The 72,089-nt window shown below is 36.0% G+C and overlaps 5 protein-coding genes across 7 annotated transcripts; 4 read left to right on the top strand and 1 right to left on the bottom strand.

The window, feature by feature from the left end:
* The first annotated feature begins 32,834 nt into the window (after positions 1-32,834).
* On the top strand, positions 32,835-34,946 carry LOC125839055 (uncharacterized). The gene is made up of 4 exons (XM_049518035.1): positions 32,835-33,164; positions 33,233-33,730; positions 33,846-33,992; positions 34,821-34,946. The coding sequence occupies exons 1-4, from the start codon at positions 32,835-32,837 to the stop codon at positions 34,944-34,946; spliced, it is 1,101 nt and encodes a 366-aa protein (XP_049373992.1).
* A 6,437-nt stretch (positions 34,947-41,383) lies between these two features.
* Positions 41,384-42,438, top strand: LOC125838977 (uncharacterized). The gene has a single exon (XM_049517981.1). The coding sequence runs from the start codon at positions 41,413-41,415 to the stop codon at positions 42,292-42,294; it is 882 nt and encodes a 293-aa protein (XP_049373938.1). The 5' UTR covers positions 41,384-41,412; the 3' UTR covers positions 42,295-42,438.
* A 772-nt stretch (positions 42,439-43,210) lies between these two features.
* Positions 43,211-44,799, bottom strand: LOC125838993 (uncharacterized). Of its 3 annotated transcripts, none has more exons than XM_049517995.1 (2): positions 44,651-44,799; positions 43,211-43,735 (listed from the first exon to the last, which is right to left on the bottom strand). In XM_049517995.1, exon 2 carries the CDS (start codon positions 43,715-43,717, stop codon positions 43,343-43,345), a length of 375 nt encoding a protein of 124 aa, XP_049373952.1. In that variant the 5' UTR covers positions 43,718-43,735; positions 44,651-44,799; the 3' UTR covers positions 43,211-43,342. The 3 variants fall into 3 exon arrangements, with proteins under 3 accessions (XP_049373952.1, XP_049373954.1, XP_049373953.1); XM_049517997.1 differs by lacking the exon at positions 44,651-44,799 and adding an exon at positions 44,441-44,457; XM_049517996.1 differs by lacking the exon at positions 44,651-44,799 and adding an exon at positions 44,363-44,435.
* Positions 44,800-50,926: 6,127 nt separating this feature from the next.
* LOC125838984 (uncharacterized) lies at positions 50,927-53,418 on the top strand. The gene is made up of 3 exons (XM_049517986.1): positions 50,927-51,247; positions 52,743-52,850; positions 52,949-53,418. The coding sequence occupies exons 1-3, from the start codon at positions 50,942-50,944 to the stop codon at positions 53,255-53,257; spliced, it is 723 nt and encodes a 240-aa protein (XP_049373943.1). The 5' UTR covers positions 50,927-50,941; the 3' UTR covers positions 53,258-53,418.
* Positions 53,419-68,179: 14,761 nt separating this feature from the next.
* LOC125838964 (pollen-specific leucine-rich repeat extensin-like protein 1) lies at positions 68,180-70,547 on the top strand. The gene has a single exon (XM_049517966.1). It carries the CDS (start codon positions 68,332-68,334, stop codon positions 70,429-70,431), a length of 2,100 nt encoding a protein of 699 aa, XP_049373923.1. The 5' UTR covers positions 68,180-68,331; the 3' UTR covers positions 70,432-70,547.
* The last annotated feature ends 1,542 nt before the right edge of the window (positions 70,548-72,089 follow it).

Raw genomic sequence — 72,089 nt, 5'->3', positions numbered from 1 at the left:
ATCATTTGACTCGGTTAAACTTTTGATTCGAGATTCGACTTGAGATCTGACCTCAACCCCGAGACTTGACCCTTACCCTAACATGGGACCTGACCCTGACTCTTAACTCAAGTCCCAACTTCCAAATTGGGACCCGACTCCCGATCCGAGACCAAATCTCGATTCCTGACCTAGTTCTTGACATCCAAAGGACCTGACTTTCGAATTGGGACCTACCCCAACATCCGACCAGAGACTTAACTATGGAACTTTGATCCAACCTCGACATCGACACTCGACTTCCAATTTCCAAACCCTGATTCGACACAAACACGTGAACCGAGACCCAACAATAAAATCAGGACTCAATTTCAAACTCGAGATCTGACCCCGAATCAATCAAAAATTGGGGAGTTGAGTTTCAAATCGAGGTCAAAAGTTGAGCCTTAAATTGAGAAGCAAGAGTATGATTTAAGATTATTATTGGAAAATGGGAATCAATGCACGAGAATATAGGATGAAAAGTTGAGGTGTGAGGTTCAAAATAATTTTGGAAAATGTTTTAGAGTTTTTGGCTAAAATCATCCCTCAACTATGACTCAAATCTAATGTACGTCCTTATACTATCTAGGGTGTGAAGCGCACCACATTCATGGTTAAGAAGAGGTTGCAAGCTTCCTTTTCGTACTCGACTTACTTTGTCGCTTGTCCAAAACCAAAGGTTATCTTGCATAATAGATTTCTTTTTCAAACGATTGAGTCAAACTACAAGCAGCCTGATTCCCTAAGTTGAGGGATATGTAGGCGGGATCAATGTTAAAAACTCGGGTGTATTTCGACGTTCTCCCTTAAATCTTATTCCCAAGTGTTTCGGTCTCTTCATAATTCGATATCGGAATAACTTTTGAGTTCTTTCAAAATTTTGCGTCAAATCAAGCATTATCGAACTACAAGTGGCCTAAAGTCTCATATAGCCTGAAATATGTAGGAAAACCACTTCCGGAGTTCAGCTATGATTCCTAAAGTCCCTACCAAAAGCCTTTTTTCTGAAAGATGAATATGTGGTCGGTCAAAATTGGATTCGTCAATTTCATTTGCCTCGAATTTCTTTCATCAATCCAAGTCGAACGAGGGATAGTTGTTGATACCCAATTTTGGACCTCCACAATATAAATTAATCATTTTGAGTTTCTTCAATTTCAAACGATTTAAAATAATTAGTTTTATAAAATTTCCAAAAAAATAAAATAATATATATATATAGTTTGCAAGTTATTTTAAATAGTTTTGTCACATTTTATTTTTTTAGATAATATATATCTTTTACATAATTATATATATAATTAGTATATTTTATGATTATTCGAAAATCGTCTCAAAAAGATTTTATTTTATTTAAATATTTGGTTAATTAGTTTAGTTATATAGTAATTAATATTTTAAATTATTTAGTTTATATTTGAGTTAACTATTTTATTTTTGTTAAAATTAAGAAGCTTGTTAATTAATTTTTTATAATTCATCATATTTAGATTTTAGCCAAAGTCGCAAATTAAATTCAATTTGGCTATACCTTTATTTACGATTTTAGCCATTTCCTTTCACATCCTTTTAAACCTTTTTAAAAAGACCAATATTGGGCCTTCTTGTCTCATTTCTTTCAATAACAATACAACAGAAACCAGCCCAACACCTCAACAACATTCCAATTTCTAACAACCCACTCCAATAATCCCGACCCAGCCCACTCCAATTCTTCTTTTCCCCTTAACCTAGCCCTAATCCAATTCAAAGAAACCCAAAACTCCTTCACCATAGCAGCAGCAGATGCGACGTTAACACCATAAACCAAACGACAACAATTTTTGACGATTACAAACGACAACAGCTCCAACGTCCACAAATACACGGAAAGCAACTCACGGTGTCAATAGTACAGATTTTTGCGTCTTCCTCCTCTGCCAGAACAGTTCGAACAACCTTTCACCTGCCATAACCGCTTGTAATATTGTCCATGTTAGCTGCGATTTTCGCCTTTGACTCGCGTGGATGGACGCCACGTCGAGTACAAGGACAATTGGGATGAATCAATCCATCCACCTTCATCTTTTCATCCGGATTTCATGGGATTTTGGTTGAAATCTTGTACCAAGAACAACTTTCCCATTCTTGGGGGAAAATTTCAAATTGGAGGTTGAGCTTGAATTCCTATTCTACCCGTTCCCCCCTAATTCCCTTTCTATAAATACTCTCTTCTTGTTCTTGATTAGGGGTTGGAGAAAATATTAAGAGTTAGCTAAGTGTTGAGAGAAAGAAATATATCTAAACCAAAAATCTTTGAAGTTGTTTGGATCAGTCTTGGCTCTCGCTCACTTTCATCTTGTTCATTTGAGTTTCTCGGAGTCGTGTTTCCGTGTGAAAGTTGATGCTCATCCTTGCTCGTCCCGTCTCGGTCTCGCTGCTCAAGAAGATGCTTCAAAGTTTATCTATATACGGGATTGGAATATTTCATTTGACTTGTTAGAATAGATGGGTTATGTGATAGCAAGTTGATGTCAATAGTGCTCTATTATATTATGTTACTGCCTTGTCTCAGTATTCTTTATAGCAAGTCATTTACTTACGTTCCTTCCTTTGTTTGCATATGAAATTTGTCCGAGTTCACTACGAACTCCAACCTTCTTCTTGCATTTCGGGAGAGCCGTGAAGGCTCAAATTCCTTTTTATCCAAGTCAGCCAGCTGTAAAATTTAAGAACTGGTCCCTCAAAAATTAAAGAACAGGAAACGGAGCCGATATGGATGAAAAATGAGAACGAGGGCCAAAGGCCCACTCTTAATTCCAAAAAATTGTATTTTGGGCCTAAGCCTTTGTCATTTTATTTATTATTATCTTGTTAGAATTGAAGACAGGTGGAAGATGGGCCTAAGGCCCAAAGAAATAAAATTCAATTTAGTGTAGGACAGGTACAAAGGTGGCAAATATTGGGCCATTTTAGCCCCAAAACGAAAATAGGCCCAAGTACTGGCTCAGGCGGACAGGAAACCAAACTTGGGCCCAAATTTCCCTCTTTACTTTACCATTTTAAATTTGTTTACTTGTCATTACTTGTTGTTAATCTTAAGATAATTACGATTTAATTTCCCCGATTGGTAGCTATTCTGAACCAATCTTCTAAAAAATCGACTAATTAAGAAGTCATTTCTCTTTACCTTAAAACTTAATTTTTCAAAGTATTTAACTGATATAGTATCTTAATATTTCACCATTTCTCCCTTAAAATGGTCCTAACTATAAAATTGTTCAATCCAAGTTAAGTAAAATATATTTAGTCAAATAGTTAATTGCTGGATAACCGCATAATAACGGATATTTCTGGTGATTTCAAACTCTTTCCGAGATGCAAATAAGAACCTCGAACCCTTTTATTATTTTCATTAGATTCATGTTTTAATCTTTTGGAAAAAAATAGTTTTCTTAATTTATCTTAAAAATTAAGTGACGACTCTTAAAATCAGTCTAAATATATTTTAAATAAAACAGAATGGCGACTCCGCTGGAAATTTGAATGGTTCTAACCTTAAAATTAACTTGTTTGGCTATATGCGTTTAATTGTTTACTTGTTTTATTTATCGTATAATAAACTGTGACATTCATGGCATTCGATTCCGCCAAATGACAAATAGATTGCATTAGAAAAAAGGCGGTTACGTGGCTTACCACAGTTGTTCTTCAGAAAAACACAAGTTGAATTCTTTGGAAGTGATAAACGAATAGTTGGCTTGTGGTCATCCAACGTCGTTTATTAGGCTTCACCCTGATGTTTGTCTGACTCGGGTAATCGTCATTTCTAAACCAATTCTAGTCGAGCTAGAGTAGAGCGAAACCAAATTCAAATCTAAGCATTAGCCTAAGACGGCTTGTTTTATTTAAAAATATATATAAAAGGAAAAATGACTGAGTTTTTGAAGAATCGATTAAACTTATGATTTAAGAGAAATCGAATTTCCAAAAGAATAGAGTCGCCACTTAATTTTTAGTAAAAATCAAGAAAAAACTTTAAGATTTTCAAAAAAATTTAAACAGATAAAATCGATTGAAAATAAAAGGGTTCGAAGTTCAATGTACATTCTGAGAAGGTGTTAAGCCCTCGAAATGTCCGTTAACTTGCGATTGACCGGCGATTTAACTATAATAACTTTGACTAATTTTATTTTATTATTTTTAACAAAGTAAAAGGACTCATAACGACTCTGACTAATTTTGAAATTTTAACTAAGTAAAAGAACTCATTTTGTTTTAACTAATTTTTTTGAAAAAAACTTTAGCTAAGTAAAAGAACTCAAAGAATTTTAACTAAATAAATGAACTCATTTATTTTTAACATATTTATTTATTACTATTATTATTTTCATCACTTTATTTATCTTAAGAGGAAATAAACTAGGGAAATTTTCTAAAGAGGAATAATTCATAAAATGTCAACAAGACTAATATTAAAATAAAAACTAAGTAATAAAAATATATATACTTTAATTAGAAAATAAAATAAAATGACCATTCTTGGGGAATTTAATTAAGTTAAATCATGAGATAATCAAAGTGTTAGTCAAATATAATAAAATAATAAAGGAGGGAAAGGAAGAGCATGTCAAATTTGGGTCTGTTGTTGCGTTTTTTGGGCCTTTTTCAGCCCATTTTCGCTTCTGAAAATCGTGATAAAACAAGTGTATATTTTGCATACGGGTCGTATTTTAACCCGTTTTCTTGTATATCGGACTGTATACCAAGTGTATACAATCTTCTATGACGCCTCCAACTTGTATTTGCAATTTTAATCCTGTATTGTGTTGGGTTGGACCGTATATCAGTGTATAAAGGCAGTATCTAGCTGATTTTTTCAGCTTCCAGAATCTGTAAATTTAATTCCCATCCCTTATACTACATGTGACCTGTTCGTCGGCTGTTTTGGACTCGATAAAAATATAGAATTAGGGCCTCAATCCGCGAAATGCAAGGAGAGGGAGTCCAATGGATTCCAACGGCATTCACATGTAACAAAAATGATAGTAAGGATTAGTGTCCGAAAAATAATAGAGCAATAATAAATCAAAAGTAAATCATAACAACACCTAAATTAATATATGGCAAATAACTCGATTGGACTAAACGGTAAAAACCTATAAAATGAGTACAAATCCTAAAAAAAATACTAATAACCCAAGTCATGCTAATGATAAAAGATGGCTACTTTAAATTACTGTTTTCCAACAAATTCAACATAAGACTAAATCCTAAATGATATAAACAAAATGGCTACTCAATGAATCCACTGCATGATAAGTATTATAAGTAATTAGCACTATAAACCAAATTAATCCAAACATCTTCCATGTTCCAGGAGTGAACAAATAGCGGAATACTATTCAAATCGAAACAATACGAAGCAGGAAAAAAAAAAAGCTAAGGCATGATAGAAATGAACTGATGACTTTGAATTAGTACAAACCAATCAACTCAGAAGAAAATAATGAACAAGAAAAGCTTAAACATTTGGAAAGCAAAGCTAAGAATCGAATTAAGAGCAGAACTATGAAGAAAAGTGATCTTAAAATATGAGCTCGGAACTTCGAATAAACCTGAACAATGATCCAGCCACTTGAGAATAGAGACTAGCCGCATCTATTATATTGAAGTAGTAACTCAAAACAAAAAAGGGAAATAGTCTAGCTTTTATCACATTTACACCACTTTGATAGAAACGAGAATGGATAGTGAAGAAATCAAACCAACAAGCAATAACTTTTGAGCTAGAAAACGGTTCGAACCACATTCACTATCCACACACACACGTACTTGGATCATATTCTACAAACCAACGACCAAGGTTTCAATCACACGAGGAAATCCCTATTCCTAGTGAACTATCAAAACAATATAGTCAACTCAACAAACAAACAAAATTTAAATTTAAGAGGAACTATAAGAAGAACGAGGTTGTATACCTTTTCCAAGGCAGCGAGACTGGAACTCGAAACTTTGAAGCGCTTCCACCACTCTGAGCCAATTAAGATGAGTTTCGGAAAAGCAAAAGAATCTCCAATCTAAAAATATCCTCTGTTTCAGAGGATGAATCTCTTTCTTTATTCTCTCAATGTATTTTGTATGTATTCTTTATATCTATTTGATGTTGGATCCTTTATGATCCTTTTTTTTTTCTATATGTGAGTTGCCCCTTTTTTTTTTTCAAAGATGAGGAGAAGAGAGCTTTTTATAGGGGAAAATTAGGGCTGGGAATCGGGAGGGATCTTGAGTGAATTCCAAAATTTTGAAATTTGAAATCCTAAAGGATAAAGAGTAGACGAGCTGGAATAGTACCATTCTTCAACGGATTTGAGAGGAGGATCGTTCGATTCAAGGGAAAGGACGAAGAGACAAGAAGATGGAGACACTTGGATAATTCAACAACGACTCTTGTACGAAAAAGAACACGCTGCAGGTGAGAGAGGGAGTGGGACACGAGAGCTGGGTCGGGTCGCGTTCTTTGCTGGAGTTGCGATTTAATTTTCTGGGTTTGGTCGCGTCTGGGGAAGAAGAACAGTGCAGGGTCGGGTTAGGTATGTATTGGAGCACTGCTGGTTGTTTTTTGTATTGTTGTATTGTTGGAAGAATTGGGTTTGGGCTGGGAATATTAAATTGGGTCTGCTAGGCAGCTGAAAAGAGGCAAGAAAGGCCCAAAATTTGGTCCTTTAAATGGTCCAACAAGGAGTGAAAACATTTGTCATAGATGAGTTAGATTTTGGAGTTTAAAAAAAAATTTAGTTAAATTGAGTTAAATTAACAAATTCGACTAAACCCTAAATAAGACGAATTAATATAAATTAATCAATGAGCTTCTTAATGTTAACGAAATAAAATAATTAACTTAACTATAACCTAAATAAATTAAAGTATAAACTATTATATAACTAAATTAATTAACCAAATATTTAACAAAATCTTTTTGAGACGGTTTTCGAATATTCATAAACTATACTAATTATATACAAATTTATGTAAACATATATATATATATATATATATATATATATATATTATAAAACTTATAAAAAGTGATAAAAATAACTTGAAAAATATTTTGAATTTTAAAAGTCAATTATTTCAAATTGTTTGAAATTTAAGAAGCTCGGTGACTAATTCATATCTTGGAGGTCCAAAATTGGGTGTCAACACGGCTTAATACCTAAGGCGTATTAAGTTCATTAGTAAAACCATCAAAAATCATGTTCAAGGTCCACGACCTAACGACATATCATATTCCTTGTCATTTGAAAGATGTATGTGTGGAAACCTAATTGTTACCCATTTGGGAGGGGGGGGGGGGGGGAATCATAATCGGGTTTTATTTTGTAGGTATGGCTTAGTTTCCCAATTTTGATATGATTGTAAGGGCCCCAGATTTTCTCAAGTTATGATACAACGACCTCAACACACTTCACAGAAGGGACCTCAACAAATATGTAGGGGCCTTGACAGAGCTAATCAATATGGTCGGATGGCCCCAATTGATTGAAATCCTCAAGAGCTACTGGGACAACAAAAAAAGGTGTTCCGATTTGGAACCATGGAAATCACCCCGACCATTGAGAAAATTCGGGATGGTATAGAGTCCCTGAGGCTTCATAGATGTTGAGATAATGGAAAAAAACAGTACGAATGGATGAAAACACCATTGCCGCAGACCGATTTAATGCTGGGTATGATGAAACCTACAAAGCTTGGTTGAAAGACAATATACAAGGTATCTCCTTCCCAGTTCCAAACATTTACCATAGTGTGGAGGAAAAAGAGTCCAAAGCTTTGATAGAATTAAGGGAGGTTAGAAAGAAAGCTCAAGAAATGCACAATGAATTCCTCCGAAATCAAGAGGAGGACAAATCGCCCTCGAGAGTGTAAGTCAAGAATTAGAGAGATTGAGGAGTGATTTGGGAGAGCACAACTCATGGATTGAAGATAAGAAAAGTAGAATGTACTCTGAAGATTGGGAAGAGAAAGGGTGTCGGAGCGACGGATACTTGCTGATGATTCAATATAGGCTTCAGCACCACAGGGCACAAAACAAAAGGAGCAGATCATAAGTGGGGCCATCGGGGACATCTTCATGGAATTTGCACCTGGGTGGGTTTTTCTAAATGTACTTGTTGTTATTTGCCCCTGCGTGGGCTTGTCTTTCTTGTATTTTGGTACTCTTTTCAAATGACCCTTGTGTGAGCCTTTCCTTTTGTGTTTCCCATTTATTCCCTACTTCCCCTGTTTATTTTTTCTTTTTGAACATTATTTTATATGTGAAATTTGCTTTGGGGTAACAAAATGGTTCAATTCTACACGTACATCTTTCAAATACGCTAAGCCTACCATTGGCACAAAAGGTCCCCTACTTGTTTAGGACGCGCGTTAGCCGTTTGTGTCCTTTAACTGTTATGTGATATTGTGCTTTGAATGAGGATATTTTAGTCCACTCCTTTCCAAAAAAAATTGGAAAAAAATCTCTACAATACTGAATACAAGTCACTACCCCAAAATTTCCTGAGTCTTGAGTTTCTCAGCCAAAAGTAAAATCCCACTACCAAATCCTAAAACATTACTCTATCATCTCAGGAAAGGTGAAATTGTTGCTAAGATGGAAAAGGGCAAGAATGTCAAGGTGAAGACGACTGAGGTGAATTTAAGGATGAAACTATGTCGATTCAAACAAGAGATTCGAGAAATGGGAGAAAAAAGAACAAAAATAGAACTAGCCACCGCAACTGCGCAAGCCTAAAGTGCAGCACTAGACGCGGAATTGGTGGCTAAGATGACAAGATATGCTATCATGAACAAAAAGACGGTTGTTATGTGAAAGTAACACGATGTCATCAACAATGATATAACCACGAGACTTCGAAAGCTACAAGGAAAGTAGTCTTTCTTCAACTAAGAGGCCAACATCAATGGTCCCGAAGGCACTGGGCCTGAAGCTGTTAAAGAAGAACCCGAGGAAGAAATCGTCTATAGGCCTCCTTTCCAGGGACGTTGAAAAGAAGGGAATAAAAAATCACCCTCGAGGCATATCTGCAAGAATATAGCGTGGGAGCAAAAGTCGTTCCATGTGCTCTCATTTACAATTTTCTTCAGGCTAAACGCATCCTGAAACCCCTTAGGGGAACGACTTTTGAGGTTGAACCGGGGGATGTACATAAGATATGTGCGTATCATCCAGACCAAAATGGGCATATAACAAAAGAATGTGTGGATCTCAAGGCCACGATCCGCAACCTGATCAAGATTGGGAGAATCCCCTATATGTGGGGTGATAACACTCTCCTTACCTGTGACCAACCGGAGCCCAACATACCGGTCACAGAGCATGCTATGTTCTACTGTCACTCCTTCACGCCTTTCAAGAGAACGATGTTGCATACAAATATGCAGTTGGTTCGAATGGAGGTCTTTGCCCATATCAAAAGGGATGAGGAAACATTCGATCCCGTTGGAATTGAAATTTGGAAACCTTGCCCTTATCACGACGCCATAGATCACAACATCAGAAGGTGCCTCGGGTTTTGCTATGATCTGGAGTCCCTAATCATAAAGGGAAGGATCAAAGTTAAATTTACCCCCCGTGATTAATGCAATAGTCAGAAGAAAAAGCTTTGATGAATGCATCATCTATCTTTTAGAAGCTTTATTGTATGTTTTTTTTTTTACTTTCCTTGTAATCTTTAAGAAATGAATGAATGAAAATGAGAATTTTCTTTTATATTCTAACTACGTAGGGCCTGAATTCTCCTTTAAAGATATGTAGGCAGCCTTTCAAGGCACGGCCCCTATCTTTTAAAATTTTCTTTTCCCTCTTTTATTCAATAAGAAAACATTGAATTCACATCAACAGATGCCGGGAGATGCAGCAAAAAGACCTTAGCTTAACGCAATTTAACTTTTCTGAGTCACTAGCCTCAAAATAAAATGAGTAAATTCCTACTTGTTCAAAAAATCAGTCCTCGTTATTCGTGGGTTAACATGCCCTCAAACAAAGCAACCCTTATGTGTTCATATGCTTTCTATGTCATATTTTGCATTACTTGCCATGAACTAAAACTAATAAATTTGACTTTGAGTTGTTTTTCTTTCACAGGTAGTTAGAACTAATCTGTATAGATAAGTTGGCTGAACACCCTTATTTTACAAGATCAAAAGGCTCTAGAGATTCCTTCCCCAGTCAAAGTTCTCGAAAGGGCAAGTCAACAATGGGCGATAACATTGAGGATACCGGCTTAATAGGTGTTGTTGTGGCTCAGCACGTCATCGCCAATCAGAACGAGTTACTCATGCAGTTGATGCAACAGATCGCTAAGATGCGGATCGAAATGCAGAGAAGGCAAGATTTGCCTAATCCAGCTTTTGCTTTCAATGCTCCAGCAGATGAAAGGCCTCCACTTCACTTTCCTCCTTTGAGTGCGGAACAGGCTCAAAACCCACCTTTCAGTCCTGCTTGGAATCCCTCAATCATCAACCTAACCACCCAAAATCCCCATTATGTCTTCGCCTCTTACCAGACACCACCTCTTCCTCAAAGTACCAACCCCCAAGCGCCACTTCCTCCTCAAAATGCTAACCTCCAAGCTTGTCCGCCCCCCCAAAACCAAAACGTTAACCACCTGCACACTTCCCTCCACCACCAAAATCAACATACCAGCCCCTAGACTTTCCCTCAAAACTATCAAGACCCTCAAAATGCCCAGAGTCCCTCCATTGCTCCACCCCTACCTCAAAAAGCCACTTTCCAAATCCCAGTCCCCAATGAGCATGATGCCAATGGTCCTCAGTTCGACCACTATGAGGAGCAAGAGAGAGAGTGGAGGTCAAAGGAAGAGGCAGCCAAGTTAGATATGAAAGAAGATATCTGAAGGGCCGTGAAAGAGTTGCATTGTATTCTGAAGTCACCGGTTTGAGTTTAGAAGATTTATGCATTCATCCAAATTTGGACCTCCCGGAAGGGTTCAAGGTGCCAAAATTTGACATTTTCAGAGGAATAGGGAACCCCTTAGCACACCTGAGGGCCTATTGTGACCAGCTCATGGAAGTTGGAAGAGATGAAGTTTTATTAATACGGCTTTTTAGCCGAAGTATGAGTGGAGAAACTCTGGAATAGTTTACATGAAACAAGACAATGGCCTAGCTGGAATGCTTTGGCTAAGGACTTTATCTAACGATTCGCCTACAATGTGGAGATCGTTCCTGATCGGTATTCCTTAGAAAAAAAGAAGCAGAAGTCAAATGAAAATTACAGACAATTTGCATACAGATGGAGAAAGATGGCAGCTAGAGTTCGGCCGTTTATGTTTGAGAAGGAAATTGTCGAAGTATTTGTGCGGGTTCAAGAGCTCGAATATTATGATAGAATCATATTGCTCGTTAGAGCAAAGTTTGCTGAGATAGTCAAAGTAGGTGAGACTAATGAAGATCGATTAAGAACCAGGAAGATTGCCCGTGTTACTGCCTCACCCGGATCCTCGGGTTTGTTGAAGAAGAAAAGAAAAGATGTGTCTTCTATCTCTTATGAGGGGAAGAAGACCCCAAGGAAATCCTCATCATACCAAGGTTGTTCTCGACCTTCACAGAGTTCTTACTCAACTTGTTATGCACAGTCTGATTACCAAAATACCCATCCCCCCAGTTACCAAAATACCTCTCCCTCCAATTATCAAAATACTCCCCCTCCTAGCTACCAAACTCCCCCTTTTATCTACCAAACTCCCCATCTAGTTTACTAGACTCCATCTCATCAACACCGAAACGCCGCCCCCAACTGTGCCAACGTTCAGCCAAATTACCAAATGCCTACCCAATGTACCAAACCCAAGCTTCACTTTACCAAAATACCCCCGCGAACTACCAAGCTCCACCACCAAATTACAAGACCAATTCATACCCAAGATATCATGCCCCCCGTCCAAACACTCTAAATTATCGTCAGATGCCTCCTCCCCAACAAGGCAACTACGATTTCTATCCTAGATTTAAGAAAAAAATAGCCCGAAACTTCACTCCTCCCATTGGGAGTCGAACCCAACTTTTTGAGCGATTGGCTGCAGCAGGATTTATTCATCCAGTGGAGCCCAAACCTATCGATACCAGCTCAAGGTTTTACAGACCTGATCAGAGGTGTGCATAACACTCTAACAGTGTTGGACATGATACCGAGGGCTGTATCAACTTTAAGCACAAGATCCAAGATCTGATTGACCAGAATGTGGTCTCTCTCCAGACAGTCGCGCCCAATGTCAATAGTAATCCTTTGACAAATCATGGAGGCGTCACTCTCAATATGATAGAGACAGATGATGATTGGTGCGTAAATAAAGGGATAGTTTCGATTGCTACTGATGAACTGGAAAGGGTTGTAGCTTCGTTGAGCATTAGAGAAAAGAAAGAGTTTGTGATTCTGACACTCGGGAAGGTTGTTGCCTTGGTGCCAAGAGAAACTCTTGCCAGATCTGTTAGATGTTACACACCGGAAGAGTTGGCTTAAAGAGGGTAGAAGAAGGACCAAACAAAAAGGTCGATCAGTGAACCTGAGGCCGAGGAGTTCTGGGGAAAAATGCAGCCAAAAGATTATTCGATTGTGAAACACCTGGAAAAGACGCCGGCTCAAATTTCTGTATGGGCTTTATAGATGAGTTCGCAGTTGCATAACCAGGCTCTGTTAAAGGCTCTAGATGACACTTATGTGGTCGTGGGCAGCAACAGTGACAATCTAGCAACCATGATAACCCAGGTCATTCGAGGACACCGAATTAGTTTTTGTGACGAAGAGTTGCCCTTTGAAGGCAGGATGCACAACAAAGCTCTGCACATCACCATCAAATGCAAGGACAAAATAATAAATCGTGTTTTGGTCGACCATGGGTCCGGTCTCAACATCTGCCCACTTTCGACTCTCAAGCAGCTGAAATTCATCTTGGGAAAGGTTTAACAAAACCAGGTCAATGTGAAAGCTTTCGATGGAGTGCAGAAAGACACGATAGGGGTAGTAAACTTGGGAATTCAGATGGGTCCTGTAGAGTTTGACGTGGAGTTTCACGTGTTGGATATCAACACCAGTTACAACCTGCTTCTTGGAAGACCGTTTATCCATATGGCCGAAGTTGTGCCGTCTTCCCTTTACCAACTGATAAAATTAGTTTGGAAGGACCATCAATTAGTCATTCATGATGAGGGGAGTCATTTAGATGGGTATGCGCTGATCGTTGATGAGTTCTCCCGAGGTTGTAATTTCTACACGGCTGAGTTGGTAAATGCCACTGGTGATTACTTGGCTCCACAGCCTCCTATGCCTTCTGTGAACAAGACGATTGCTACTGTCATGCCTAGAATGGTTTCGAACTAAGTTTCGGATTGGGGAAGCGTGGTCAAGGAATTACCAAGCCCATTCAAGTTCCTGCCAGAGGGGCAAAGTTTGGTTTGGGGTCTGTCCCCACAGATGCTGATGAAGCAGAGATGAAGAACAAGAGTGCTGATCAAGCATTGGCCAGGCTAATTCCTCACCTGTACCAGTCATTCCCGGTGAGAGAATATGTCAATGATGGTGGTCTCGGGGAAGGAAACTGGGGACTTTTTGAGGATATTAATGCGGTCATCGAGGAAGAGGCTGGGACATCGGGCATCCATGATGCAAAACCTAAGGAGCAACTGCAAAATTGGACCTCCACACCGCTCCTGATTCCCCGTGCAGCTTGGTAGAAAAGACATGCGTTTATGTTTGTCTTTAAAATTGATGGTAGTTCGGAAGAGGCCCGAGACCCACCCATTATGAAGTTTACTTGTTTGAGTTTTTTAATTTCCCTGTGATATTTGAAAAGACGAAATGGCCCTTAGCCATGGCCAAAGTTTGTGCTTATTTTTCAATTTTAATAAAAGCCTCTTGTACCGCAAATTTGTTTACTTATCTGTTTATATTTTACTTTTCTAACTTTGTTTGTTTATGATTACAATAATATTAATTTAAAAATTGTCAATGTCATGTCATGTCATGAACCGAGTGAACTAAATGAGGCAGGTGATGACGAATGCAAGGAATACGAAGAAGAAAATGAGGTACTCGAACATGTTACTGAAGAGTTTCGACAATTCGAGAATTAACACAAGATGAATTTAGAAGAAACTGAAACTGTGAATCTCGGAGATGAGAAATGTGTTAAAAGAGTAAGAATCAGCGTCCATCTGACTGAAGCTCAAAGAAGGGACTTGGTTCGTTTTCTTAGAGGATACATTGATGTATTTGCCTGGTCTTACAGAGATATGCCAGAGTTGAATACGAATATGGTGTCCCACAAATTGACGATTAATCCAGAATTCAGTCCAGTAAAAAAAAAGACTTGGAAGTTAAAGCAAAAGCTGAGTTTGAAGATCAAAGAGGAGATTACAAAGCAGATCGAGTCCCAAGTGGTGGAAGTGACGCATTATCTGACTTGGTTGGGCAATATTGTTCCAGTGGACAAGAAAGACGGGAATATTAGAATTTGTCTCGATTACAGTGATCTCAACAAAGCAAGCCCGAAAGAACACTTTCAATTGCCAAACATTCACATTCTCATTGATAATTGTGCCAAGCATGAGATGCAGTCGTTTGTGGATTGTTATGCGGGCTATCAGCAGATCCTGATGGATAAAGAAGATGCACAAAAGACTACCTTCATTACAACTTGGGGTGTATATCATTACCGAGTGATGCCTTTTGGTCTAAAGAATGCCGGTGCTACTTATATGAGGGCTATGACAACCATTTTTCATGATATGATTCAAAAGGAGATTGAGGTGTATGTAGATGATGTCATAATCAAATCCCGCGAGAGTTCGGATCACTTGACTCACTTAAGGAAATTCTTTGATTGCCTGCGTCAATACAATTTGAAGTTATATCCCGCCAAAGGTACTTTTGGAGTGCCAGCTGGCAAGCTGTTAGGATTTATAGTCAGCAGGAGGTGCATTGAGCTTGACCCTTCCAAGATCAAGGCGATCCAAGAATTACATCCTTCGAAGACCAAGAAGGAGGTGATGAGTTTTCTAGGAAGGTTGAACTACATCAGCCGGTTCATAGCCCAATCCACTGTGGTGTGTGAGCCCATCTTCAAGTTGTTGAAAAAAGATGTCTTAACCTAGTGGACCGAAGAATGTCAAACTGTCTTTGATGCCATCAAAAATTATTTATCTAATCCACCGGTGTTGGTTCCTCCGTGAGAAAGAAGTCCTTTGTTGCTATATTTATTGGTCTTGGATAACGCATTTGGATGCATGATTGGTCAACATGATGAGACTGGGAAGAAGGAGCGAGCCATTTATAACTTGAACAAAATATTTGCTCCATATAAGGCTCGTTACACTCTTTTGGAGAGGACAAGTTGCGCTTTAACTTGGATTTCTTAGAAGTTAAGACATTATTTGTCTTCTTGTACCACATACCTTATTTCCAGGATGGACCCGTTGAAGTATAGTTTCAAAAAGCAATGTCGACTGGGAAGTTGGACAAATGGCAAATGCTTTTGAGTGAGTTTGATATTGTGTATGTGACCCAGAAGGCAATAAAAGCACTAGCCTTAGTCGATCATCTTGCGGAGAATCCAGTTGATGAAGAGTATGAACCACTCACGACTTATTTTCCCGATGAGGAAGTTTCATTTGTGGGTGAAGATATTTCTGAGGCATACCCTGGTTGGAGAGTATTCTTTGATGGAGTGGCAAACTACCAAGGGAAAGGTATCGGGGCGTCTTAGTGTCAGAATCAAGTCAGCACTATCCCATGGCGGCTAAACTCCGGTTTGATTGCACAAACAATATGGTTGAGTATGAAGCTTGCATCCTCGGTCTAAAGATGACAATTGATATGAACGTTTATGAGCTTCTAGTTATTGGAGACTCAGACTTGTTGATTCATCAAGTTCAAGGAGAATGGGCGGTGAAGAACCCAAAGATCACACCGTATGTGCGGTATATACATATGTTATGCAAGACATTTCGCAAGATTGAATTCAGGCACACTCCCAGGACACAGAATGAGTTGGACGATGCTCTGGCCACTATTTCTTCAATGATTAAACATCCGGATACAAGCTATATTGATCCAGTAGATATAGAGGTAAAAGAGAAGCCTATCCACTGTTCACATGTTGAAGTAGAACCAGACGGTTTTCCTTGGTATTTTGACATAAAGAACATTTGGAGACTGAGGCTTATCTTAAGAATGCAACGTTCAACCAGAAGAAAGCAATACATCGTATGGCTAACAATTTCTTTTCGAGTGGGACTTATCAGATGCGTTGATGCTGCAGAGCTTCTTGAACAGATATATGTTGGAGTTTGTGGTACTCATATGAATGGACTCACTTTGGCGAAAAAGATCCTCCGCACTGGTTATTTTTGGATGACTATGGAGCATGATTGTTGCAAGTTCGTGCAGAAATGTCACAAGTGTCAAGTGCATAGTGATTTGATTTGAGTGCCGCCTCATGAACTCAATGCCATGAGTTCACCTTGGCCATTCGTAGCTTAGGGCATGGATGTCATTGGTCTGATAGAGTCAGCCGCCTCTAAAGGACACAAATTCATTTTGGTTGCCATTGACTACTTTACCAAGTGGGTGAAGCAGCTTTGTATAAGTCGGTGACCAAGAAAGTTGTAGCCGATTTTGTTCGCAACAATTTGATATATAGGTTTAGAGTGCCAGAATCTATCAACACTGATAATTGAGTGAATCTCAACAGTCACTTGATGAGAGAAATATGCGAACAATTAAGGATTACTCACCGAAACTCAACCACCTACCGTCCCCAAATGAATGGAGCTGTAGAGGCCGGCAACAAGAACATTAAGAAGATTCTGAGGAAAATGATTGACAATCACAGAGGTTAGCATGAGATGTTGCCATATGCCTTATTAGGTTACAAAACGACCGTCAGAACGTTAATCGGAGCTACTCCATACTTGTTAGTATATGGAACAGAATCAGTTATACCTGCCGAAGTTCAAATACCTTCATTGAGAATCATCCAAGATGCTAAATTGAGCAAATGTTGATTGGGTTTGCAAGCGGATTGACCAGTTAACGTTGATTGATGAGAAGAGAATGGTTGTTGTTTGCCATGGTCAACTGTATCGACAGAGAATGATTCGTGCTTTCCACAAGAAAGTAAGTGCCAGGTTTTTTGAAATTGGCCAGTTGGTTCTAAAATGCATTTTCCCTCATCAGGATAAGTACAAAGGGAAATTCGCACCAAATTGGCAAGGACCCTACATGGTCCGCAAAGTGCTATCTGGAGGTGCCTTTGTCCTGTCAGAGATGGATGGCACCGAATGGTCAAAACCGATCAATTCAAATGCTGTCAAGAGATATTATATATGAAGTTTCAGTCTGTATTATTTTCATTTCCTTGTAATCGTTCTATTTTCTTGTAATCACTTTGTTTAGAATTTTATCCCTCTGTTTGAACTACATTCGACCTGAATTCTCAAGAATGAGATATGTAGACGGCCTATGTCGACCTCGGTTGGTTCCTTATTTAAACTTCTTATTTTTGTTAATCTTTGACGGGGAATTACGTTTGACATGTTTCCTGCCTCAATGGGATACATAGGCGCCACAACGGTTCGGTCATATCTCCCGTAAGATTTCTATTCTTCTTTACAATAGAAACTGGGATAGAATTTTTTAGGGGGACTCAAAAATTCTCAAGAAGAAGATCTCTCCAACAAGTCAAAACTGAGGTTATGTTGAGAATTACAACTGGGACAAAATTATTGAGAGTCCATGGTTTGTTCGCCAACAGCTAAAGATAGGCCAAGACAATTAACTGGGACAGAAATTTTTTAGGATGACCTCAAAACTTTCAATAGGTTTCATCGGCTGTTTAGAGAAACTTTGAATACTGCCCAGCAAGTAATCAGATAGATGCATCAACTTCAAAGACGTTCACTAAGCTTGACATGACATAACACTTGGCAGCAACCTTTTCCAAACATTACTTTTTGAAAATATATTTTCCTTAAAACTTATCTTTCGTGTTTCAATTATTTGCAAAAAAATGTTTTGTTTTATCTATCAAGAGGCAGAAGATCGGAGAAATCAATCGGAGATAGCCAGACAAAGAGCAAACAATTGAAGGGACCGGCACAAATCAGTTAACTTTAAACTAACAATTTTTTTATGGATGCAGGTCTATAAGTTTGCCTCAAGATCATCATATTCCTCCATTCAACAAACATGGAGAAGTCAAAAAGACGAGGAGCTCCCCGAAATTCACAATTTTTTTGTGGATGCAGTAACATTTTTATGCTTCTAATAGCAAAGAATCGGGTATATGAGTAACATTATTTCATTCAAATTCTCAGCAAGGCAAAGTTCATAATGAACACACGATTATGTTCTGAGATAGAGCAAATGGAATCCCCGAAGAGAGAAATTATATTGTTTTTCAACAACTAAAATACTCGGATGAAGTAATCTGCATCATATTTTCAGATATGATAATATTCCTACCCAGACATTCATCTATATCGTATTGTCAAATGAGATGACATCACTACTCCGAGAGTCATTTTTATTATTATCAAAAAGATAATGCCGCCACCATAAGATACCTGCAAGATCACCTACATTGTTCGGTGAAGCATTATCTTCGTTCGGTACCAGGAGGCATCATCACTATCTTCATGCATAGCAAGAGGAAGAACTCATGCATAGCAAGAGAAAGAGGCATGCATAGCAAGAGGAAGATTCATGTATAGGGAGAGGAAGAAGTCATGCTTAGCAAGAGAAAGATTCATGTATCGCTGGAAAAGATTAATGCATCGTGGGAAAACCATGCATCACTGGAAAGATTCATGCATCGCGGGAGAAGTTATGCATCATGGAAAAAGTTATGCATCGCGGAAAAAAATCATGCATCACGGGAAAGAAGTCATGCATCGCGAAAAAAGTCACCATCAGCTACAGTTTTCGAGGAAACATCACCTGTATTTCTCAAAGAAGCATTATCTTCATGCATCACGGGAGAAGTCATGCATCACAAGAAAATCAACATCAGCTGCATCATTTTTCATTTAAAAGAACAACATCAAGAGAACCATCAACAACGACATCAAGAGAACTATCAGCATATTACATACACCTATAACATCAAAGGAAGAATACATTGAATATTATATTGCAAACATGAAATTCAAGCTTCTTTTCTATACGTCAAATTGGGGGAAGCCGATGTCAAATGTTCAAAGAGAGTAATTAAGTGTCAACACAGTAAAAGACACTATCTCCCCATTTGAATTGCATTTTTTATGCTACTGAATTTTATCTAAGTCTATCGAGAGCATCCGAGAGGATGAGTTCTCAAAAAACAAACCACAGGTGCGGATGACATCAAAAAGGATGAAACACAACGTGAAACTTTTTCTTAGCAGCGAACTGGACATAGTCCAAAGAAGAATGCCAAACTCTTAGGACGCGAGCAGAGGAGCGACTTTCACCACAATCAAACCACACCCCTATCAGAAGGCATGTGGGTTTTCTTTAAGTTTATCGCTTTTGGTTTCGCATCTAGAAATTTGGGTTCCCACCGGAAGCAGCTTTTCAATCCAAGTGACAATGCGCGAAAAGCTTTAGAAATTATGTCCGTGTAAGTTCTTAATTATGGGTGTGAAGTGTGCCACATTCATGGCTAAGAGGTTGCAAGCCTCCTTTTCGTACTCGACTTACTTTGTCGCTTGTCCAGAATCAAAGGTTATCTTGCATAATAGATTTCATGTTCAACATATTGAGTCGAACTACAAGCAACTTGATTCCCTAAGTTGAGGGATATATAGGTGGAATCAATGTCAAAAACTCGGCTGTATTTCGATATTCTCAATTAAATCTTATTCCCGAGTGTTTTGGTCTCTTCATAATTCTATTTCGGAATAACTTTTGGGTTCTTTCAAATAGTGCGTCAAATCAAGCATAATAAAACTACAAGTGGACTGAATTCTCATATAGCCTGAGATATGTAGGAAACCCACTTCCGGGGTTTGGCCATGATTCCAACAGTCCCTACCAAAGGCCGTTTTTTTTAGAAATGAATATGTGGTCGGTCAAAATTGGATTCATCAATTTCATTTGCCTATAATTTCTTTCATCAATCCAAGTCAAACGAGGGATAGTTGTTGACACCTAATTTTGGACCTCCACAATATAAATTAATCATTTTGATCTTCTTCAATTTCAAACAATTTAAAATAATAAGTTTTATACGATTTCCAAAAAAAAAAAAAATAATAATAATATAGTTTGCAAGTTATTTTAAATAGTTTTGTCACATTTTATTTTTTTAGATAATATATATGTTTTCCATAATTATATATATAATTAGTATATTTTATGATTATTCGAAAATCGTCTAAAAAAGATTTTGTTTTACTTAAATATTTAGTTAATTAGTTTAGTTATATAGTAATTAATATTTTAAATTTTTAGTTTATATTTGAGATAACTATTTTTTTTGTTAAAATTAAGAAGCTCGTTAATTAATTTTTTATAATTCGTCCTACTTAGATTTTAGCCGAAGCCTCAAATTAAATTCAATTTGGCTATACCTTTATTTACGATTTTAGCCATTTCCTTTCACATTCTTTTAAACCTTTTAAGAAAGACCAATATTGGGCCTTCTTGCCTCATTTCTTTTAGCAACAATACAACAGAAACCAGCCCAACACCTCAACAACATTCCAATTTCTAATAGTCCACTCGAATAATCCCGACCCAGCCCACTCCAATTCTCCTTTTCCCCTTACCCTAGCCCGAATCAAATTCAAAGAAACTCAGAACTCTTTCACAATAGTAGCAGCAGATGCGACGTTAACATCAGCAACCAAATGCCAACAATTTTCGACGATTACAAACGACAATAGCTCCAACGTCCACAAATACACGGAAAGCAACTCACGACGTCAATAGTACAACTTTATGCGTTTTCCTCCTTTGCCAGAACAGTTCGAACAGTCTTTCACCTGCCATAACCGCGTGCAAAATTGTCCATGGCAACAACTATTTTCGCCGTAGACTTGCGTGGATAGATGCCACGTCGAGCACAAGAACGATTGGGATGAATCAATCCATCCACCTTACTTTTTTCATCCGGATTTCATGGGATTTTGGTTGAAATCTTATACCAAGAACAACTTTTCCATCCTTGGGAGGAAATTTCAAATTGGAAGTTGAACTCGAATTCCTATTCTACATTTTTCCCCCTAATTCCGAACCCTAATTCCCTTTCTATAAATACCCTCTTCTTGTTCTTGATTAAGGGTTAGAGAAAATATTATGAGTTAGCTAAGTGTGGAGAGGAAGAAATATATCTAAACCAAAAATCTTTGAAGCTGTTTGGATCAGTCTTGGCTCTCGCTCGCTTTCGTCTTGTTCATTCGAGTTTCTCAGAGTCGTGTTTTAGTGTGAAAGTTGTTGCTCATACTTGCTCATCCCGTCTCGGTCTCGCTGCTCAAGAAGAGGCTTCAAAGTGTATCTATATACGGGATTGGAATGTTTCATTTGACTTGTTAGAATAGATGGGTTATGTGATAGCAAGTTGATGTCGATAGTGCTCCATTATATTATGTTGTTGCCTTGTCTCATTATTCTTTATAGCAAATCATTTACTTACGTTTCTTTCCTTTGTTTGCATGTGAAATCTGTTCGAATTCACTACGAACTCCTATCTTCTTCTTGCATTTCGGGAGAGCCATGTTAGCTTAAATTCCTTCTTATCCGAGTTAGCCAGCTATAGAATTGAAGAACTGGTCCCTCAAAAATTGATAAACAGGTGTTGGAGCCGATATGGACCAAAAATGAGAAATTGTATTTTGTTATTTTGGGCCTAAGTCTCTGTCATTTTATTTCTTATTATCTTGTTAGAATTTAGGATGGGTGGAAGATAGGCCTAAGGCCCAAAGAAATAAAATTCAATTTAGTCTAGGACAGGTATAAAGGCGGCAAAAATTGGGCCAAAGGCCCAAAACGAAAATAGGCCCAAGTACTGTCCCAGGGGGACCGAAAATCAGACTTGGGCCCAAATTTCCTTCTTTACTTTACCATTTTATATTTGTTTATCTTTCATTACTTGTTGTTAATCTTAAGGTTATTACGATTTAATTTCCCCGACAGACAGCTATTCTGAACCAATCTTCTAAAAAATTGATTAATTAAGAACTTATTTTTCAAAGTATTTAACTGATATAGTATCTTAATATTTCCCCTTTTCTCCCTTAAAATTGTCCTAACTATAAAATTGCTCAATCCAAGTTAAGTCAAATAAATTTAGTCAAATAGTTAATTGCCGGATAACCGTATATTAGCGAACATTTTGGGTGATTTCAAACTCTTCCCGAAATGCTAATAATAACCTCGAACCTTTATATTATTTTCATTAGATTCATGTTTTAATCTTTTGGAAAAAAAATAGTTTTCTTAATTTATCTTAATTACTATATGGCGACTCTTAAAATCAGTCTAAATATATTTTAAATAAAATAGAATGGCAACTCCGTTGGAGATTTCAATGATTATAACCTAAAAATTAACTTGTTTGACTATATGCGTTTAATTGTTTACTGGTTTTATTTATCGTATAATAATCTGTGACATTTATGGCATCTGATTCCGCCAAATGGCATATAGATTGCATTAGAAAAAAAGGCGGTTATGTGGCTTACCACGGCTGTCCTTTAGAAAAATACAAGTTGAATTCTTTGGAAGTAATAAATGAATAGTTGGCTTGTGGTCATCCAACGTCATTTATTAGGCTTCACCCCGTTGTTTGTCCGACTCGGGTAACCGTCATTTCTAAACCAATTCTAGACAACCTAGAGTAGAGCGAAACCAAATCTAAATCTAAGCATTAGCCTAAGACGACTTAATACCCAAAGCGTATTAAGTCCATTAGTAAAACCGTCAAAAATCATGTCCAAGGTCCATGACCTAACGACATATCATATTGCTTGAAATTTGAAAGATGTATGTATGGAAACCTGATTGTTACCCATTTGGGGGGAATCTTAATCGGGTTTTATTTTGTAGGTATGGCTCAGTTTCCCAAATTTGATATGGTTGTAAGGGCCCCAGATTTGCTCAAGGTATGGTACAATGACCTCAACGCACTTCACAGAAGGGACCTCAACAAATATGTAGGGGCCTTGACAGAGCTCATCAATATGGTCGGATGGCTCGAATAGATTGAAATCCTCACTAGCTACTAGGACAAAAAAAATGGTGTTTCGATTTGAAACCATGGAAATCACCTCGACTATTGAAAAAATTTGGGATGGTATAGACACAGTAGGTACAGGGTTTGAAAGAAGCGTAAGAAAACCAGAGGACATCCTAATCCCCTAACATGCATACTGTCGAAGAAATTATAAAATGGCTCGGATTAAAAAAGGATTGCGCTCACTGCGCCGAACGATCAAGCATTGCTTTCAGAGATTTGTATAATAGATTTGGGCATCAGATATTATACGCAAAATATAACCGAGAGTTCATAGTCAGTTTCAGAGAATGGGATGGGATCAGACCTCTGGCGTTCGCTATTGCACTATTGGGTACTAGGGTTTTTCCCCAAGGCCCGAGCCTCAGCATGAACACCAGAATAATTATGCTCGCGAACACTCTATTCCATGGGTATGAAAACCATGGGCAAGTGAAGTATTATCCCATCGTGTCTGTCATCCTATCTGACATGTACCGTTCTTTGGTAAAATACAAGGAAGGGCATCGTTGCTTTCAGGGTTGTAACCTCCTCCTCCAATGGTGGATAATGAGCCACTTTGTGAACAGACATGGGACTCAAGAGCTCCATACCCTTGATAGGCATAACGCTCTTAAGAGTTTGAATGATATGTTGTTATGGGCAGACTTAGAAAAAAGGAGAACCAGAGAAAGATGGGCTCAGATTTTCTCTGAGTAAAGAGAAGAAGATATTCAGTGGATGTTCGACCATTTCATCTCGAAAGATGCCATAGTCAGGGGTGACAGGAAACTTGTGCTTCGTCTACCAGGTATTCGAGGTATCCACCCATATGCACTCATCTGGGTCCTGAGGCAGTTCGGAAGGAAACACACTACACCCCCAAACGCATACTACCGTATCTATGTGTTCGACATTGGGGATGATAGAGTCCATGAGGCTTCAGAGATCCTGAGAGAACGGAAAAAAGTAGTACGAATGGTTGAAAACACCATTGCCGCAGACCGATTTAATGTTGAGTACGATGAAACCTACAAAGCTTGGTTGAAAGACAATATACAAGGTATCTCCCTCCCAGTTCCAAACATTTACCGTAGTGTGGAGGACAAAGAGTCCAAAGCTTTGATAGAATTAAGGTAGGTTAGAAAGGAAGCTCAAGAAATGCATAATAAATTACTCTGAAATCAAGAGGAGGATAAATACGCCATCGAGAGTGTAAGTCAAGAATTAGAGAGCTTGAGGAGTGATTTGGAAGAGCTCAACTCATAGATTGAAGATAACAAAAGTAGAATGTGCTCTGAAGATTGGGAAGAGAAAAGGCGTCGGAGCGACGGATACTTCCTGATGATTCAATATAGGCTTCAGTACCTCAGGGCACAAAACAAGAGGAGCAGATCAGAAGTGGGGCCATCGATGAAGTCTTAGTGAACTTCGCACCTGCGTGGGTTTTTCTATATGTACTTGTTATTATTTTCCCCTGCGTGGGCTTGCCTTTCTTGTATTTTGGTACTCTTTTCAAATGACCCCTGTGTGGGCCTTTCCTTTTGTGTTTCCCGTTTATTCCCTACTTCCCCTGCTTATTTTTTCTTTTTGAACATTATTTTATATGCGAAATTTGCTTTGGGGTAACAAAATGGTTCAATTCTACACGTATATCTTTCAAATACGCTAGGCCTACCCTTGGAAAAAAAGGTCCCCTACTTGTTTAGGACGCGCGTCAGCCGCTTGTGTGCTTTAACTGTTATGTGATATTGTGCTTTGAATGAGGATATTTTAGCCCATTCCTTTCCAAAAACAATTGAAAAAAATCTCTACAATACTTAATACAAGTCACTACCCCAAAATATCCGACCAAAATTTCCCGAGTCTTGAGTTTCTCAGCCAAAACTGAAATCCCACTACCAAATCCTAAAACATTACTCTATCATCTCAAGAAAGGTGAAATTGCTGCTAAGATGGAAAAAGGGAAGAACGTCGAGGTGAAGATGACTAAGGTGAATTTAAGGATGAAACTGCATCGATCCAAACAAGAGATTCGAGAAATGAGAGAAAGAAAAATAGAAATAGAACTAGCCACAACAGCTGCGCAAGACAAAAGTGCAGCACTAGACGCGGATTTGGCGGCTAAGAGGACAAGATATGCTATCATGAACGAAGAGACGACTGCTATGCGAAAGGAACACGATCTCTTCAACAATGCTATAACCATGAGGCTTCGAAAGCTACGAGGAAAGTACTCTTTCTTCAACCAAGAGGCCAACGTTAGTGGTCCCGAAGGCACTAGACATGAAGCTGCTAAAGAAGAACCCGAGAAAGAAATCGTCTATAGGCCTCCTTCCTAGGGACGTTGGAAAGAAAGGAATGAGAAAATCACCCTCGAGGCATATCTGCAGGAATATAGCGTAGAAGCAAAGTCATTCCATGTGCTCTCATTTACGAGCGTCTTTAGGCTAAACGCATCCTGAAACCCGTTAGGGGAACTACTTTCGAGGTTGAACCGGGGTACATACATAAGACATGTGCATATCATTCAGACCGAAATGGGGGCATACAACAAAAGAATGTGTGGAGCTCAAGGCATGATCCGCAATATGATCAAGATTGGAAGAATCCCCTATATGTGGGGTGATAACACTCTCCTTACCTGTGACCAACCGAAGCCCAACATACCGATCACAGAGCATTCTATGTTCTACTGTCACTCCTTCACGCCTTTCAAGTGCACGATGTTGCATATATATATATATATATGCAGTTGGTTCAAAGAGGGGTCTTTGCCCCTATCAAAAGTGATGAGGAAACATTCGATCCCGTTGGAATAAAAATTTGGAAACCTTACCCTTATCACGACGCCATAGATCACAGTATCAGAAGATGCCTCGGGTTTTTCTATGATCTGGAGTCCCTAATCAACAAGGGAAGGATCCAAGTTGAATTTACCCCCTGTGATTAATGCAGCAGTCAAAAGAAGAAGCTTTGATTAAGGTATCATCTATATTTTAAAAGCTTTATTGTATGTTTTTTTACTTTCCTTGTAATCTTCAAGAAATGAATGAATGAAAATGAGAAATCCTTTTGTACTCTAACTACATAGGGCCTGAATTCTCCTTTAGAGATACGTAGGCAGCCTTTCAAGGATCGACCCCTATCTTTTAAAATTTTCTTTTCCCCCTTTCATTCTACAAGAAAACATTGAATTCACATCAACAGATGCCGGGAGATGCAGCAAGAAGACCTTAGCTCAACGTAATATAACCTTTCTGAGTCAGTAGCCTCAAAATAAAACGAGTAAATTCCTGCTTGTTCAAAAAATCAGTCCTCATTATTCGTGGGTTAACATGTCCTCAAACAAAGCAACCCTTATATGTTCATATGCTTTCTATATGATATTTTACATTACTTGCCCTGAACTAAAACTAATAAATTTGCCTTTGAGTTGTTTTTTTTCACAGGTAGTTAGAACTGATCAGTGTCGATAAGCTGGCTGAACACCCTTATTTTACAAGATCAAAAGGCTCTAGAGATTCCTTCCCCAATCAAAGTTCTCGGAAGGGCAAGTCAACAATGGGTGATAACATTGAGAATACCGATTTAACAGATGTTGTTATGGATCAGCCAGTCATCGCCGATCAGAACTAGTTAATCTTGCGGTTGATGAAATAGATCGCTAAGATGCGGGTCAAAATGCAGGGAAGGCAAGATTTACCTAATCCAACTTTTGCTTTCAATGCTCCAGCTTATGGAAGGCCTCTACTTCACTTTCCTCCTTCAAGTGCGGAACAGGCACAAAACCCACCCAGCAGCCCTGCTCGGAATCCCTCATTCATAGACTTAACCACCCAAAATCCCAATTATGCCTCCGCCTCTTACCAGAAACCACCTCCTCCTCAAAGTACGAACACCTAAGCGCCAATTCCTCCTCAAAATGCCAACCTCCAAGCTTGTCTACCCACCCCCTCCCAAAACCAAAACGTTAACCACCCGCACACTTCCCTCCACCACCAAAATCAACATACCATCCCCCAGACTTTCCCTCAAAATTATCAAGCCCCTCAAAATACCCAGAGTCCATCCATTGTTCCACCCCTACCTCAAAACGCCACTTTCCAAATCCTAGTCCTCGATGAGCATGATGCCAATGGTCCTCAGCTCGACCATTATGAGGAGTGAGAGAGAGAGTGGAGGTCAAAGGATGAGGCCACCAAGTTAGATATGAAAGAAGAAATCTGAAGGGCCATGAAAGAGTTTCACTGTATTCCTAAAATCACCGGTTTGAGTTATGAGGATTTATGCATTCATCCGAATTTAGACCTCCCGGAAGGGTTCAAGGTGCCAAAATTTGACGTCTTCAGAGGAATAAGGAAACCCTTAGCGCACCTAAGGGCCCTTTGTGACCATCTCATGGGAGTTGGAAGAGATGATGCTTTATTAATGCAGCTTTTTAGCCGCAGTCTGAGTGGAGAGGCTCCAGAATGGCTTACATCTCATGAAACGAGACAATGGCCTAGCTGGAATACTCTGGCTAAGGACTTTATCGAACGGTTCGCCTACAATGTGGAGATCGTTCCTAATCATTATTCCATAGAAAAAAAGAAGCAGAAGTCAAATGAAAGTTACAGAGAATTTTCATACAGATGGAGAAAGGAGGCAACTAGAGTGCGGCATCCTATGTCTGAGAAGGAAATTGTTAAAGTATTTGTGCGGGTTCAAGAGCCCGAATATTATAATATAATCATGTTGCTCGTTGGAGCAAATTTTGTTGAGATAGTCAAATTAGGTGAGACTATCGAAGATGGATTAAGAACCGGGAAGATTGCCCGTGTTGCTGCTTCGCCCGGATCATCGGGTTTGTTGAAGAAGAAAAGAGAAGATGTGTCTTCTATCTCTTATGAGGGGAAGAAGACCCCAAGGAAATCCTCATCATACCAAGGCCGTTCTCGACCTTCAAAGAGTTCTTACCTAGCTTGTTATGCACAGTCTGATTACCAAAATACCCCTCCCGCCATAATACCCCTCCCCCGAGTTATTAAAATACTCCCCCTCCTATCTACCAAATTCCCTCTCTAGTTTACTAGATTCCATCTCATCACTAACGAAACGCCGCCCCCAATTGTGCCAACGTTCAGGAAAATTACCAAACGCCTCCCCCAAAGTACCAAACCCTAGCTCAACTTTACCAAAATACCCCCCCCCCAAACTACCAAGCTCCACCACTAAATTACTAGACCAATTCATACCCAAGATATCAAGCCCCCCCTCCAAATGCTCTAAATTATCGTCCGATGCCTCCTCCTCAACAAGGCAACTACGATTTTTGTCTTAGATTTGAGAAAAAACCATCCTGAAACTTCACTCCTATCATTGCGAGTCGAACCCAGCTTTTTAAGCGATTGACTGCAGCAAGATTTATTCATCTAGTAGGGCACAAACCTATCGAGACCAGCTCAAGGTTTTACAGACCTGATCAGAGGTGCACATATAACTCTAACGGTGTTGGACATGATACTGAGGACTGTATCAACCTTAATCACAAGATCCAAGACCTGATTGACCAGAATGTGGTCTCTCTCTAGACAGTCACGCCCAATGTCAATAGTAATCCTTTGCCAAATCATGGAGGCGTCACTATCAATATGATAGAGACAGATGATGATTGGTGCATAAATAAGGCGATAGTTCTGATTGATACTGATGAACTGGAAAGGGTTGTAGCTTCGTTGAGCATTACAGAAAAGAAGGAGTTTGTGATTCTGACACTCGAAAAGGTTGTTGAGTTGGTGCCAAGAGAAACTCTTGCCAGATTCGGTAGATGTTACACACCGGAAGAGTTGGCTCAAGGAGGGCAGAAGAAGGACCAAACAAAAAGGTCGATCAGTGAAGCTGAGGCCGAGGAGTTCTGGGGAAAAATGCAGCCAAAAGATTATTCGATTATGAAACACCTGGAAAAGACGCCGGCTCAGATTTCTGTATGGGCTTTATAGATGAGTTCGCAGTTGCATAACCAGGCTCTATTAAAGGCTCTAGATGACACTTATGTGGTCGTGGGCAGCAACAGTGACAATCTAGCAGCCATGATAACCCAGGTCATTCGAGGACACCGAATCAGTTTTTGTGACGAAAAGCTGCCCTTTGAAGGTAGGATGCACAACAAAGCTCTGCACGTCACCATCAAATGCCAGGACAAAATTATAAATTATGTTTTGGTCGACCATGGGTCCGGTCTCAACATCTGCCCACTTTCAACTCTCAAGCAACTAAAATTCGTCTTGGGAAAGGTTCAACAAAACCGGTCAATGTGAAAGCTTTCGATGAAGTGCAGAAAGACACGATAGGGGTAGTAAACTTGGGAATTCAGATAGGTCCTGTAGAGTTTGACGTGGAGTTCCACGTGTTGGATATCAACACCAGTTACAACCTACTTCTTGGAAAACCGTTTATCCATATGGCTGAAGATGTGTTGTCTTCACTTCACCAACTGATAAAATTAGTTTGGAAGGACCAGGAATTGGTCATTCATGGTGAGGGAAGTCATTCTGATGGGTATGCGCCGATCATTGATGAGGTCTCCGTTGCGATTTCTATACGGTGGAGCTGGTGAATGCCACCGGTGATGACTTGGCTCCACAGCCTCCTATGCTTTCTGTGTACAAGACGATTGCTACTGTCATTCTCCAGATTGTTTTCGAACTAGGTTTCGGATTGGGGAAGTGTGGTCAATGAATTACCAAGCCCATTCAAGTTCCTGCCAAAGGGGCAAAGTTTGGTTTGGGGTATGTCCCCACAGATATTGATGAAGCAGAGATGAAGAACAAGAATGTTGATCAAGCATTGGCCAAGCTAATTCCTCACTTGTACCATTCATTCCCGGTATGAGAATATGTCAATGATGGTGGTCTCACGGAAGGAATCTGGGGCCTTTTTGAGGAGATTGATGCAGTCATCGAGGAAGAGGCTGGGACATCGGGCATTCGTGATGCAGAACCAGAGGAGCAACTGCAAAATTGGACCTCCACACCGCTCTTGTTTCCCGTGCAACTTGGTAGAAAAACATGTGTTTATGTTTGTCTTTAAAATTTGTGGTAGTCTGGAAGAGGCCCGAGACCTACCATTTATGCATTTTACTTGTTTTAGTTTTTTCATCTCCCCGTGATATTTGAAAAGGTGAAATGGCCCTTAGCCATGGCCAAAGTTTATGCTTGTTTTTCAATTAAAATGAAAGCCTCTTTTACTGAAAATTTATTTACTTATTTGTTTATATTTTACTTTCCTAACTTTGTTTGTTTATGATTTCAGTAATATTAATTTAAAACCTATCAATATCATGTCATGTCATGAACCGAGTGAACTAAATGAGGCAGGTGATACCTAACGCGAGAAATAAGAAAAAGAAAATGAGGTACCTGAACATGTTGCTGAAGAATTTTGACAATTCGACAATCAACACAAGCCGAATTTAGAAGAAACCGAAACTGTGAATCTCAGAGATGAGGAATGTGTTAAAGAAGTAAGAATCATTGTCCATCTAACTGAAACTCAAAGAAGGGACTTAGTTCATTTTCTTAGAGAATACATTGATGTATTTTCCTGGTCTTACAGAGATATGCCAGGGCTGAGTACGAATATGGTGTCCCACAAGTTGTCGATTAATCTAGAATTAAGTCCAGTAAAACAAAAGACTTAGAAGTTCAAGCCAGAGCTGAGTTTGAAGATCAAAGAGGATATTACAAAGCAGATCGAGTCCCAAGTGGTGGAAGTGAAGCAGTATCTGACTAAGTTGGTCAACATTGTTCCAGTGGTCAAGAAAGACGGGAAGATTAGAATTTGTGTCGATTACAGAGATCTCAATAAAGCTAGCCCGAAAGACAACTTTCCATTGCCAAACATTCACATTCTCATTGATAATTGTGCCAAGCATGAGATGCAGTCGTTTGTAGATTGTTATGCGGACTATCATCAGATCATATGGATGAAGAAGATATAAAAAAAACAATCTTCATTGCACCTTAGGGTGTATATCATTACAGAGTGATGCCTTTTGGTCTGACGATTGTCGGTGCTACTTATATGAGGGCTATGACAACCATTTTCATGATATGATTCATAAGGAGATTGAGATGTATGTAGATAATGTTATAATCAAACCCCGCGAGAGGTCGGATCGATTGACACACTTAAGGAAATTCTTTGATAGCCTACGTCGATACAATTTGAAGTTAAATCCCACCAAATATGCTTTTGGAATGCCAACTGGCAAGCTGTTGGGATTTATAGTCAGCAGGAGGGGCATTGAGCTTGACCCTTCCAAGATCAAGGATCCAAGAATTACCTCCTACGAAGACCAATATGGAGGTGATGAGTTTTCTAGGACGGTTGAACTACATCAGTCGGTTCATAGCCCAATCCACTGTGGTGTGTAAGTCTATCTTCAAGTTGTTGAAAAAAGATGCCTTAACTAAGTAGACCAGAGAATGTCAAACTGCCTTTGATGCCATCAAGAATTATTAATCCAATCTCTCGGTGTTGGTTCCTCCGCGAGAAGGAAGTCTGTTGTTGCTATATTTATTGGTATCAGATAATGCATTTGGATGTGTGCTTGGTCAACATGATGAGACTGGGAAGAAGGAGCGAGCCATTTATTACTTGAGCTAAAAATTCACTCCATATGAGGCTCGTTACACTCTTTTGTAGAGGACATGTTGTGCTTTGACTTGGATTGCTCAGAAGTTAAGACATTAATTGTCTTCTTATACCACATACCTTATTTCTAGGATGGACCCGTTGAAGTATATTTTCCAGAAAGCAATGTCGATCGGGAAGTTAGCTAAATGGCAAATGCTTTTGAGTGAGTTTGATATTGTGTATGTGACCCAGAAGGCGGTACACGCACAAGACTTAGTCGATCATCTTGCGGAAAATCCTGTTGATGAATAGTATGAACCACTCAAGACTTATTTTCCCGATGAGAAAGTTTCATTTGTGGGTGAAGATATTTTCGAGAGTATTCTTTGATGGAGTGGAAAACCACCAAGGGAAAGGTATCGGGGCGTCCTAGTGTCAGAATCGGGTCAGCACTGTCCCATGGCAGCTAAACTCTGGTTTGATTGCATAAACATAATGGCTGGGTATGAAGCTTGCATCATCGGTCTGAAGATGGCAATTGATATGAACGTTCATGAGCTTCTGGTTATTGGAGACTCAGACTTGTTGATTCATCAAGTTCAAGGAGAATGGGAGCTGAAGAACCCAAAGATCACACCGTATGTGCGGTATATACAGATGTTGTGCAAGAGATATCGCAAGATTGAATTCAGGCACACTCCCAGGACAAAATATGAGTTGGCCGATGCTCTGGCCACCATTAATTTAATGATTAAACATCCGGATACAAGTTATATTGATCCAGTGGATATAGAGGTAAGAGAGAAGCCTATCCATTGTTCACATGTTGAAGCAGAACCAGACGGTTTGCCTTGGTATTTTGACATAAAGAAGTAGTTGGAGACCGGGGCTTATCCTGGGAATGTAACCATCAACCAGAAGAAATCAATACGTGGTATGGCTAACAATTTCTTTCCGAGTGGGGAAATCCTTTATATGAGGACTCCAGATTTAGGTCTTCTCAGATGGGTTGATGCCAGTGAAGCTGCAAACCTTCTTGAACAGATACATGCTGGAGTTTGTGGTACTCATATGAATGAACTCACTTTGGCGAGGAAGATCTTCCGCGCTGGTTATTTTTGGATGACTATGGAGCATGATTGTTGCAAGTTCGTGCAGAAATGTCACAAGTATCAAATGCATGGTGATTTGATTCGAGTGTTGCCTCATGAACTCAATCCCATGAGTTCACCTTGGCCATTCGTAGCTTGGGCATGGATCTCATTGGTCTGATAGAGCCAGTCGCCTCTAACGGACACAGATTCATTTTGGTTGCCATTGACTATTTTACCTAGTGGGTGGAAGCAGTTTCGTATAAGTCGGTGACAAAGAAAGTTGTAGCCGATTTTGTTCGCAACAATTTGATATGTAGGTTTGGAGTGCCAGAATCCATCATCACTGATAATGGAGCGAATCTCCACAGTCACTTGATGAGAGAAATATGCGAACAATTCAAGATTACTCACCGGAACTCAACCGCCTACCGTTCCCAAATGAATGGAGCTGTAAAGGCCACTAAAAAGAACATTAAGAAGATTCTGAGGAAAATGATTGACAATCACAGAAGTTGGCATGGGATGTTGTCATATGCTTTATTGGGTTACAGAACGACCATCAGAACGTCAATCAGAGCTACTTCATACTTGTTAGTATATGGAACAGAAGAAGTTATACCTGCCGAAGTTCAAATACCTTCATTGAGAATCATCCAAGAAGCTAAATTGAGCAATGTTGATTGGGTTCGCAATCGAATTGACCAGTTAACATTGATTGATGATAAGAGAATGGTTGTTGTTTGTCATGGTCAACTGTATCGATAGAGAATGATTCGTGTTTTTCACAAGAAAGTAAGAGCCGGGATTTTTTAAATTGGTCAGTTGGTTCTCAAAACTCATTTTCCCTCATCAGGATGAGTACAAAGGGAAATTCGCACCAAATTGGCAAGGACCCTACATGGTCCGCAAAGTGCTATCTGGAGGTGCCTTAGTCCTGTCAGAGATAGATGGCACCGAATGGCCAAAAATGATCAATTCAGATGTTGTCAAGAGATATTATGTGTGATGTTTCAGTCTGTATTTTTGTCATTTCCTTGTAATAGTTCTATTTGCTTGTAATCGCTTTGTTTAGAATTTTATCCCTCTGTTTGAACTACGTTCGACCTGAATTCTCAAGAATGAGATACAAAGGCGGCCTATGTCGGCCTCGGTCGGTTCCTTATTTAAATTTCTTATTTTTGTTAATCTTTGAGGGGAAACTACGTTTGACCTGATTCCTGCCTCAATGGGATACGTAGGCGCCACAACGGTTCGGTCATATCTCTCGTAAGATTTCTATTCTTCTTTACAATTGAAACTGGGATAGAATATTTTCAGGGGACTCAAAAATTCTCAAGAAGAAGATCTCTCCAACAAGTCAAAACTGAGGTTACGTTGAGAATTACGACTGGGACAGAATTTTTGAGAGGATCTAAAAAATTCCATGGTTTGTTCACCAACAGTTAAATATAGGCCAAGACAATTAATTGGGACAGAAATTTTTTAAGATGACCTCAAAAATTTCAATAGGGTTCATTGACAGTTTAGAGTAACTTTGAATACTGACCAGCAAGTAATCAGATAGACACATCAACTTCAAAGACGTTCACTAAGCTTGACGTAACATGACACTTGGCAGTGACCTTTTCCAAATATTACATTTTGAAAACCTATTTTCCTTAAAAAAATTCTTTCATGTTTCAATTATTTGCATAAAAATGTTGTCTTATCTATCAAGAGGCGGGAGATCGGAGAAATCAATCGGAGATAGCCAGACAAAGAGCAGACAGCCGTAGGGACCGGCACATATCAATTCACTATAAACTAACAATTTTTTTTGTGGATGCAGGTCTACAAGTTTGCCTCAAGATCATCATCTTCCTCCATTCAACGAACATGGAGAAGTCAAAAAGGCGAGGAGCTCCCCGAAATTGACAATTTTTCTGTGGATGGAGTAACAGTTTTATGCTTCTAATACTAAAGAATCGGGTATATGAGTAACATTATTTCATTCAAATTCTCAGCAAGGCAAAGTCCATAATGAACACACGATTATGTTCGGAGATGGAGCAAATGGAATCCCCGAAGAGAGAAATTATATTGTTTTCCAACAACTAAAATATTCGGATGAAGTAATCTGCATCATATTTTTCAGATATGATAATATTCCTACCCAGATAGTCATCTATATCGTATTGTCAAATGAGATAACACCACTACTCCGAGGGTCATTTTTATTATTGTCAAAAAGATAATGCTGCCACCATAAGATACCTACAAGATCACCTACATTGTTCGATGAAGCATTATCTTTGTTCGGTACCAGGAGGCATCATCACTATCTTTATGCATATCAAGAGGAAGAACTCATGCATAGCAAAAGAAAGAGGCATGCATCGCAAGAGGAAGATTCATGCATAGCAAGAGGAAAATTCATGCATTGCGAGAGGAAGAAGTCATGCATAGCAAGAGAAACATTCATGCATCACGGGAAAACCATACATCACTGGAAAAGATTCATGCATCACGGGAGAAGTTATGCATCACGAAAAAAGTCATGCATAGCAAAAAGAAATAAAGAAAAAATCATGCATCACGGGAAAGAAGTAATCAATCGCGGAAAAAGTCACCATCAGCTACAATTTTCGAGGAAACATCACCTGTATTTCTCAAAGAAGCATTATCTTCATGCATCACAGGAGAAGTCATGCATCTAGGGGTGTGCATTCGGTTTTTTGGTTTGGTTTTACACTATTTGGTTTGGATTTTCGATTTTTGATTTTGTAAAAGTGTAACCCAATCCGATCCAAAATAAATTTGGTTTGGTTTGGTTTTTCTCTATTCGGTTTGGTTATTCGGTTATGTCAATAATTAATAACATATATAACCAAAGTAATAATATTTAATCCCTTAAATATACTTTCTAATATAAATCATAAGTAAAACTTAAAACACAATACTTATAAGTATACCTATTGTAGATGTAATTCAAACATAAAAGGGAGAAGACATAAGTACCCCCTAGACTATGACCGAAATCTCAGAGACACACCTTAGCTAAATTAAGGTCCTATTACCCCCTTGAACTCATTTTTTTTGTAATTTTGTACACCTTTTGACTTATGTGGCACACCACGCAACTCCACGCAGTATATATATATATATATATATATATATATAAAAATTCAATTTTTTTTGGTTTTTCGGTTTTTATCTTTTAAAATCCAAAACCAAACCAAAAAACCAAACAAAGTAATTTATTAATCCAAAACCAATCCAAAAAACCAAAAAACCAATCCAAATAAAATTTTGGTTTGGTTTGGTTTGGTTATTCGGTTTTATCCGAATATTGCACACCCCTACATGCATCACAAGAAAATCAACATCAGTTGCATCATTTTTAATTTGCAAGAACAACATTAAGAGAACCATCAACAACATCAAGAGAACTATCAACATATTACATACCCCTATTTTATTACTTCAACATCAAAGGAAGAATACATTGAAGATTATATTGCAAACATGAAATACAAGCTTATTTGCTCTACGTCAAATTAGGGGAAGCTAATGTCAAATGTTCAAGGAGAGTAATTAAGTGTCAACATGATAAAAGACACTATCTCCCCATTTGAATTGCATTTTTTATGCTAATGAATTTTATCTCAGTCTTTGTCGAGAGCATCCGAGAGGATGAGTTCTCAAAAAACAAACCACATGTGCAGAGACATCAAAAAGGATGAAGCACAACGTGGAACTTTTTCTTAGCAACGAACTAGGACATAGTCCAAAGAGGAATGCCAAACTCTTAGGACGCAAGAAGAGGAACGACTTTCACCACAATCAAACCACACCCCTATCGGAAGGCATGTGGGTTTTCTTTAACTTTATCGGTTTTGGTTTAGCATCCAGAAATTTTGGTTCCCACCAGAAGCAGTTTTTCAATCCAAGTGACAATGTGCCAAAAGCTTTGGAGATTATGTCCGTGTAAGTTCTTAATTATGGGTGTGAAGTGCGCCACATTTATGGCTAAGAGGTTGCAAGCCTCCTTTTCGTACTCAACTTACTTTGTCGCTTGTCCAGAACCAAAGGTTATCTTGCATAATAGATTTCCTTTTCAACCGATTGAGTCGAACTACAAGTAGCCTGATTCCCTAAGTTGAGGGATATGTAGGCGGGATCAATGTTAAAAAGTCGACTGTATTTTGACATTCTCCCTTAAATCTTATTCCCGAGTGTTTCGATCTCTTCATAATTCGATATCGGAATAACTTTTGAGTTCTTTCAAAATCATGCATCAAATCAAGCATAATTGAACTACAAGTGGCCTAAATTCTCATATAGCCTGAGATATGTAGGAAACCCACTTCGAGGTTCAGCCATGATTCCTAATGTCCCTATCAAAAGCTTTTTTTCTAAAAGATGAATATGTGGTCGGTCAAAATTGGATTCATCAATTTCATTTGCCTCGAATTTCTTTCATCAATCCAAGTCAAACGAGGGACAGTTGTTGACACCCAATTTTGAACCTCCACAATAAAAACTAATCATTTTGAGCTTCTTCAATTTCAAATGATTTGAAATAATTAGTTTTATAAAATTTCCATGAAAAAAAAAATAATAGTATAGTTTGCAAGTTATATTAAATTGTTTTGTCACATTTCATTTTTTTATATAATATATATGTTTTATCTAATTATATATATAATTAGTATATTTTATGATTATTTAAAAATCGTCTCAAAAAGATTTTGTTTTATTTAAATATTTGGTTAATTATTTTAGTTATATAGTAATTAATATTTTAAATTTTTTAGTTTATATTTGAGTTAACTATTTTATTTTTGTTAAAATTAAGAAGCTCGTTAATTAATTTTATATAATCATCCTATTTAGATTTTAGCCGAAGCCACAAATTCAATTCAATTTGGCTATACCTTTATTTATGATTTTAGCCATTTTCTTTCACATACTTTTAAACCTTTTAAGAAAGACCTATATTGGGCCTTCTTGTCTCATTTCTTTCAGCAACAATACAACAGAAACCAGCCCAACACCTCAACAACATTCCAATTTCTAACAGCCCACTCCAATAACCCCGACCCAACCCACTCCAATTCTCATTTTCCCCTTAACCCGGCCCGAATCCAATTCAAAGAAACCCAGAACTCCTTCACGATAGCAGCATCAAACATGACGTTAACAGCAACAACCAAACCCCAATAATTTTCGACGATTACAAACGACAACAGCTCCAACATCCACAAATACACAGAAAGCGACTCACGGTGTCAGCTTTCCGCGTCTTCCTCCTCTGTCAGAACAGTTCAAATAGCCTTTCACCGGCCATAACCGCCTGCAATATTGTCCATGGCAGCCGCGATTTTCACCTTTGACTCGCATGTATGGACGCCACGTCGAGCACAAGGACGATTGGGATGAATCAAGCCATCCACCTTCATCTTTTCATCCGAATTTCATGGGATTTTGGTTGAAATCTTGTACCAAGAACAGCTTTCCCATCATTGGGGAAAAATTTCAAATTGGAGGTTAAACTCGAATTTCTATTCTACCATCCCCCCCCCCCAATTCTGAACCCTAATTCCCTTTCTATAAATACCCTCTTCTTGTTCTTGATTAGGGGTTGGAGAAAATATTAAGAGTTAGCTAAGTGTTGGAGAAAATCTTTGAAGCTGTTTGGATCAGTCTTGGCTCTCGCTCATTTTCATCTTGTTCACTCGGGTTTCTCGGAGTCATGTTTCGGTGTGAAAGTTGCTGCTCGTTCCATCTCGATCTCGCTACTCAAGAAGAGGCTTCAAAGTTTATCTATATACGGGATTAGAATGTTTCATTTGACTTGTTAGAATATATGGGTTACGTGATAACAAGTTGATGTCGATAGTGCTCCATTATATTTTGTTGCTGCCTTGTCTCATTATTCTTTATAGCAAGTCATTTATTTACGTTCCTTCCTTTGTTTGCATGTGAAATCTGTTCGAGTTCACAATGAACTCCTATCTTCTTCTTGCATTTCGGGAGAGCCGTGAAGGCTCAAATTCCTTCTTATCTGAGTCAGCCAGCTATAAAATTGAAGAACTGGTCCCTCAAAAATTGACGAACAGGAATTGGAGCCGATATGGACGAAAAATGAGAAAGAGGGCCAAAGGCCCACTCTTCATTCCAAAAAATTGTATTTTGTTATTTTGGGCCAAAGCCTTTGTCATTTTATTTATTACTATCTTGTTAGAATTTAGGACGGGTGGAAGATGAGCCTAAGGCCCAAAAAAATAAAATTTAATTTAGTCTAGGACAGGTACAAAGGTGGCAAAAATTGGGCCAAAGGCACAAAACGAAAATAGGCCCAAGTATTGTCCCAAGCGGACAGAAAACCAGACTTGGGCCTAAATTTCCCTCTTTACTTTATCATTTTATATTTGTTTAGCTGTCATTACTTGCTGTTAATCTTAAGGTTATTACGATTTAATTTCCCCGACAGACAGTTATTATGAACCAATCTTCTAAAATATCGACTAATTAAGAACTCATTTCCCTTTACCTTAAAACTTAATTTTTCAAAGTATTTAACTGATATAGTATCTTAATATTTCCCCTTTTCTCCCTTAAAATGGTCCTAACTATAAAATTGTTCAATCCAAGTTAAGTCAAATAAATTTAGCCAAATAGTTAATTGCCGAATAACCGCATATTAGCGGGCATTTCAGGTGCTTTCAAACTCTTCTCGAAATGCTAATAAGAACCCCAAACCCTTTTATTATTTTCATTAGATTCCTATTTTAATCTTTTGGAAAAAAAAATAGTTTTCTTAATTTATCTTAAAAATTAAGTGGCAACTCTTAAAATCAGTCTAAATATATTTTAAATAAAACACTATATATACAATGTAGTTCACATTTTATACAATGTACAGAACTGCTAGAAATTTAGTGAAATTACCTAGGTGTTTAGTTATTAAAAAAAATTACTCTATTTGAAATTTTTGAAGTTGGAATAGTATTTGGCCATATTTTTACAAAGAATATTTAGAATTTCAATATATTTTGTCTGAATATGATTTAAACCCTCAATTTCTAAAAATTAAAAAAATAACCTAACTTGATTTGCTTAACCATGTGTACATATATTCATTCGACTTGACACATTTTTTGTTGGTGGCGTGAGTTTCTTAAAAAATATAGACACAAGGATGAATCTTGCAACTTTTTGGATAGTTCAAGAATGTTTTTTGTTCACTTATATACATAAGGATGTACTTTAGGTTTAGGTCATACTTCAGGATTATTTTAGCCAAAAACTCAAATGTTTTCCTTATTTTTTTAAGAGAAATCATTTTCCTTAAATTTGAGGAAAATAAATTGATTTGAAAAATATTTTTCAAATCATCTAAATCAACCAAACAAGAGAAAATTGAAAAATATTTTTTTTCCTTCGTACCAAACACACCCTCAGTTTCTGTTTCCCCTACGTATCTGCTGGATATTGTGGATGATGATTCATTCTTCTTTTTTATCTTCTTTTTGGTTGTACGAAATTGGCTGAGTATTAAAAAGATAACAGACGTGGAGTCCATTCAAATAAAGTTTTTGTTAATCATATATGCGTAAATTAACTTTTAGCTATGAAGACTAGCAAATGAATTAATCCAGAGTAAGTTTACATTCTTGTATTCGATCTTTACTTTGTTACTTTAATTTTTTTTTAAAAACCGAGACCTGGAGAATCAGACTAGGTTGTCACTGTTCTAGAAGAGGTAGCTGACACGTTGAACCATGTCTGTCAACGATCTTAATTCGCTTGTCTTTTAACCCCTCTTTAATTACAACATATGTTATTCACCTTTCATGTTTAATAAATGTAGAATTTACAATCAGCAGTTAATGTTGGACAATGTTTGCAACAAGCTAAGTGGAAATACCTTATTTGCCAATACTTAATAATGGAGATATATCATTGTCCACTATAGGTTAGTGGTTTAATATATATCATTTTCATATTTAATCTCATCGAGACGTGCTCTTGCTTTCATGTTACTAAAGTCTTACTTCCATGCACACAACACTCAAAAAATATTACTCATGAAAGCAACCTCTCGTAACAAAAACAAGATAAGATTGTGTACGATGGATGCAATGTGGTCTGGCCATTTCCTGGACTTTACACATAGTGGGAGCTTAACTTGTTTTCTGTTAATAGTTGTTGACATGTCATTTCTCATGTCACCACGCCATCTTGATTATTTGTGTCCTTTAACTCCTAATCATCCTAAAGGTTGTTCAGTAATGGAATTCACTTTTGATCCTCTGGCCTTTTGATGGTGGAAACACATGTATAATGCACCAGATTGACAAACACTAGTAATTTTCTCTTATCCGCGTGTGTATTTAACCGCATTACTCTAGTGTAGTTCTGAATATCAGACTGAAATGGGGACATTTCTTGGACATCTAGTACCTGGATTGGCCTTAGCCCTCCTTGGTTTTTGGCATGCAATTAGTACCATTAGATCCAACTATCATAATGGAACTACAAAATTCAGATCAAGGTTTTGGTACCCTTTCAAGAGTACTCCCCTTCCTACTCTACAATACATTGATCTCATTCTTGTCTTGTCGTTCTCCGTATTTTGTATAGTTATCCAGTTCATAGACTTACCTTCTCTTCACTTATCATTCAAGCTTCATAATATTGAACATGCTACCATGTTCCTTCACTTGACTGTATTCGCGGGTTTTACTCTTCTTGCTGAGATAAGTAACTTACATGAGATCCTACATGGGATCTTAGGCATACTTGCTACATCTATTTTTGGTCAGGAGCTTTTCTTGCTTCATTATCATTCAACTGATCATGTAGGACTTGAAGGTCATTACCACTGGCTGTTGCAGCTTGTCGTGTGTATTTCCCTTATCTCGGCTCTTGTTGTCACTTGCTTCCCTTCTTGTTTCCCCGCAGCACTTGTTCTTTCGATTTCAGTCATTTTCCAAGGTGTTTGGTTTATGAACATGGGATTTAGTCTATGGTTTCCGCACTTTGTTCCACAAGGATGTGTTATGCAATCAAGTGAAGGTCATGAAAGCAGCTCTGTGCATGGAGCGATCATGTGTCAAACGGATGAAGCTGATTCAAGAGCCCGAGCTATGGCGAACTTGCAGTTTAGCTGGGTAATTGCAGCTATCTTGATCATTGTGTCTGGTATTTCCCTTATGTTCGCTAGAAATCGAGCAGATAGGACTCTGTTGTCTAAGTATGAGCAGCTTCAGAATAGAGGCAGAGACACCCCTGTAACAATTAATTGTTTGAAGTAAACTAGTAAATAAAGAAATGTACATTAGGCATCAAATTGCCAACTTAAATGAACTTCAATGGATGTGTCTTCATGGTACTAGTTCTGTGTATTGCAGTCACTAGACTGTCTAACCGTACTTATCAATTGAACGAAAGTTAACTTAGTTTCGTGTTCTCTTTTTGTAAATTCGATTACCTATATTAAAGCCGGGGTCGTGTTGTATTCAGCAAAAAGGGGCAGAGGGGGGCTGAGCCTAACCTCAATACAACATTGTCATGCCAAAAGAGGTGGTGATATAATATCACCGAAAAAACCAGAAAGCACAAAAATTACAACTTTTTTGCTCAACGTTTATGTACAGACTAACTAGCTAATGAAGAAGTTTGCCTTATCAGCTTTTGTTCTAATGCTAGGCATTTGCCTCTTGTCGAGTTGAACCAATCACTTAGCTTCTCTTGGTAGCTCGGAGTGGGACATGCTATTCTGCAAAGATGTGGAAGTCAGTTTGCGAGAAAGTTAGCCAATTGGCTTCCCTCTCTGTAGTGGAAGATATTTCAACTTGACAATTCTGTCTACAATATGTTTTAGTTTCAAGTTAGTAGAGCCTCCATTTTTCACTATGTTGGCAATACTCAGAAGCCATCAATCGAATTAATGAGTTCCTTCTAAACTCGAATAAACTTTCTTTACTTGGCCTTTGATTCGGATGACAACTCCTATTATGAGACAGATAAAGAATGTCTCATTATAGGAATTCTAACTACACAAAAGTTAAGCTTTTGACAGTAAATCAAGTTTCTGCAATTTCCTTTTCCTCCCCCTCCCCTAAGGATCACATATCATCCCAATGATAAGAGAAGATTAATTCGATACACTAATAGTCCAGAGGCCCCATAGAGTACGATATTGTCAAGACAGCAGACAGAATACTGATGTTAACATGTGAAAACTCAAAATTTTCCAATGCTTATTAGTTCAATATACATAACCAAAATAAAGAAACTCTACATAATGCAGAGAAAGTAAATCTTGGTGAAGAGAAGAGAACACAATAGCGAACCAACTTTTCAATCAGCTTCCTCAACAGAAGCTTCGATCCGAAGGAGTACAAAACCAACAGCAACTCCAACAAGAACCAGGGCTGGAATAATGGAAGCAATCTTGAAAATCTCAACAGCAGCATTGCAAGTAGAAGACAAAGCTCCACCTTTGCCTTGTGATGATGATGTTGTTCTCAAGGAACTAACAATGTTGGCAAATGACTGTTCAGTACTCAAAGGGAGGCCTAATGAGACAACATTGTTATGTGCCTTAAGCCCTTCAAATGAATTCAAGCCACTAATGTACTTCACTTTGGTTCTTTTCTGGGAAGACTTGTTTGTGCCTACTCTGGCTGCTAGAGTAACTGTTGCTGGAGAGAGTGTCACTGAAGCTGTTGCCATTGCTTTCTGACCACCAACCTATATAACTAGTGTTAGACAGTGGCGGAGTCGGGGGTTCATTCAGATCCACATTCGCCAGAAAATTACACAGATATATAGAATCAAAAGGCATAACCAATTTTGGGAGTGCTCAAGTAGGCACTTAAACTTGTAAAAAAATTGAACAAGTAGGCACAGACATCCTACACGTAAGACATCACATAGGACACAAAATTGTTATGTAAGACGAATGTGTCTATTTATTCAATTTAATACAAGTTTAAGTTTCTACTTGTGCACACTCAAAATTAGAAGGCATAGATGTAGTTGAGACCAAGTTAAATAACACATTTATGTATTATGCCAAATCAAAATTACATTTTATTATCTACATACAGTACATGCTAAATTCTCAATATATTCAATTCTTTATATTTGAATCTTCTTTCTGAAAATTCTGACTCGACCACTGGTGTTTAGAACTACATATGAAGTGGGATGGTAAAAGTGAGTTAGAAGGCTAAAGGCTTTATATATTACACTAAAAGATAATGACATTTTCAGTTTCTACTTAAATTTTGAATTTCAATTCATATGTTATAATTTAAGTTCTAGAATTAAAAGAAAACATTAGTTCATGAAATCAAGATAACTCTTCTGAATTACCTTCTTTCAACTTTATAAATTCAAGCCTTTTCTAAGAAGTGACAAATTCAATTTGCAGTATATAGAGCTTTGTTGTACCTTGAAAACACTTGTTAATGTTGTTCAAGACTCTCCCAAAAATGTCATTGAGTTGTGTCGAATCCTCTAAAAGTAATGCATTTTTAGAGGATTCAACAACGGTATCACAACATTCTTGGAGAATCCGAACAACATAGAAATATATCTCTAAGAAGAGTAATTTAGTATGAAAGAAATACAAAAGCAAAGTCTTAAAAAGATTGGTTTTACCTGGTTGTGATGTCTTGTGGAGTGATCTAAGTTTGGGAAAGTAGAGAGAAAATAGAAGAGTGAACATTTGAGTGATATGTTTGAGGTGAATTATTAGACAAAATGGATAAGGAGATGGATGGCTGAAATTGGAGCTAACTTATAAGCTGTTAAATATTGATACCTCCTAAATTTATAATACTGCCTCAAAACATAGTTGACTTTTTTTTAAGTAGGGATGATTTTTCTAAAAATCGATTTAATGGATCGAATTAAATTGATTATTAGATTTTTAATAAAGTTGTAGATTTTTATATAAATTTAAAATTATACCGAATAGTTAGGTAGATTTTTAATTTTATAAAAAAATATTGAATCATATTGAATAAATTTGTATGTGTAAAATATATTTTATCTAACAAGTTTAAAACTAATGAAATATTAATTTTTTTACTTTGGATTCGTGGTGATGGATATAACTACAAGTCAACAACTAATTAACACCTAGAGTTTCAACTTTAAATCTATTACGCCGGTATAATAATTAGTAAGCTACCATGTATTCCAACAATCTTAAGGAGAAAGCTATCAAGTATTAATTATTTTATCTTAACGATTTAAATTTCCAACAATCTTGAGCTCCATCTTGATTGATTGATTTATTTATGCTTGTGTGATCTAAGTTTCTTTTTATGTTTACTTATCTTTGGTTTACAATATTTAAAGGGACAGTTTTTCATGACCCCTTAATTTACTTCTACTTCACATCATAGAATAATATATGATTTCGTACTTCTCTATTAATTTGGCACCATACAATGAGACAAACAAATCACCTGTAAATGCTTTGATATAGTGAAACAAAAAATATAATGAAAAATTGCATTAATAAGAGTAGATGTAGTACGAAAGCTACAATAACATGTTATAACTAAAACATAATATGGAATTTTTTATGTGAAGTAGAAGTACTATGACGTGTGAAGTGTGCAGATCGTAGTGTAGAGTACTAATATAATGTCTAGTTTTGTAAAATTATTAATATTTAATATTTATGAAGGATATAGTAGTAACTTACTATCGTCTTAAATCTTAATGAGTTATCGGTTTACCCAATAACCCAATACTAAAAACCAATACAAAACCGATAACCCAATATTTTTTCTTATAAAACCATTAAAAACTCATTAACCCAATGTTCCTAATCAATGACCCAATAATATATTTTTCTGTTCGATTTATTAGTCGGTTCAGTTTTTGAACACCCCTAGTGAATGTTGATTAAGTTAGAAGGAACAAACATGTATTTATAGAGTGCTAAACCTTTTCCTACAAGAAAAAGGACTAGTCAATCCTAAACATTTTTCTAAAAGGAAAATCTATTTATGGTAAGAAACTCAAGATAATTAATACCTAACAAATCTCTCCCTTGGACTAAATTTCTGACAAAATAAATTCATCCACCTTCTTCACATAATCTTCAACAACTTGCATTCATAATCTCCTTTGCAAAATCTATGTCTCAACACAGAGAACTTCTCTGAAAAAATTTCTCTAATAAAAATCTTCATTACTGTCAAAAAATGTTGCGACTAGAACTACACCCACCAAGATGAACGCCTATTTCTAACCTAGCTCCATCATTGAACCATTGAACCTGGCTCCATCATTGAACCATCCAACCCGACTCTAGGACCATAAATAATTAGGTGTAATGTGGAAGCTAGCAAAGAAAACCTCGAAATACCGTGAGTAAGAAGACAAATGAGAAATATACCAAAAGACACAAAGATTTAACATGGTTCAGTCAATCGATCTACATCCACAAAGGAGAAGACAAATCTACTATATAATATGAGAGTACAAAATATAGAGAGAAATAACCTCAACCAATTAACTCAAATATACAAGGAGGTTCACACAAGTGATAACGTATCACTTGTGTCCCACAATTTTTTCCTCTAAACAAAACTCTCAAAGCCCCTATTACGACATTGTGAACATTGATTAAGTTAGAAGGAACAAACCTCTATTTATAAAATGCTAAACCTTTTCCTACAAGAAAAGGATTAGTCAATCCTAAACCTTTTCCTACAAGAAAAACCTATTTATGGTAAAAAAAACTCGAGGCAATTAATACCCAACAGTTTTTGTTGAAGTCCTAAAAAATATGTGTGATATCGTATTTTAACTTCTACTTCTGACTTTTACATTATGTTTTCTTAAAAACAAAATTAAAAAAATTAATCAAAACATATCAATACTGAAAATAATCGAGATTACGGAATGATTTTTTTTAAAAAAAAAAATCTAATTTTGATTATATAAAATAAATTACAATAACCAAAAAAAATTGATATGATATGAATTTCATAAAATTATTGTCGGAGCCATACCATTGAGGCCCAAATTGGAGAATGCCTAGTCTTCTCCTAGTCCTATTAAAATTTATTTAAGTAAATTTTAGGAATAGCAAAGATAAAAAACATATTTATGTTCTATAGCCAAATTATGTTTGTTATGGAGCATCTGATTTGTATAAATCACGGTAATTTGTATAAATCGGGTGGTTGTGTCTATGAAAATTACATTTGTGTATGTATATGTTCTTTGTGTTAGACTAAAGTGGCAAACGAGATTAGGAGAGAGAAGAGAGAGGCGACCTAGAGAAGACAGAGAGTGGAGAAAGGTGAATTGTATATGTATATCGGTTAGATAATTGTATAAATGTAACTACTATGTATATGTATCAATGATTGTGTTTGCATATCTACATAAAATTTGAATTCGTATACAATTGAATCGAGTTTAAATATTTATATTTGTATATCAAATCTCTCTCTCGACTAATACAAACACAAATTATACATTTGTATAATTTGTGTTTGTATAAAGCGAGAAAGAGAGAGAGAGAGAAAGACAAAAGAGATCTGGGCAGGGGAATATTTGTATTTGTATAATTATAAGTGTATAGCATAGAGAAATATGTATTTGTTTATGCAGTCTCTCTTGCTCTATACAAGCACACACACAAATTATACATTTGTGTTTGTATAAAGTGAGAGAGGTGAGGGAAAGATAACTGAAAAAGAGGAGAGTGGCAAGCGAGATTCCAGAGAGAGGGGAGAGAGGCGAATGACAAGAAATTTGCTGCGAATTGAAATTAAATGAAACTGTAGTTATAACATTTTTTTTGAATTAATAATTTCCTATAATGCACAATTTTCCCGATTTATTTTGGTCCACATATGGGCTTCGAGTTTTTCTCCATTCCTTTTCTCTCAATTGTCTGCTCACTTTATACATGCTTGGACCTCAACACATTTTCACACTTGATTTATCATAATTTGGATTGAATCTCACAAAATATAACAGCTTAAATCTAATTCTACTTTCCGAAGTGTTATAATCGGATATCAAATTGGACAATTAGGATCAATTTTGATATGCGAAATCCATCGGTGACCACCTAAAGTTGCATAAACTTTCTCTTAGATACCTTAACTAGGAAACTTTCATTAAGCAAAGATGGCAAGCACACTTTCACAAACTATTGAACCAAGAAAGGGACAAAGACATTATGTTGGGGGAGTTGGAGCACTCTAAGAGACATCAAGATTTTGGGTATCATAAGTATATTAAGGTGGAGGGGTTGAATCATGCTATTAGTAGAACAAGCAAGGGAAAAACGACATGACCTGATGAGATTCCAGTGGAGTTTTGGAAGAGCTTGAATATAGTAGGTTTGGAGTGGTGACTAGCTTGTTCAATGTCATTTTTAGGACGACTAAGATGTCAAAGGAATGAAAGTGGAGAACGATGGTTCCGTTGAACAAAAAACAATGGTGATATCCAAAATTGCAACAATTACAAGAATATTAAGTTTTAAGCCACAATATAAAAGTATGGAAAATAGTGGTCGAAAGTTGGAAAAGAGTGGTGGAGATGAGGGTGAGGAGAAGTGTGTATATTTTCGAGAATTCATTTGAATTCATGCCAGGATGATCGACCATATAAGCCATCTATTTGGTGAGGAGACTGATTGAGAAATATACAAAAAGAAAGATGGACTTACATATGGTGTTTATTGACCTTGAAAAGACCTATGACAAAGTTTCGAGGGAAGCCTTGTAGCGATGCCTAGAGGGAAGAAATGTATCAGTGGCCTACATTTAGGCGATAAAGACATGTACGAAAAAACTAAAATGTGGGTTAAAACAGTGAAAGGAGATTCCGAGCACTTCCATGTGGAAATGGAGTTACACCAGAGATCAAAATTTTACTCCGTTTCAATTTATCTTGGTGATGGATGAATTGATGTGAGACATTCGATGAGGTGTCCTAGTATGTTATTTGTTGATGACATAGTACTAATTGATGAGACACACGATGGAGTTAATGCTAAGTTAGAGGTATTGAACAAACTTTGAAAATTATAGGGTTTAAGTTAAGCCAGACCAAGATAGAGTATATGGAATGTGAATTCAATAATGTGATGCATAAAATAGGCGTGGAAGTGAGGCATGACACACAAAAGATTCCTAAGAGAGATAAATTCAAGTATCTTGGGTCTATAATTTAGGGGAGTGGTGACATCGATTATGATATCACACATCGTATTGGTGTGGTGCAGATGAGGTAGATGATTGCCTTTGGAGTCTTGTGTGATAAAAATGCACCACCAAAACTCAAATATAATTAAGTTCTATAATAGTGGTGGTTAGACCGATATTGTTGTATGGGCAAAGTGTTGGCAAGTCAAAAACTCTTATATCCTGAAGATGCATGTCGTGAAGATGAGGATGTTGAGGTGGATGTGTGGTCATACTAGGAGCAATAATATTATAAATGAAGATTTCCGAGAAAAGGTGAGACTAGGCTATATGGTGGACAAGATGAGGGAAGAAAAATTAAGATGATTTGGATATGTGAAGAGGAGATGCATAGACGCACTAGTGAGGATGTGTGAGGAGTTGATTGTAGAGGGTACGAGCAGAGGTAGACCAGAGAAGTATTGTGGAGAGGTGATAAGACAAGATATGATGCAACTTCAGGTTACCGGGGACATGACCTTAGATAGAAGGGTTGGAGGACATATATTAATTAGGATAGAAGGCTACCTAGTAGGTAGTGTCGTATTGTCTTGCTTAGGGTGACTAGTGTTTGTCATTGTAATAGTTAGATTACTACAGATCTTTTTTTTTATCGTTGTTTATTATTGTTTTCAATAATCTATTCTAGTATGTTGTCGATTGTGTTTTGATTAGCACATTAGGTGTTTTTGGCTCCTTTTTGGTACTCTCTACATTGTTTCCTTGTTACTTGATATATTCTCTTCATTGTCTCCTTTTTTGTACCTGAATTTTTTACATTTGAGGTGAGAGTCTTTTAGAAACAACCTCTCTGTCTTTCGAAGTAGTGACAAAATCTACGTACATTATATCCTCCTCATACCAGATTTCACCAAATATGTTATTGTTGTTGGTGAGATAAAAACATAAACATAGTGATAGAAAAGTGCCTATTTTTGTTCTAATAAAGGACCCACATTTCATTAGTCAACATGACATTGAATACTTTAGTCAAACAAAAACATAAAATGACTCAATATCGTGTTTGAAACGCCAACTTCCCTAACCGTTTCTAGGACAAAAAAAGATCCAATTCCACTTGGCCCATAGTTTCCCCCTCCACCACCCTTGCCGGCTTTCTCGTGCGGCATACCAGCAATCCCAAAAAAACCCATCACACGCACAAATTGTCAAATCAAATCAAATATTTTCAATAACCAATTTCTTAAGCCTTTCCTTATTAATTAAATTTAAAAATTAAATTAATTTTTAGCTTATTGTGACCCCTTTACGTAGAGAAACGGTCATCACAATTCACAAACAAGATGATCAATTTGAAGAAATATTTCTAAGGGATTGAAGAACATAACATCCGATTTTTTTTAAAAGGGTAATCTTATTTTTGTGTCACTTTGATTCTTATTTATTCCTTGCTTTGACCCTAATTAGAATCAACATAAATTTATTTACTTCTTATTTTGTATCTCTATTTTTTTTATAAAAAAAAATTGTGATATCCTAGAAGGGTTGGTGTATGTAAACAACATCATGAATATTGAGGCATAATTGATTAATTGAATGACTAAAACATAAGTTGTTGATGATTTGATGGTAGCCAAATTTGAATATTTGATGTCCTCTGTTGCTATATAGTTTGTCTTTCTTTGTTATGAGATTAATTTGGTTCTAATTGTTCCAAAGGTCTAACACTTGAAAAAGGGGATCATAATATTTGGTGAGGATGGGAACCATGTTGGTGATGCTAATTTTGATGTCGATGTCGATGATGATTATGATGGACAATGTGTATGCTGGAGATACGAATTCTGTTTTTGATCCTTGTTCGGACACAAGAGTTCAGAGATGGGATGGTTTCACATTTGGCCTTGTGTTTTCATCAAAGGAATCATTTTTCTTCAATGAATCACAGCTCTCTCCATGTGATCGTCGCCTCTCCCTTACTGGAAATTCTGCTGAACTCGCTGTTTTTAGGCCTAAAGTCGATGAGATTTCACTCCTTACAATCAATAACAGCAACTTCAATCCTGTATGTACTCTTATATCCCAAATTCTTTTCTTGTCTTCCTATACTTTTGTTCTGCATTTCTTGTTTTTATCTGTCGTGCTTGCGAATGTGTTTATACCTTTCAAATGTAAATTAGATGAGAGAAGGGAATTAACAGAAATCGTAATTAGCTAAGAATCTTGGCATATAGATGTAATTATTTGATGATACTGTGTTTGTCACTGTGTAGTGTATTTGCTAATAACTGTTATGACTTATTAGCATAATGTCAAACAGCTTATATCACTGCAGTGGCGGAGCCACGTTATAGTCAGGGTATCCCTTCGGCGGAAAATTATATCATTTATACATGGTTAAAATATTTATTTAGGTATATATAGTAGATGTTGAACCCCTTCGACTACTTCGTGTATCTATTTCTTCAGACTTTGAACCCCCTTATTGAAAATCCTGGCTCTGCTAATATCAGTAGGTTTTTTATTAAGCATGTATATCACGAGCTATGTAAAATTCTCGCCTACTATGTGAGGAACACCAAATGTTTTTGGAAGTAGATTATTGGTCTATTAAGAAATTTGAATACGTACCGTTTGCATAGTTTGTTACATGTAGCTCTAGGTCTTTATATTTTTACATCGAAAACAAACAGAACTTTTCTCTTTTGATAGTTTGCCTGTTCTGCAGACTAAAATGTTTAATCATTTGGATGCATTTTGCTTGACTGTCTAGGAAGAAACAACAATTTAATATAATGGGAATTTGTCACCTTTCACCTAACTGTCTAACAAACATGTTTGGTAGAATTTGTAGGTTACAACAAAGAAAAGTATCTCAAGCTTTTGTTTTCTCCTGCTAACTACCAACCTGTCTTGTCCAATGTTTTTTTTTTCCATCGAAAAATTGAACGAACTAGATGCTTAGACATCAATCATGGCATTCATGAATTCTTCCCCTAAATTGTTAGTGTATAATAATTTATTAAAAATAGTGGCCAGTGTCAACTTTCACTTCAACTGTACAGTACAGATTATCGATCTTTGAACTTCTCCTTTTTATGTTCTCAATCTTCTTATGGAAAAATAATCAGCATCCGTACTTCCCATTGGGAAGTCGGAGTATATACAAATAGGTGCATACAGTTGGACCTAAGGCACTTCGCCTCACTTTATGTGCTCTTCAGTGTCATTATCAAGGTTCTAAGGCATACTTTTCCATGTCAATGACCCTTAACTGAAGAGGTGACACTAAAACAATTGATATATCACTTTATCATAATTTATTTTCAATTTCCTTGTTCATATATTTGTCATTCATGTTTATAATTACTAGTCTTGGACTAAACATATGTATTTGTATTTTCCCCCCTTTGCGCCTTTTTTCATTAAAGTTCACGCTTTATTTGCGCTTAAAGCCCCAATGGACCTTAGAGTTTTCTTGCACTTTTCACCTTTGATAACACTGGAAATAGTTAGTGTTTGGTGTGCATCGTATTCAATGATTTGTTGAAACTTCTCAGAGCAAATCTGGTGGTTATATGGTTGCCTTTGCTGGACGCAAGTATGCTGCTCGATCATTGCCTGCTTTTGTGGCAGACGGTACTCACACCGTTACAAGCTTCACTCTGGTAAGTTTTATGCAGCATGAAAATCCCAATTCTGTCGACAAACATTAAAGAATTAGCTTCTTTTGCATCATTGAACTTTGTCCTCTGACTTGACTTAGGTACTTGAATTTCAAAAGGGCACCCTCCAGAACTTGTTTTGGAAGAAATTTGGGTGCGATTCGTGCAAAGGAGATTCTTTTGTTTGCCTCAATAAAACTGATTGTGCAGTCCCCAATAATAAGTGCAATGGCAATGGCGGATCCATTGACTGCAACGTGAGCATACAATTGGCCTTTTCAGGAACAGATAAGAATGAAAATGTGCTGAACTCGTGGTACGAGGTTAAAAACCTCAGACAATACTCCCTCTACGGTTTGTTTCAAGGTGTTAGTGATTCTCTCACGAGTCCTTTTAAGAACCTTTTTTAGGACCATATAACGAGTTGTTGTTTGTATAATGTATAATGACCATAAGATTTCTGTTGTGCTTGTCCACGTAACTAGAATATATATCTCCTTTGTCCGTTGAATAACTTGGTGATTACTACATAGAATCCAGCCTGTTTTTGCTTGTACAGATCTTCTCTCAAAAACATTTTGTTGTTTAAAGTTACTCATTGTTTATCATTTTGATGCTTCCTTGTTTTGATCTATCTCCTATCGAAATGAACGTGGATTTCTATGGCTCAAGGAATTTCCATTTCAGTGGATCCAATTGTTATAAGCTATGTAGCATTCCTATTGTAAGCATTACATATCGATATACAAGCCATTAACATTCTTTTCCTAAATCTCTCTTTGCTTATTCTTCTGTTCTTGAGTTGTCTTCATTAGTTCATTATCTCGATCCTCGAATCTTTATTGATTCCTGCAATTGAGATAACATACAAATATGTACATGAATCGTCACCTTGTTTGTATCACAAAATGCTTCTAGCTATTTTCTCTATATACCATTACAAGAAATCAACAGTCCAAAACTTGATTGACTTTCAATACACTTTACCACATGTAAAGTATCCTTATAATGAGTTTGCATTAATAAACTAGTTGAACAATTGAACTACAATATGAAATGTTAGATTACCACATGTAAAGTATCCTTAGTCATTCAACAGTAGTTATTCTTTCTAGTAGTAGTTATTTCCCTGTAGTTTTTCATTCCAATAATGTTAGGAAGTCATGTCCTAGATTTTAGGGGTAGTTTTCTTAATAAGTTTTGTATTGAAACTCTCTGTTGAGGTCATGAAATCTAAGCAGAAAATAATTCGAGTTTCTGAGTACTTTAACTCAAGAGATTGTAGGTTCTGTCTTAACAAACTAGAACCATATATAGGTCGTAGGAAGAAAACAATAGATTTTACCTCGCAATGTCCCATAACTAGATTCATAACTGGGACCGTGTAACACCTTGATCCTCACAGTCCTATTTCTAAAATCATTTTCAAAGCATACTTTCTTTATGACATCAGAATGGCTAGAAAGTACATCAATTCTCCGAGATTTGATTTGAAATTGTGATGTAAAGCACACATTGCCCTCTGAAATTATTCTAGATCATTAACTATAAAAAGTAAGTCATCTACATTAAAAAGAGAAAAAAAAGAGACTATGAGCACCAATGTATCATAAGTGATCTTAGTAAATAGTGATTAATCATATTTTCTCTACTGAAAACAAGACTGTAATGAGGTATATGTAGACTACAGACGTTATACTCCCCTACATCCTTGATGACATACATGAGTGTACAAAGAAGGTTCAGTATCATAAGAAAAGGTTGAAAGTTAACATGAAAGTGATCATAGAAATGTATTGATGTATAGGATGAAGATATGAATATGCGCGAAAAGTAAGGGAGTATTAACATATATAGTTTGTTAACCAAATTAAATGTTTAACATTCCTACCATATTTCCTAGTCTACACAAGATCTAAGGCTTGGATTGGCAACAACAACATGTAAAATAATAGAACTAAGTGAACAAATATAGAGAAAACATGAGATGAAGCTATAAGATCATGTGAGGAATGAGAAGGATGAAAAATGGTGCATGAGACATGGTGGTAGGTGTAGAATCTAAAGTTCAATATTTTTTAGAGGAATGATGTGAAAGCACAAGATTATAGGATATGAGAAATTAAGCCTTAAAAACTGACGAGAGGGAGTTGTTCGGATGGTAAACACCCCTCACATCCAATCCAAAGATTGTGAGTTCGAATCACCAAAGGAGCAAAAGGGGTGGGAGCTCCTTCCGTATAAAAAAAAAAAACCCTTAAAAACTTAAGTAGATGTCTTCTCTAACTATCATCATTACTGACTAAGGATTTGTCAGATACAATATCATAGACTTTATAATCTTCATGTGTTGGATCATATCCAATAAATACAATAGACACGTATTTAGGAGAACTAAACAAAAAGATTTAGTAATAATAATACTCTAATAAGAAAGGATAATCTGATTTGTTTAGAAGGATAATCTGATTTGTTTAGCGAATAAACACAACATTTTAGATCATTGTCAACTTATTAAGATTTTTTTGTCAAACTAAAATGAGGAGTATATCCTGATCATTCATGCCATAAAACTTAGAGATTTCAAAAAGAGAAGCAACATGTGTTAAAGGATTTATGATGTAGAGTTCATCCTTGTGTTTACTAATCACCTTACCATTCCACTAGAGAGGTCATAAAAGACACAAAATTAGGGATAAAAATATATTAAGCTATTTAATTCCCTTGTATATCTACAGACAAACAATAAATCAAACTGGAATTTAGCAACATATAAATATTTTTGATAATTTTCTTGAATTATATATAGAATGCAAGATCTTCTGTGCATTATCTTGGTACTATTTTCATTAGGTGGATGAACAAAGCTTGATTTGGAATTTGATATTGGATTAATATGTGACAATATATTAAAGGATTAAGCATATACTCTGAAGCACCAAAAATCAATAACCCAATAATCTTGGTTAATGATTACTCCCTCGGTCCCTAATTACTTGTCCACTTTTTCTTTTATAGTTGTCCCTAATTATTTGTCCATTTTGACAAATCAAAAAAAGTCAATTTTATTTACCTATTATACCCTCAATTAAATGATTAATTACTTTTAAAATGTAGAACTTTTCATCCACTTCATAATTAATAGGGGTAAAATAGTAAATTCACCATGTCATTAATTGTTTTCTTAATAGGTGTGTCAATTCAAAAATGGACAAATAATTAGGGACAGAGGGAGTAGTTAATTACTTGCATAGTGTCGGCTCAAGCTAATTAGTGGCCTAAAACCAAAAATAAATCGGAAGCCTAACTTTTAATTATTTTATTATTATTATTATTATTATTGAGATGCAAAGTTATTTCTTTCTTTTTATTGAATTTTTTATTTTATTTTTTACGATCTTAAACTATATATATATATATATATATATATATATATATATATATATATATATATATGCAACGTGGGGGCTAACACAATGTCCATGTCCCCCACCGCATGCATACCACCTTCTTCAGCCAATCTGGCATTTATTTCAGTGTGGGACACTTCGCTTTGAGTTTCGTTTCATTTCATTTTTTGGGTCAAATATATATATATATATATATATATATATATAATAATCCATAACATACACAAATTTATACTAGAAACATGACTAAATATTGGATAAATACAGTGTTTGGTTGCTTAAATACACCCCAGATCACTTTCCAATTTGATGTAAATTAATTTTCCTTAATTTATACTCATATTGGTGGGAAAGATGCACTTGAGAACCAATTAACCTATCTCGAACATTCAGGATCTTACCCTTTTGTTGAAAGCGTGAATCATTATTTTTTATATAACTGATCATGGCAAAAGAAATACATTCATTATCATCCCATCAATCAAAGCTATTTCTTCATATCGGGCGTGAACCCATTTAACATTGCTCAACTCTGCTTCTTGAATAATTCTCAATGAAATTATCATTTCTCAGAGATTTAATTTGTAATAGATGCATAGCAAGAAGCAACATATCTGTTTAAAGATGGATTTTCAAGAGGCTAGCAATGTGCATGCTGCTTCAAATGAACTCCAGAGAGGATCAGAAATTTATTATCTGCAATAACCTCTCTTGCAAACCAAAACTACATTTGTCTCCATTTGGTGTGTATATATATACTGGTAGACAATTTAGGGGTCGCTGGTTAGGAAGTAGGTTATTCATGTATAAAATTAATACGGTGTTTGATTTATAATTTTGAAATCTGTATAATTAATAAATGTATAAGTTATGAGAGACTCTATGTATTAGTTTATACATGATAGAAGATGACAATTACATGAATAAATAAATCCTACATAACTGATCCTTGAATAAAATAATAGTAAATAAATTTCCTCATAACTAATAATACATACTCCCTTAGTTTAAAAAAGAAAGACCTAGTTTGACTTAGAACGGAGTTTAAGAAAAGATAGAAACTTTTTAATCTTGTGATTCTAAATTAAAGTTATGTCAAATGTATCAAAATGTCCTTTAATCTAGTGGTCTTAAACATATCACGTGAAAAGCTGAACTTAAAATGTTGCCAAAAAAGAAATGAATCATTCTTTTTGAAATCGACTAAAAAGGAAACTAAGACATTTTTTTTTAAACAAAAAAATAGTATATAACTATAACCAACTACCAAACAAACATTTAAGACTTTATATGAAAGGAAGATACAAATGCCAACTGGGCTCTGGACTGTGGTCCCCTGGCTTTATCTGGATAAGTCTTGAGGCCGGTCAAGATAACACAAAGATTTCAACCACAACTCGTTGGTCCCAAACTATACAGGGGCAGCAAACTTTGTTAGAGTTATTTGAATATTTTAATTTATGCATCAAAATTGATAAACATGAAATTTAAAGAGGAACGGGAGATTTTTGAAATATTTGCTCATAAATATGTTATAATATATATCGTTAAGAATAAGTCTTAATCAATAAAATGTAAAATAGAATTTTAGTACTATTAAGAGGTATTTTTGTGTGGATAATATTCATTATGAGAGATTCACAATCACCAGCCACCATCACTAACCACCTCTGTCATCACAATTACAATCATATCTTAATAATTCATATTTGTATTCAAATTCAGACGTCTAAATTATAATAAAACAAATAAGGCTTAAATCTCAAAATATCCAAAAACAAGCACAATTCAAGGGATTAATAATTTAATTTATGAATAACAACAACAAAAGATAAGTAAAAAATGAATTGAGTTGGTAAAAATACCAACACATCACAAGTATATAGATGAGTATTGAGCCCAGTAGAAACTGATACGATTCAATTCAATATATTGTTCATTCGATTTGATTGTGTCGTATCTCAATAATTGAAATTGATCCAAAAAACAAAGAAAGTAGGTATAACTAGCCGTGAACAACCAACCATCATATTGTAATTGAAAAGTTTGATCTATAGTCATTAGGGCTCCTAAAATGATCTACTACGTTCATCAAGTTGCTCCATTGGCTCTCTATAAAATACTCATTTGGTTGAGGTTGTCCAAACACACTCCAAAGGGTATATACACTCCAAAAATTAGACGGTAAGGGCATCAATGTCCTAAAAGTATAACGAAGGGTATCTACATATCATTTACGATAGTTCGAGGATATATTTGTCCTTTTTCCCTTCATAAAATACAAAAAAACACTTCATTTTAAAACTTTTATAATTCTATCCAAACCATTTTTAAAAAAGTAGAAGAAAATAGAATTTTCTCTTCTTCTTCTTCCAACGTTCTCTCTTCTCTTCTTCTTCTTTCTTAGAAAATCCAAAAATCTGACTATCAAAACAAATATTCTCCCCCAACATTCTCTCTTCTCTTCTTCTTCTTCTTTCTTAGAAAATCCAAAAATCCGACTATCAAAACAAATATTCTCCCCCATTGTCTTATCTTCCTCCTCATCTCCGACCGTGACTCTCTCTTCTTTATGAACTGAAGATTGTATGCGACTTAAAAAGGGTAAGTCATTTTTTTGAAAGATTTTATAATTTTTGAACAATACTAAATTTTTTTCTTGGGTTAATGAACAATAAATCGTTCTATATATAGATGTGAAAATTGAATAATAGTGTAATGGTACCTATTATTTATTGTTTTTGAAAGAAAATTAACAAACCCAAAAATGCCCTAATTTTGAGGAAATGTATATGTATTGTTAACATTCAGTGAAAATTCATTTTTTGTTACTTTTGTTATTTTTTTGTGACCATTTTATTCATATGATTTTAGAAATATAGTCTTATTCAGTTGTCCAACATATATTTCATTTGTTGAAAGATGTGTCATATGTTGCTATATTTTAGTGATATGTTGGTATATATTGCAACAGAGCTGTCATATGTTGGAACATATCACATATGTGTTAGGGCAACAAAATGGTCATATGTAGTAACAGAAGATTCATTTGCAGCACATGAAGATTCATGTGTGGCCACAGAAGATTCATTTATGGCAACAGAAGGTACATCTGTGGCAACATAATATCCATTTGTGTCAACATAAGTATAAATTGCTACCTATTATTATTTTATAATCAATTGTAAACTCCCAACTTTTTTTTATTTACCTTATAAATGAAATGATACAAGAACCTTCATCTATGACAACAGCTCAATCTTTTATTGGTGTTGCTTCCTCTTCTAACATCAAATGCTATTTTTATCTATGCGAAGAATGTGAGTATCAACATGATTATTTTATTAGTCGTGTTAAATAACTCACTGATATTTTTAAGAAAATGACTTATAATTTTGATGTCCATACATCCAAGAAGATTTCACAACTTTTGAAGTGTAGGAGGTTGAAAAAATCTATTTCTCAATCACTATCTATAATTAGTGAAAGAAAAAAATCAATGACTACTGCTCCAGTATCACACTCAAACCCAAAAGGCAAGGAGAAGGAGAATGAGGAGGAGGAGAAGGAGAAGGAGAAGGATAAGGAGCAGGAGAAGGAGGAGCAGGAGAAGGAGAAGGAGAAGGAAAAGGAGCAAGAGAAGGAGAAGGAGAAAGTGAAAAAGAAAGCGAAAGAGAAAGAGAAAAAAAAAAAAAAAAAAGTCGCAGTCGTCAGTTGTGATTTGAAGCAATAATATTCATTTGAAGGTTTTAACATTGACAGTGAGGGTCCAACTGAACTAATGTCATCCTTCTCGCAATGGATAAACGAGGGTCTTTACAAGCACCATGCAAAAAAGTAAAGTCGTTCAACTATTATTAGTATAACTTCTTGTTGTCTACTAAATAATTATTTATAATGATTACACAATTGCAGAAGAGACAAAGACGATCACTACTTAGCCAATTGCTCGGATAACTTGATTTTGTAGTTGCATTTTCAAAGAAGAAGGATTGATTTTACGTAATGTCTCAACCCAACAAGTGCTGGACTGATCAGGTAAATTCATGTCCACTTTTATCTTTTGATTAAGACATAAATACATACAAATAAATTGATACAGAAATACACTTGTTGATGCATCTGTGCAACATGTGGATGTCATTTTATACTATTTGCAGAAGAAGTCGAAACAACAGAGTCATTTTAAATATCGATATACCACTACTAATTATTTTTTCAAAACGTACATTGATAATGCCAGTGTTGTTTCTGAATATGAGAATAAAATCGTTGTCACTATCAAAGGGTTTGGTATACCTGGTGGACTGTCTTGGCACCTCATCTAGGGCTAAGAGAAAATTGTGCTCCGAGATTCAAAAGTTGTCTACATTGTTGCCAAAGTACCTTGAATTTTTTTATCAAAAAGACCGAACCAACTGGTCAGTTCTTGAATCTTACCAAGAAAAGAACAAATCTCACTCATTCGAAATCAGACATGTTTCTGGTATTGCCCAACAAGCAAGCAATAGTCTGGAAGTATCACATTAATTTTTTTGTCTTACCACTATTGAAATATGATGTTATTATATTTTCTAATTTATGATATACCATGCAGAGATTGTGAATTTTTTGTCGCTGCATACACTGAATTTTTGAGTGATGGACTACAAGTACCATCTTATGGAATTAGTTCTGAAACCCTCCGCATGAGATATGCTTCACTCCTATGAAACTGTGGGATTTTAAAGGCTCGGAGTGGCTATGTTAGTAACAATAAAGACCCACAGAGGCCTAGACCTAAAAAACAAAGTTCGATGAAAATGTTGTGGTTATCACCATTTATTAGATTGATGGTTATGTATACCATTGTGAGTTACTTTTTTGTTGATAAGTTGTATAAAACAATTGGTGAAGTGTTCATTTTGGTTGATAATATTAATTTTAATGATTATTTTTATTTTATTTTGTTCGAACAAATGTCAATTATGATGGAAAGGAAGAAATGTGGTGTCTGTGACAACATATATAACCTCTGTTGTAAAAAACACCAAAGAATTATTTGCTTGTTCCCCAACAGAAAGAATATATGTGGCAACATATGTCATAAAAAAAAAATATGTTGTAACATATGTCACAAAAATGAGATATGTGGCAACATTAAATTGTCACCAATTGTTCTTTTTTGCTGATAATATTAATATTAATGATTATTATTATTATTATTATTATTATTATTATTATTATTATTATTATTTTGTTGGAACAAATGTTAATTATGATGAAAAGGAAGAAATGTGGTGTCTGTCGCAACATATATAACTTTTGTTGAAAAAAATATCACATAATTATCTGCATGTGCCCCAACAGAAAGGATATATGTGGAAACATATGTCACACTTTGAATTGTCAAAATTCAAATAAAAAAAACAATTAAAAAGGTTTAAAACAATCGTCCCTTCATTTTACCCTCTCTCCTCTCTCTCATCTCCTCTATAAAAGGTCGTTTCGTTTCATATTCCAAATTTAATTTATTTTTACTAATTTCCGTTTTCTTTTCTCTTCTTTCCTTTCTCTCATTCCATTATTCCTTCACAGATCAAATTGTTACAATATTTTCTACAACATCAGTGGTAATCTATTGCGATCCTCTTCTATAACAAGGTGTCTTTACCCACATCATTTCTAGTTTATCGTTGATATTTTCTCAAGTAAAATTTAATTAGGTTTTGAAATACTTACTGGTATTAAATCATGACGTTTTTAGTGATTTTATCACTTATTTGTTTGTAGGATGATTGGGTTGTTATTCCTTTTGAAATAATTTCAAAAAGCTTACCCCCGAAAAACACATTTTAGGATATATATATATGTGTTGCCACATATGACATGTCTATTGCAATTTTTCAACAGAACGTGCATAAGTTGCCACATATGATGCCTCAAGGATGGGTTAATAGATAAATTGAGCGATTTAGGAATGGAAAAATATCAAATTGAACCATAATTAAGCAATAAAAATATGCTTTAACACTCGGAACAACGATTTACAAGGGTGTTATATAACTATCATATGGAGTTACATGGTCATTGATGAACTAATGGTATGATAGTCTTTGTAAAAAATAATTAATAGAATTGATGAAGGTTGTTGTATAAGACCATAATTTTGTACTTAGACATGTTGTAGGACTATATATTAGTATTACATGTTGATTTAGGTGACAATTTAATTGAATTAACCCCAAAAGCACATTTTAGGATATACATATGTTGCCACATATGACATGTGTGTTGCAATTTTTCCAACAAAACATGCATATGTTGCCACATATGTCACTTCAAGGATGGGTTAATCGATAAATTGAGCGATTTAGGAATGTAAAAATGTCAAATTGGATCAAATTTTAGTACTTTGGACCATAATTAAGCAATAAAAATATGATATAACACTTGGAACAATGATTTACAAGGGTGTTATTTAACTATCATATGAAGTTACTTGGTCATTGTATAATGAACTAGTGGTATGATAGTCTTTGTAAAAATAATTCATAGAATTGATGAAGATTGTTGTATTAGACCATAATTTTGTACTTAGACATGTTGTAGTACTATATATTAGTGTTACATGTTAAATTAGGTGACAATTTAATTGAATTAACCCAAAAAATCACATTTTAGGATATACATATGTTGCCACATATGACATGTCTATTGCAATTTTCCCAACAGAACGTGCATATGCTGCCACATATGTCACTTCAAGGATAGGTTAATTGATAAATTAAGCGATTTAGGAATGTAAAAATGTCAAATTGGATCAAATTTTAGTACTTTGGACCATAATTAAGCAATAAAAATATGTTATAACACTTGGAACAACGATTTACAAGGGTGTTATATAACTATCATATGAAGTTATTTGGTCATTGTATGATGAACTAGTGGTATGATAGTCTTTGTAAAAATAATTCATAGAATTGATGAAGATTGTTGTATTGGACTATAATTTTGTATTTAGACATGTTGTAGGACTATATATTAGTGTTACATGTTAAATTAGGTGACAATTTAATTGAATTAACTCCCGAAAGACCATTTTATGATATACATATGTTGCCACATATAACATGTATGTTGCAATTTTTCCAACAAAACGTGCATATGATGCCACATATGTCACTTCAAGGATGGGTTAATCGATAAATTGAGCGATTTAGCAATGAAAAAATGTCAATTTTTTTAGATTAAACATTTTATAAAGAACAAATTAAAAAATCAGTACAAAACACAAAAATGTCACCTTTTTCCCCATGAGTTTGCAAGAAATGTATATATGTTGCCACACATAAAAATTTAATTAATACAGAAATTTAACTACTTTGTCTATTTCTAAATCACAACTATATAATTCATAACGAAAGTGATAGAATTGATGAACAGTGCAACAAATTGGCCTTTCTCCCAACAAATGAGGTTCTGGCCTTCCAAATAAAATCATCATACAAAATATTTCTTTCGATAGTCATGCCTACCGACCCTCCCCGTTTCTTACTATCCTTCCAACGTCAAATGTATCAATTTTTTCTTCTCGACCCATTCACCACGACAATCAATAGCTACAAATAATCCCTCCATTTATTGTACCTGAAGAGATTAATTAAAAAAATAATTAGTACTAATGAAGAAATGTGTAAGTCATATGCGGCTACATATAACTATTCTGTGGCGAGATGTAAGTCATATGTTGCTACATATAACTGTTATGTTGTGACAAATAAATCACATGTGACAACATGTGTAAGTCATATGTTGTTACATATAGCTATTATGTGGCGAGATGTAAGTCATATGTTGTTATATATAACTGTTATGTTGTGACAAATAAATTACATGTGGCAACATGTGTAAGTTATATGTCACAACATATGACTATTTTGTTGCGAAATGTAAGGCATATGTTATTATATATAACTATTCTGTTGTGAAACATAAATCACATATTGTAACAAAATGTATAAGTCATATGTTGCAACATATGACCATTATGTTGCCACATGTAAGTCATATGTTGCTACACGTCTAAGTTATATGTTGCAGCTTGTGTAAGCTATATGTTATAACATATGTCTATTCTGTTGTGATTGAAATAATCTTTCTATTGCAACATATATAGCCATCTGTTGAAAATGCGAATGCAAATTATTAAAAAATTTGCAGGTACCCAGATGATGATGAATGATTTCAAAGAACTATTAATTTTACTTACCAAAACAATGGTGTGTGACCCCAATCACTAACGAAGTAAATTCAATTGATACAAAACAAAATTTGATCCATTGATTAGATTAACTAAATCTGATTCAAGAAGAAGAAGAAAGTTCAAGGACTAGCAGTCAAGACCAATAATGTACGAAAAGAAGAAGAAGAAGATGAAGAGAACGGGAAGAAAGGCAAGCAAGAACGAAGAAGAAGAGGAATACGACAGGAGGCGGGGAATTTTATTTTTATTTCTCCTTTTGGTACAGCTCGCTGGTGGCTTCCCTCCAGTTTTGATTCCCACCAAAATTGGTTAAATTATGTTTTAGTCATTTACCCTTTTACCTCTCATTTAATTCAATGGACCAAACTGTCAACTTATAAACTTGAGGGCAACTCCACAATCCTTAATCATTAATCACATAATTGTCATCTACACTCAATAATTAAGACTTATGTCATTGCCCCTTTATTTTGACACCTTAATGTCACCTTTAATCCAATGCCCCACGTTACACTACGTACGTATTGAACACGTTACACTACATTTTCACATATATACCCACTTAGATACTACTATATATAAGTTCATCAAACTTTATGTTCTTCATGTACTACAACAACTCATATATTATTTATTTCTCCTTACAATTCTTATTCCTTAGTTAAGATATAGTATATAATTATGGCAAAGATAATTATTAGTAGTAGATTACTTATTATTGCAACAGAAGTTTGTCCTTCAAAATATGTGGTGAAGCGTCCACTTCCTAAAGTATTGGCAACCATCAATGAAGAAGAGTCTTATGCTTGAACAATGGTTTAGCCAAATCATTGAAACAAAACACAACATGACATGCACTTCTCTTTATTAACTTTCTATGTAAATTAATTGTGTCCCATCCCATTTATAGCTCTATCAAGCCCCTTCCAAAATATATACTCCCTCCGTCTCAATTTATGTGGTACTTTTAAGATTTCGAGATTCAAGCAAGTCTATCTCTGACCGTATATTTTTCATATATCTTTTAATTATTTTGAATATATTGTTAATTATTGTGACTTATAGTACTTTTTACGTAGTTTACAAATATATAAATTTCAATTCAAAAAAATTGAAGATTTCACGCGCAAATTCTCCACCAAACTTAATTATTTGACTCTCGAAAAATGAAAAATACCACATAAATTGGGGAAAAAACAAAAAATGCTACCTAAGTTAGGACAGAGGGAGTAATATGGTATGGGTCAGGGGTTATCACGCATGGGGTATCATGTACTGTCTCTTCTTCTTTAAAATATAATATAATATGATAAATGAATGCCTACCATGTAATTATATCTATTTTGAAATTGAACAACTTTATTATTCATTTTATGCCCGTTATAAATTTTTCTAATATACTACTCTTGTCGGCCTTAACTTTTATATTGGGAGATCTTTGTAGTAGCTTAACTGGTTAACAATTTAAACTTTTACTTTATTGCTAAGGTTTGATTCTTCACTTTATAATTCTTTTCCTATTTTCCCTTCTTATACTTCCTTTATAATTTTTTTAAAAATAACTTTTATATTGATAGAATGGATGCGTCTGCTAGTATTAATCACTGGATCAGGTCCTTCGACATAATAATAGTGCAGGAAATAAATAGCTCAAAGTAAATCAATATGAATTTTTTATGTGAAAACCCCCTTGCTCAAGGGAGGTGAAAATCACGACCTGTACTGATCACATGATTTCCAACCAAACTTCATTTCACTCAAAATGGAGCAAAGCTTCAGATTACAAACTCTTGTAACCTAGGAATTAAAACTCGTTAATCCCTTTCCCCTTACTGTAGCAACTCTACAATAAGCAAAAGGACTAAACAATAACTCTATTGCCCACTAAACCAACTAACTCTAGTCGATCTAGACTTCAAGAACCCAACAAGGCTAACTCTAGCCACCAACTATAGATCTCAAAGATAGGAACATAAACAAGTAACAACTTTGTTGCATCCACACATCAACTAACTCTAGTTGACACTCCTAGACAACTCTACCCAAGAGAAAATAAAAAAAATGATGTAAAGAGGCTTGGCTAAAACATAAATGATTCAACTAACTAACTCTAGTTAGTTCGGCTCAACCTAAAGACTTAGACAAGCAGCCGATCTACTATCCTTTATAACTTAGGAGTAGATTTACAATATAAGAACACAAGACACAAAACTCAAAATACAACAAAGATGCTTCAACTCTCCATCCGGTCCCTTGTTGAGTATGAGTAGTGTTCTTCCTTGAAGATGGTTTTTTCTTTTTAAGCTTATGAATTTTCTGAATTCAAAACTTTGTTTGTCAAAACTTAAGTTGTGTGTTTGGAGAAGAGACTAATATGATATGGACACAAACCCCTGGAGCAAAGCCATTGATTGAGAGTCTGCTACTCTAAAAGCCGTGCACCAACCACGCCAGATATGACAGCTTTTAGATAGCTATCTTTTATTTTTTTCATGTACACAGTCTTTTATCGACCAGGTCCCTTGTTAGATCCAAAAGTTTATTAAATCATCAAAACTTAAATAACATATATCAAATTGATCACAATTGACGAGTCATGTAATTAAGAATAAAATATTAAGAGTAAAATACATATACTAAGATACAATTTCCAAAATAAAGAAGTACTGTCACTTTTTGAAATAGATTAAAAGAAAAAGTGTGTCTAATAAAATAAATAGAGAAAGTACAGTTATATATACTACTTTATTTTCTCATATTTGTTGAATTATATGTGCTTCGAGGAATAGTTTTGGTATCATAATGCAGCCCATATATATATGTATATATATCGTGTAATTTTTTTCTAAAGATTTTGGATGAACACCTGACAACCTCCTATATTCTCCCTTGATTGTATATATTTCCGTACAAATTAAAATCAAATACAATATGCTTTGTGTGAAAAATTTATAAACTCCACGTATAACAAAACTTAGTATGTTTCACTTTGTTTCTAGGGGGAACTTGTGAAATCTTCAGTAATGATTTTGCTGAAGTGATCAATTTCATCCATTTGTTACTCTTTACTAACATATATGTTAAAGTACAATGTCAATTATTACTTACTTTTAAAAAAATGATCTTCTTTGTATTTAAAATAACTACTACATAAAGATCATTTTTTATTTGTCAATGTTCAAGCTTATTATAAATCGAACTAGTCCCTTAGTGGTGAAAAAGAGAAACAAAAAAAAAAAAAAAAAAAAACAAGATAATGCATGGACTCCTTATAGTAAGCATCGACTAAAAACAGTAATGCATTGCCAAACTATTATGCACACTATAACAAAAATAGTTTTAGTAGCAATAATTAAATATGCACATTAACAAAGAGTGTTAAAATATTTAGCGACATTAGTTAATTAATATTTGATCCAATGTCTGCTAATTGCCTCTAAAAACATATTTAGCATCAATTGATTATTTTCGATATAGTGACAGTAAAGTCAACATTTCTAAATTGTGATGAATAAAATGAGAAAATATTATCACAAATATAATGTCCATTAGTTTTAGATGGTAAAGAATAACAACATACTATATATATTATTGATGATTTCCCCTTTCAATAGGTTAAAATATGGTTATCAACAATTGTTTCTCCTCAAAGTTTGTGTATGAATTATTTAGACCCTCTAATATTTTGTGAGGTTAATTTAGAAAACATCAACAAACTCTCAACCTTGAACCATCCTTCTTTTACCTCCATATAACACCATCCATTTTCCTTGTCAACAAGATTCTATAAGCAGTCTTGGGTCTCACTTAGGGGGTCTTCACAAAAAAAATGACTATTCCTCCAAACATAAAGGCCTTAGGTTGCTTTTTTCTTCTTGTTCTTCTCAATTTTCTATCATTTTCTTATGCATTAACTAATGATGAAGCAGCTTTCATTGCGCGTCGACAACTCATTTCTGGTACTGGTGATCTTCCTAATATAGTTGAATATGAGAAGAATATTGACTTGAAATTTGAAAATCATAGGCTTAAGAGGGCTTACATTGCTCTTCAAGCATGGAAGAAGGCGATTTACTCGGATCCTTCAAAATTCACTAGTAATTGGGAGGGTGCTGATGTTTGTGCATATAATGGTGTCTTTTGTGACAAAGCACTTGATGATCCTAACATCAATGTTGTTGCTGGGATTGATCTTAATAATGCAGACATCGCGGGGCATCTTCCTGTGGAGATTGGTTTCCTAGCTGATGTTAGTCTTGTTCATATCAATTCTAATAGATTTTGTGGGATCATCCCTAAGAGTATTAACAATCTTAAGCTTTTAGACGAAATTGACTTTAGTAATAATCGTTTTGTGGGGCCATTTCCTAAGATTGTGTTGGAGTTGCCAAAACTTAACTTCCTTGATATTAGGTTTAATGATTTTGAAGGGTCAGTGCCTTCTGAACTATTCGATAAGAATCTTGATGCCATCTTCTTAAACAATAACCGATTTGTTTCCACTATACCTCCAAATATTGGAAATTCTAATGCCTCGGTGGTGGTTTTGGCTAACAATAAGTTCCACGGTTGCATCCCTCATAGTATTGGTAAAATGGAGAACACATTAGATGAGCTTGTTTTCACAAATAACGATCTATCTGGTTGTGTGACTGAAGAGGTCTCTAAGCTCAAGAGCTTAACGGTGTTTGACATTAGCAAAAATAAATTTGTAGGATCCTTGCCTCGAGGTTTGGAGTTGATGCAAAAAGTGGAAGTACTTGATATTGCATCAAACATGTTTAGAGGAGAAATTCCAAAGGCTATTTGCACCTTACCAAATTTGGCTAATTTTACATTCTCTTACAATTATTTTGATGAATTGGATGAAGGTTGTGCACCACCACTTCCAAGAAATCCAGTGTTAGAAGATAAGGAGAATTGTCTAAAAGGAAAACCAGATCAGAGAAATGAGAAAGATTGTCAATCTGTTTTAAGCAAAATTGTAGATTGTAGTAAAGATAAATGTAGATCTAACAGTGAAGGGCCAGCCCCAAAGGACCCGAAAACCCCTTCTACCCCTAAACCACCAAAAACTAACCCACCCAAACCCGTACCAAGTCCAAAACCAAAGTCACCACCAGTTCAGTCCACACCAACACCCGTGGCATCACCTCCGCCAACAGTGCCAAGTCCCAAACCAATGCCACCTCCAGTTCAATCCCCACCACCTCCCGTGCCAAGTCCCAAACCAATGCCACCTCCCGTCCACTCTCCACCACCACCAGTGCCAAGCCCAAAACCAATGCCCCCTCCAGTTCACTCTCCACCACCACCGGTGTCATCACCTCCACCTCCAGTTCCAAGTCCAAAACTAATGCCACCTCCAGTCCACTCTCCACCACCACCGGTGTCATCACCTCCGCCTCCAGTGCCAAGTCCAAAACCAATGCCACCTCCCGTCCACTCTCCACCACCACCGGTGTCATCACCTCCACCTCCAGTGCCAAGTCCAAAACCAATGCCACCTCCCGTCCATTCCCCACCATCACCAACTTCATCACCCCCACCTCCAATCCATTCCCCACCACCACCAGTATCATCACCTCCACCTCCAGTCCACTCCCCACCACCACCGACTTCATCACCTCCACCTCCAGTCCATTCCCCACCACCACCAGTATCATCACCTCCACCTCCAGTGCCAAGTCCAACACCAATGCCACCTCCAGTTCATTCCCCACCACCACCAGTGTCATCACCTCCACCTCCTCCCCTCACCTCTCCACCTCCTCCAGTCTTTTCTCCTCCTCCACCCAAACCTGTTCAATCACCACCTCCTGCTCCTTTGGCATCTCCCCCTCCACCTGTGTTCGAGGACGTTGTCCTTCCTCCTAACTTGGGCTCAATTTATGCCTCACCACCTCCACCAATTTTCCCTGGTTATTAAGAGGGATGCATCACTATTATTTCTCTTATTTATCTTAACAAAATATTATTAGTTCAAAGAAATATGTACACATCCACATTTAAACATGCAAAATTAAAGAAAGTTTATTGTTCTTAGCTTTCATCTTCTTTTTTATCATTGCACTTTCTTGTATTTGGATGATCATGGATGTTCTAATTCCACAAAATATGTTCACTTTCCTTTTAACTATATGCTACATTTTGGACATGTTTTATACTTTTCTGTTCTACATACTATATTAACTAATGCACTTTTCAAAAGAAATAAACTCAAATTCACTTGTTGTCAAAAATGAGTCAACTCCTTTTTCGTATATTTAGAAAGTGAATTATAATAACTATGCACAATAAAAAATGGTGGTCTAATTCTACTTGTGGTTTAAAATTTTCTCTAAGAAAATGTTTGAATCATCATATATAGTAAAGTTGAAATATAACATCTAACAAAAGAATCAAATTATACAATCAAAGGTAGTAATGAAATGGTAAGTACTTATCCATTTTAAATATTATAGCAGCATAAAACAATCAATATTGGTAAACATTCTGAGCTGAATGACTATTACTTCCATTTATTCATGTTAATGCATGGTCTTTAATTTCTCAAATATAAAGTAAGGACTATTAATCTCCAATGTTATTTTTCAGGGATTTCTTAGCTATCCTTATATTTGAGTCCTTTAAGTCCTTTTATACCAAAAAAAAAAAAAAAGGTTATTGTAAGAGAAGTAAAACAAAAGAAAATGTTTCATGATTTTTTTTCTGAAGTCTTGATGAAAAAAAGAGATTAACCTTAAATTTGTCTTTTTTTCTTATAATATGTTTTTTGAGCCAATTTGGGTACACTTCAACTATAATTCGATAGAGTAATTGCTATTTTCCACCAGTATCGATATTGATAATAAATCTATCCATCAAAATTTGATCAGATGAAATTCACCTAATAAATTTTTACTTGCACTAAAATTTTTAACCTTGAATTTTCGCTTTACGAATTTTTATCTAAAATAATGCTCTAAATACAATGAAGAAAATAGCAGTACTCTTAAAAAAAGATTGTTTGCACATTAGGCAATCTTTTGAGGGTGGAGCACCTATTAATCGTAAAAAATTATTATTAAAATATCACACATAATCAAGTTACGTTTTTTTCTTGTCCATAATCTCACATAAAGTCAAATAATTGTATTTCACCCAATTTTAATCATCCAGGTGATTGTCATACACAAAACAACATTCATCAAGTTCTAGGACGAAATTGCTCGAATTTGTTACATTCTATTCGCATTATGGTTAATCACTAAATGACCATCCATGCATTCACATGACCCATAAGGTCAGCTATCAATTGTAACCTTTTTGGTTTCAATATTTTCTTGTCTATCCCTTAAGCCATGACAACGACATCTAGTTACTTCGTCGAGATACCAATTGGATTCAATCCATACCATAAGCGACAGACCACATGAAAGGAGTGAAGAAGTGAGATTATTTTCTATAATGTTTCATAGCCCCTTTAAGATTAATGTGGAAGTCAACACACCAATCCTCAGGCTTCTATTCAACATTTGCTCTTGTACTGGAAGACCGATAAATTGAGCTCTGATATTAAATTGACACGGTCCAAGTCATCGAACA

The sequence above is a fragment of the Solanum verrucosum genome, unplaced genomic scaffold, assembly GCF_900185275.1.
Source record: "Solanum verrucosum unplaced genomic scaffold, falcon-dt-bn FXZP01000163.1, whole genome shotgun sequence".
In the NCBI taxonomy this organism is placed as follows: domain Eukaryota; kingdom Viridiplantae; phylum Streptophyta; class Magnoliopsida; order Solanales; family Solanaceae; genus Solanum; species Solanum verrucosum.
The sequence above is the reverse complement of the archived record's forward strand: the minus strand, read 5'-3'. Positions and strand labels throughout refer to the sequence as shown.

Excerpts from the sequence above, each read along its gene's own strand:
- LOC125839055 (XM_049518035.1), top strand. The coding sequence starts at position 32,835 with ATGGCTAACAATTTCTTTCCGAGTGGGGAAATCCTTTATATGAGGACT. Across the intron at positions 33,165-33,232 it reads CTTGGGCATGGATCTCATTG|TGGGTGGAAGCAGTTTCGTA; the intron begins GTCTGATAGAGC and ends TATTTTACCTAG. Across the intron at positions 33,731-33,845 it reads ATGATAAGAGAATGGTTGTT|GATGAGTACAAAGGGAAATT; the intron begins GTTTGTCATGGT and ends TTCCCTCATCAG.
- LOC125838977 (XM_049517981.1), top strand. The coding sequence starts at position 41,413 with ATGGGGACATTTCTTGGACATCTAGTACCTGGATTGGCCTTAGCCCTC.
- LOC125838993 (XM_049517995.1), bottom strand. The coding sequence starts at position 43,717 with ATGGCAACAGCTTCAGTGACACTCTCTCCAGCAACAGTTACTCTAGCA.
- LOC125838984 (XM_049517986.1), top strand. The coding sequence starts at position 50,942 with ATGGGAACCATGTTGGTGATGCTAATTTTGATGTCGATGTCGATGATG. Across the intron at positions 51,248-52,742 it reads ATAACAGCAACTTCAATCCT|AGCAAATCTGGTGGTTATAT; the intron begins GTATGTACTCTT and ends GAAACTTCTCAG. Across the intron at positions 52,851-52,948 it reads CCGTTACAAGCTTCACTCTG|GTACTTGAATTTCAAAAGGG; the intron begins GTAAGTTTTATG and ends GACTTGACTTAG.
- LOC125838964 (XM_049517966.1), top strand. The coding sequence starts at position 68,332 with ATGACTATTCCTCCAAACATAAAGGCCTTAGGTTGCTTTTTTCTTCTT.